General features: G+C 44.1%; 1 pseudogene; it reads left to right on the top strand.

Annotated features, from left to right (window-relative positions):
- Positions 1-53411: 53411 nt before the first annotated feature.
- LOC116644160 lies at positions 53412-53543 on the top strand (annotated as a pseudogene).
- Positions 53544-72089: the final 18546 nt, after the last annotated feature.

Here is a 72089-nt window from a genome sequence, read left to right as displayed (position 1 = left end):
AATCTGATTATCGTTCCGCTTGGGGAATTAGAATTTCCTAAACTAATTTTGCATATCACGGAAAGGTCATTCCAGAGAGTTCCACCCTATGGTATAACCATGTTCCAAGTATATGAAACAAACAATGACAAAAGAAAGCCTCACTGGGCTCTTGATTATCTTGGATAATTGATCCAAGCTGCTGCTTTTTATGGGGTAAATTCTTAAGACCTCAAGGAGGCCAGAAGATTCTCTTGTGACCTTCAGTTCCCTTGAGTACAAGGGGTCTCACTACCTCATCCCCTGAGAACGAACGGAGGGTAAAGAAGTTTTTCCAAGTCTCTGAGTTTCGACCCCTAGGAGACACTCAGACCCTAACTTGGAACTATTAATTCTATTTCAGCAGCAGTTTCAATGCCTTATTTTCCCCGTTTCTGTTCTTTCATAAGAGACTAAGAGAAACAAATTGGAGCGAAGGAGTAAGGCTGGTGCAGGGGGCGCAAGGAGGACATCCGGGAGCTTTCTATCAGAACACGGGGAAGCGAGGGAAGCCATTTACTGCAGAGAGAGTGTTCTGTGCCACAGCCACTGATGACCCCACATCATTGAGAGGTTTAGATGGTGTTTAGCTGTCCTCAGTTAAGAAACAGAGTGTGCATTTTAGAAATATCTTTTATTAAGGAATAGTAGTATGAAAATTTCAGAACATCGTATTTTCCAGAACACTTCTGTTATCTAGAAAATGAATTTATATGGACTATTTCATGCTCCAATGATGCTGGATCCATGAGGCGTGAATTAGTTGGCTAGAAGTCCAAAATCAAGGTGCCAGTCAGTTTGTTCTGAGGGCTGTGAGGAGAGGGTCTGTCCCAGGTCTCTTCCCTTGGCTGGTAGTTGGCCATCTTTCCTCTGTGCCTGTCTTGTGTCCAAATCTCTCCTTTCAATAAGGACACCTGTCCTGTTGAATCAGACCCACCTTAACGACCTCAGTTTATCTTCATTACTTCTGTAAAATCATGTTTGGAGATCCAAATAGGGTCACATTCTGAGGGGTTGGGAGTTAGGACTCCAACACATGTTTTCTGGGGGGACATATTCACCCCTGAGCAAGATGCTACTTGTATGTAAGAAAGTTCGATGCCTTATGCACAATCTCTAGTCACCTGTGTTTCAGAATGTTCTATTATGTCTTCTAGGACAGAGGGCAAGCAGAATGACTCCTTAGAGTTCACACTAAAGATGGCTCCCCAATTAAGTGGCATCCAGACCCTGGTGAGAATAGTCACCTTTGTTGTAGGATTACAGCCAGCCACAAAGTCACGAGTGCCACCAGCTGAATGTGGTCCCATCAAGTTCCTGTGTGGGCTGAGTAAGTAGCCTGGGTCTTCACATGGAGGTGGGGAGGGGTACATGTAAGCCACATCCCTGTTCACTGTGTGCTCCAGGTATGGTTAAATGCCCTGTTCTTTTATAGCTTTCATTACCCACCAAGAAACTCAACTATTGTCTTGCAAGTGAAATAGAAAAATTCAGGTATATGTTAATAATTCCCATTCAAGGGAAAAAATCAGCCAATCCATTTGGTTGGTTGTACAGAATACTTTTCAGCGGGTTGACATTGTGTAGACACACAAACAGTTGCTCTCCACAGCAGTAACATGGATCTTATTTTTTTCTGAACCAGAATTAGGGTAACAGACAGCAAATAACTCGGTAGGAGAGATACAACAATCCTTTATAACTGAAGAACAAAGCAGGCCTTTGAGGCAAGATAAACTCGGTACTCACTCATATAGAATCCATTGAATAACAGGATTTTTATGACCTTGAAGTAATGATTTTGATTGAGAGGGTGATTCAGATCCTAAACTATTGGCAAGCAGGGGTTTGACTAAGAAATAACTCTCTTCAGTATATCAACTTAGATTTACTATGGAATCTGAAGCTCACGAACGTTCTAATTTTATCCACTCTTAAGTGGTATATTTAATTGTCCTTTGTGGACACCGATGACGAAGCTGATAATATTTTAACCTGTGCATGGCCATGGACCAAATGAACCTGGATTTTATGCCCACGATACAAAACCCCAAAAGCCCTACCTGGTTAAGGTCCAAGAACTCAATCTGAGCATTTGTCTTGCCATTTGATATAAGAAATGGCTCACAGCTGTCCTGGATGCCTCTGCTACAGGAGCTGAATATGGAACCGGATGCCTAAGTATAAAAATCCGAGGATCTCTCTAACATAGTATGGCATTCTGTGTTGCAGTGAGGCCAACTCCTCCTTACAGATAAATCTGTTACGTGCGTGCTATGTAAACAGCATGAATTTAGATGTATACGAAACAGTATTTTTAAAAATGTCACATCTAAGTGTTTTTAATGACTGGGTTAGTTCAGTAGAACCATCTTATATAAGATGGCACTTAAAGAAAAGCTCAAATCTGTGCATCTGAGTATTATTTAGTCATCTGTTTGTGCAACTATATTTTTAACTTAATTTATGATGAACAAATAGTCTTTCTGAACTTCCAAGTTGTGTTTTCATACTTCAGTTTGGTTTATTTTCCTCTCAGTTTCCTTCAGAACCCATTACAGAGAACTTTCTTTGGAAACTTCACAAAGTTAGCAGCATCTGTCAGAAAGCACCAAACCAAACAACCAAAATTAAAAACTGAGAATAGAATCATAGGGCATATGCGTTCTTTCCAAAGCAATGTAACAGAAACAGATCTATGTCACATTCTCTTTCTTGTTCCTGTTTCTCTTTATCTTTATTGAAAACATCATCTGTGGCCATGTAAAACGTCTGCCAACACTTCTGAGTGCCAAAGAATCTTTAGGTTTTTGTTGATTGAAGTATCGTTATTGTCACAGTATTAATGGTAATATACAGTATTAATGGTAAAATCCACTTGCCATGGGATGTGGGATAGTAAGTCTGGATGAAAGACTTGGACCCTGTCTTCAATAAGTTTACCCTCAGGGAGTTTCCCTCCCTTCCTTCCTTCCAACTCCATTGAGGAATAATTGACAAATACGTGGCACATATATTCAAAGCATACGATGTAATGATTTGATATACATATAGGTTGTGGAATGATCACCAAGATCAAAATAGTGCATCTATCACCTTAGCATAGGTAAGTCTTTCCTATTTTGTGGTGACAACGCTCCTATTCCCTGTTTCTAAGAAATTTTCTTGTCGTTTTGTTTTGTTTTAGACTCCAGAGTATTTGTCTTTCTCTGTCTAGCTTATTTCACTGAGCATAATGCCTTCCAGATTTATCTGTATTGTTGCAAATGGCAGGCTTTCCTTCTTTTTCATGGCTGAATAATATTCCGTTGTAGCTATATACCACATTTTCTTTCTCTCTCCATCTGTCAAAGGACATTTAAGTTGTTTCTACGTCTTGGCTATTGTGAGAAATGTTGCAGTGAACACAAGAGCGCAGGTATCTCTTTGAGATCCTGATTTCAATTCTTTCGGGTATGTACCCACAAGTGGGATTGCTGGATCATAGGGTAGTTCTATTTTTAATGTTGTGAGGAACCTCCATACTTTTTTCCATAACGGCTTCACCAATTTCCATTCCCACCAACAGTGCGCCAGGCTTCCCTTTTCTCTGTGTCCTTGCCAACATTTGTCATCGCTTGTCTTTTTTATCAGAGCCAACCTTGCAGGTGTGAGGGGATATCTCCTTGTGGTTCTGGTTTGCATTTCCCTGATGAGGAGTGATGGATGTCACCAGGGATTGGTCAGAGCCAGTGATTAAACACCAGACACTATTCTGAGGTGTCATTTGTGATATCTCATTTACTTCTTGTAATGGCCTTGTCTGGTGTTATATTTGCTTCGTAAGGGAGGGAACCGAGGCTCAGAGAAGTTGAGTGATTTGCCCAAAGTTTCACAACTAGTAAATGGCAGAGCGGGACTTCCAGCCCAGGTCTGTGGGACTTCAAGGCTAGAGCTCTTGACCACTCTAAAACAAGGCCTCATTTTATTTTTTTCCTGTTTTGAAACAGCTTCATTTTTTTGAAACTAAGATCCAAATTCAATTGATGTAAGAAAATCTTAAGTGAATACTATGCGTAATATCATGTGAATTTTTTTCTTGTGTTTAGCTTTTGTAAAAACTTTATTTGTAAGGATGTTTTCCATGAATGCACAGGGCTGGTTCCCCATGAGTTACCAAAATTCTGCCTGTTTGGCATTTCCTCTCTTCCACTGTTCCCATGTCAGTTCTGCCTCTCAACTTCCTAGACAGTCAACAATCATGCCCTTTCAACACTTTCAAAATTTTGTTCCAATTTCTGTGACCAACGGGGAGAAAAATGACCATTAACTGGGGGCGCCACCACTGGGAACAGCATTGGCGAGAGTGGAATTCACTCCCCAGGACCCCTCTCCTCGCCTGGGGCCCAGGCAGCAAGTCAGCCTTTCCTGCTTAGAGCTTTTCTAGCATGAGTCAGCTAATCCTGTATCCCCTCAATTCCATCAGACATAGGCCAGGATCTCCAGAAGAGTCTCCTAATGCCTCCTCCTTGGTTTGAGGGCAGTGGGAAAGAGCCACTCCTCTGCAAAGAGCGTAGGAGCAACACTCAAGCCTCTGGTTAAGACCCTCATGACGGGCTAGGCCCCTGCGCAGGGTGTTGGGTCACCCCCCTGCAGGATCTGCATGGATGGTCTAGTCCTTCTCTTTAGAACGCATGGGTGCCTAACAAACCTTGTTCTCAGCTGTAGGGTCTCAGCCCACACTGAGTGTCAGAAAAGTCCTCTGTTAACATCCTGTTACACATAGTTTGGGGAATTTTTGGCACACGGTTGTAATCAGAATCATGGTGGAGGCAGTGAGGGAAGGGGAGGGATGCCTTAGAAATGCATGTGGTGAGGGGCACCTGGGTGGCTCAGTCGTTAAGTGTCTGCCTTCGGCTCAGGTCATGATCCCAGAGTCCTGGGATCGAGCCCCGCATCGGGCTCTCCGCTCAGCGGAAAGCCTGCTTCTCCCTCTCCCACTCCTCCTGCTTGCATTCCCTCTCTCGCTGTGTCTCTCTCTCTGTCAAATAAATAAATAAATAAATCTTTTAAAAAAATAAATAAATAAATCTTTAAAAAAAAAAAAAAAGAAAAAAGAAATGCATGTGGTGAAAGTGAGGCTGCCAAAGATGGGGCTAACATTCAAAGGCACAACGGGGACGAGTAACCCACATACCCAGAGAAAAACATCCCAGATGCTGAGGTGAGACCCTGGAGATAAGAGAAGACCTAGAAGAGAATTCTGTTGAGGAAGCAAAGAGAAGAGAGCTTCAAGAGAGGGGATGGTATAAAGGACCAGCTCCTTGATATTCAAAGAGCTTCTAGAAATCAAGAATGAGAAGACTAGCAGCTCAATGGAAAATGGGTGAAGATCAGGATTGGATAGCCCTCGATAAAAGAAAGACAGGTGGCCCCTGAATTTCTGCAGAGATGCTCAGCCTCACTCCCAATAAGGGGATCCCAGGTGAAAACTACCCTGGGATCCATTTCTCATGTTGGAGATGGGCAGACATTTTGACAAGATGCTGTGTGGTCAACATTGCGGGGACAGGAGCACTCTGACGCAGTGCTGATCAGAGTGCATAATGGTTCAAGCCCAGAGCAGGTGGGTGTGGCAGCATCCGTCTTTGACACAGAGGGCCACCTGACTGTCCCGGAAACACATTTCCCTTCCAGGTTCTAGGATAGCAACTTCTGCAGTTTTCCTCCCGTGTCCCAGTTTGTACCTCTGAACCTTCTTTGCTGGCAGTTCCTCTTCTGCCTGGCTTCTCAATGCTCGGGGCTCATTCCAGAGCTCTCTTCTCTATCTCCACCCTCTCCTTAGGTCACCTCATCCAATCCCATTGCCTAGTTGTTCTTTTTTTTTTTGGGGGGGGGGACTGGTAAAATACCCGTTTATATAAATTTCACCACTTTAAAGTGTACCATTTAGTGGCACTTAGCACATTCACATTATTGTGCAACTGCCACCTCCATCTGGTCCAAGAACATCCCCCATCACCCCAAAGGAAAACTCTGTACCTATCTAGCAGTCCCTCCCCATTCCGTCCTTTCTCAGCCCCTGGCAATCACTAATCTGCTTTCTGTTTCTGGATTTGCTTATTCTGGATGTTCTATATAAATGGAACTGTTTTCCTAGCACAATGTTTTCAAGGTTCATCTACTTTGTAGCCTGTGTTAGGGCTTCCTTCCTTTCCATGGCTGAGTAGTATTCCACTGTGTGACTATTCTGCATTTCATTTATCCATTCATCTGTTGATGGCCACTTGTGTTGTTTCTACCATTTGGCTATTTTCAATAGTGTTGCTATGAATATTTGTGTACAAGTTTTATTTTCAATTCTTTGGGGTCTATACTTAGGAGCAGAATTGCTGGGTCATATGGTAATTCTGGGTTTAATCCAACTATTTGCTTTTTTTTTTTTTTTTCTTTTAACATCCATAGACTGATGACTTCAAAATCTATAGCTCTGACCTGATTCCTCCCAACTGTCTACCTCAAATCTCATCTGGCATATACACGTCTCACAGCTGACTTGTCCAGCACTGACGCTGTTACTCTCTGCTCCCGCCAGACTCTTCTCCAGTCTTCCCAGCTCAGGAAATGGCACTGCTTTTGACGTAGGGACTCTCTCTGATGGAGGCCCTAGGGCTCACCCTCACTTTCCCCCTTTCCAGCTCTCCCCATACCCAGTCCATCGGCAAGTGCTGTGGACTCTGTTTGCCATCTTGTCACCTCTTCCCTGCTGCTCCCTTGATCCAAGCCAGCAACTTCCACTCCTACCCCTAGAGTTTATTCTCTGCTCTGTGGCCGAGAGTGGCTTTTAAAAAGATATATATGATCTTTAAAAAAAAAAAAAGATCACTTAGTTTCCTGCTTCAAGCTCCCCAGTGGTTTCCCACTGCATTTAGAATTCAACCCAGACTTGCTCCGTGCGGGCATATGGCAACCTGTTTGCCGCCTCCCCTTCCCTTCCTTCTCCCTTGCTCTCTGTGTTTTACCACACTGGCCCCTCTGTCCCTTGAACTGGGACCTGCCACAGGGACTCTGAACTTGCTGTCCCCTCTGTCAGAAACCACACAGCAGGTCCTCATCACTACTGAAGCTTCCACTCAAGCATTACCTCCTTAGGGAGGCCTTGTCTCAGCACCCCCTCCCCCAGACTCCGCCAATCTTGATCTTATTATACCGATCTGGTTTTTTTTTCATTGATCTGTCATTGACATTTCACATCATTATCTGAAATTACCTCATTTATATTTATGTGTTTATTTTCACTGTTGGTGTTTGTTCCCTCCCCCTGCTCCCCCTTCCAGCCCCTTTCCCCAAATATCAGCTGCTTGGGGACAGGAATTTTGTCAGTATTCATGGCTGACTCTTCAGACTCTTGGACACCGCCTGGCATCTGCAAGTCACAGAGAAAGCATTTGTTGGATGCTGTTGAAGGAGAAGGGTTCACATCTCACCTGGCTCTGAACAAATCTTCCTGATCCCACTATCACCTCATTTCCCTCCTCCTCCTCATCTACATACTTCCAGAAGGAGTAGATCATACCTAATGTATTTATTTAGTCATATTCTTTCCCTCTGTAACCCTAAACAACTCAGCTTTTCCCACCACTACCACCCAAAAGTGCTTCCTCAAAGATCTCCATAAAAGTCAAAACCAGTTGCTCAGTGTACTCTTCCCTCTCTGTAGCCCCGGGCACTATTAACCCTGTTCACATCCATGGATCTCCCTTTGACATTGTTCTCTCTTGGCATGACTCCTGCCCAGGGGCATGGTAAACCTGGGAGTATATCCTGGAGTGTCTCAGGAATGTGTTGGGGGTTCTAGCCATCATACCTGGTGAGCAGGCTGGCTCTTAGCCAGATAGTCCAGAACGATTGCGATGGGTTAATGGCATGGACTCCCCATGAAGAGTGCAAAGGGGAGCTGCTCAAAGCGCCAAATCCCCTGATCTCATTCAGGTGGTACTTGGGCAGTGGTGTGTCATGCTGGGTACCTGACAGCCAGGGAAGATGCCCTCCACCAAAGGGCACTGCTGAGCCACCTGCTCTGTGTAGGTGTCCTTGGGCTATCCGTTGATCTTCTATCTGCAAAGTAAGTAAGATCATTTTCCTGTGCCTGTGGAATCTTTTGATACAGTCTACTGGGCCAAAGGTATTTCTGCCACAGCTGGACACATGATGTTCTAAATCATAGTCCTTGTCTTGCCCCACTCAGTTCCCACTTGATGTGGGACATGCAGGTTGGGAGTGCCTACCTCTCCCATCTACTGGCTACATGGCTTTGGACAAGTCACTGCATACCTTAAATCCTCTAGCTCCATATCTGAAAATTGAGCAGAACCACTACGACCTCATAGGCACCTTGACTCTGACATGAGGATGCCCAGGACATTCAACCATCAATGGCTCCCCATTGCCCTCCTAATTAGCTCTGGCATTCAGGCCCCCACCCCATAATCCTTGGTGGCTCCTCAGGTTCTGCCTTCCCATGTATGCTGGGTCCTGGGATTTTGCCCTGACCTTCCACGGCTTATGGGAGACCATTTTCCCCTTGGGCTTTTCTTTGAGTTCCGTATTTTTTTAAAAAACAGAAACATGCATTAATTTTATAATCAGGAAAAAAAACATCTCACCATTAATATTGTTTTGAATTACCCACCCTTATTTCAAAAGCCATGTGTCCATAAACCGTTTCTGGATTACCCCATCATCTGTGGGTGCTCAGACCTTTGAATCCACTGCATTCATCCTTTTTAAATCCATCCTTTTTAAAGCTCTCTGGGAACTCACAGTATTGGCCCTTAAAGTATACAGAGTCACGTATGTATGGGGGTATAATACAAATATATGACCAATTGTTAGAGAACTCAAAATGTGAACTCGGGGCAGATCTCCACTTTCCACTCACTGGGTATTTTGACTGCAGCGACCGGTGACTATCCAGCTGCCCTGCCCATGATTTCAATAAATATTTGTTTAACTGAATTGTTAACCAACGCATGTAAGAACAAGCCGGACCTACATGCCTTGTCTCTTATAAATAGAATAAAAATAACCTGTGTAATTCATCAGATTAACTGATAAAAGGTTTTGTTCTTTTGCCTGGAGAGAGGGCCAGAAAGAGACCATTTAGAAGCTTGTCTTTTCCAAACCCAGCAGTTTAATGCCACTTGAATGGAAGAAAAACAGCCACAGTTATAATGATCTATGAGTTCATGTCTATCTTTTGCTTTTCCACCCATGAAAGATACGAAGTACTTTACGAGGTCCAGAGCTCACGAGGGGATGCCGTGCCGCCCTCAGCCCCTGCCTCGTGGAATAGTCATTGCAAAGGAATGTTTATCCCTGGGTGGACTCTTCACTCTGGGGCTCACCACCATGCACACTGCTGTGCGTGGTTTCACTCCACCTGCCTCCTACCTTATTTTGTGGGGAGCAGTCTAATTATGAGGGGATGAGCACTTTCTTACAAATTTTTAATTCCTCTGGGCAGTTAATAAAAGAGAGCTAAGTATGGCTGTTTTAATCCTATCGATTAGAGTGGGAGGCTGAATAAGACAAATTCTCTCTATTGTTTACTTGATCATCTGTTTAAATTTTCTTTAAACGTGAGCCAAAAATCCTCGTTGCATTTTTAGTGATTATGATCATCATTAAATAGTCTTCTTCTCTCCACACCTTCCTGTTGTGAAGTCTGTACAAATTGGGTTAGTTCCGGTCCAAAAGGAACTTGTAATTTAAAACAACATAAAGGCCAGTGTTTCTCAACGGGGGAGGGGGGGAGCAGTTTTGTGTCCCTGGAGGACATTTGGCAATGTCTGGAGATATTTTTGGTTGTTGTAACTTGGGGTGGGGGTGGGGGTATGGTTTGCTATCAGCATCTAGTAGGTAGAGGCCAGGGATGCTGCTAATCATCCTGTAATGCATTCAGAGCTCCACCGCAAAGAACGACCTGGCCCAACATTTCAATAGTACTGAGCTTGAGAAACCCTGATATAAACATATAGACTTAAGTGCACAAATAGTTTAAAAATGGTGGTAGATTGAGAAATGTCTACCTTCTATGGAGAAGGTCTAGACAAGAGATGGGAGGGATTGCAGACAACTTAATGCTACCAGAATAGCCCCGGGTGGCAGAATTAACTTATCACCTTCCTTCCAGATTGCAGCGGTCTCTGTGAAAGGGATCGGGAGGGTGCAGGAGATCTTTTCTGAGGCGAGAGATCTTCACGAGTATGTATGATGACTTGAAATCATTCTGATTTTTACCACTGGGGTCTATGTCTGAGAAGAATGCCAGTCATTTAGGAAACAATCACTACTCGCAAACCTTTTACATTGGAAGTGGTGGACTTTATTCTGTGATTTCGAAAGTACTCACAAAGGCCAGAAACGACTGAGAGTTCAGGATCATGTTAATTCAAAGACTAAAAAAGAGGAACCATTCAGCCAGCCCAAAGAAATGATTGCATCATTTCCTGGTGTGTGGTTCAGGTTAAAAATAATCTTTAAGCCCCAAGACAGAGCAAACTGTCTTGTCAGAGAGAATTAGGAAATTACCTCCGAGCCAGGTGATAGGGTGGGGTGGAGAAGGGGCGATTCATTAAGGAAGAAATTACTGCTGTGTTTTAGGATTAATCTGTCTGCATGACTGCAGAAAAGGTGGGGCTGAGGGGTACTGATGTGAAGGGAGAGAGGAGGAAGGTGCATGGGGAAGTCTTTGTAGGTTTTCTGTGGGGAGGCACATGCGTGATACCTGGGGAGGTGGGGGCTGACTCGAGGGTCTTGCAGCATTGGGCAGCTGCCTGTTCTTTTGTTCTCAGTCTTGGGCAGTCTGCCTTGGCCTTGAGTGCTCACGGAGATGGTAAACCACAAGCTCTGTGCCTATTGGGCCGATGAGGAACACGGGGAAGGCTGACCTTCGATGAGCCCTAGAGCCATCTTGGCACCTTGGCATCACCACAACACACTGGGGTCACCATTGCACAGGCTGTGAAGGAATGGGGAGGGATGGCATCTGTTGAACATAGGAGGCTTTTTGACCTTTCAGATCAACTGTAGGTTTCAGCCAGCTGGCAGTCACCTCCTATTTGCCTCTGTGTTAAAAACTCCATTAAAAAAAAAAGAACAACAAAAAACCCAGAGGTGTTGTAGATGTGCCCCGAATTCACATTAAAGGCACTCAAATATGAGCAAAGAATTGTCAAGGGCTGTGATGTCCTATCTCACTGTCCCTCCAGCCTTGTGATTGGGGACAAGACTTACTGCTCTGGAAGTGATCAACTAGACTCATTCTACCTCATCATTTCAGAGCCTGCATGAATATGCATCTTGTGGAAATCGACACTTGAAAGATTAGGGGTTGTTTTCTTTTTTTTTTGAGGTTACATTGTACTGAGGTTGAAGTAAATCTTCACATCTGATCTTGTGTGTGTGTGTGTGTGTTTAAACTCAAAACCACAATAACTCTGGCATAGTTTTTAGACATGAGCAGTACCACGATATCCTGTGTAATAAGCAAAAGAAATAAACGAGAAATATGGTCTCCTTAGAAGTGTCTAACCCAAGTGGCAGAGTAGAAAACACACAGGCTGGACTCAGGTTTAGGCCGTACCTCACCTCTTACTAGTTACAGATCCTTGAGCAGTTCAGTTCGTTTTTCTGAGATTTAATTATGTCATCAGCAGAATGGAAATAGCATTGCTTACTTCCTAGGACTCTAATCTGAAATGAATAAGCTCACGTGTGTATGAGCCCTGCCTAATGCCTGGCGTTTGGTGGGTACTTAATGAATAGTAATTATTACCATAATTTTTTTCCGTTAGAGAAGTACAGTGTCCCTTTGAGACATTGTTCTGTCAGTGATTATATATCACATTTTATAATATACCACAAAACCATGTAGTTACCAGTAGTCCGACAAATGCCAACACATTTTTCATTAGTATTATCACCAAAACCCCTCTGTGAGGCACTCGCCATGTGGAATTAAAACTTGCTCACCTGTTTGCCAATAGCACTGGGAAATCAAAGATATCTGCACATACATAGATGCAAGCCAACTGTTAGAGAAAAATGCGTCGTAATGAATATGACATCATTTGGTTTGAAGGCTATGGAGGTTTGGTCAGCAGAAGCAATAGCTCAAGGGAGAGGCTGGGACTCGAGCCAATAACTTCTGACCTACAGACAGAGAAGAGACTCTGGGAACTCAAATGTCTCTTATCACATTTTAATTCAAAAAATAGAATCTTACACTCTGAGCCGAATATATAAATGGAATAAGATATCAGGAAGAGTAGTTTTCAGGTGATAAATAGTGCACTTGGCAAAGAGCTTTCTACATGTAGCATCAGTGAAGCATGGGACCTTTCCTCTGCGTATTCCCACTGTGCGTATCATCAAAACAGATGGATGTCTGGAACTTAATGATAATGCTATGCATTTATATAACACCTGTATACCAGGGCACCTTGACATGTAGGACCTCAAAAGTGGGGGAAACTTATTGACTCGTCTCTCTCTTCATCCATCCATCCATTCATCCATCACCCATCCATCTATCCACCCACCTACCCACCATCCCCTCCATCTATCTATCCACCCATCCATCCATTCAACCAACATTAATTGAATGCATACTTTCTGCCAGGCCCTGGGCTGGAGGCCAAGGCAACAAAGTTGGAAAGACTCAATTCTACCCCTCAAGGACCCTTCAAAGCACTGAGAATTGGACACAGTCAAAAGGGAGACATACTCAAAACTCAGTGAATTACACATGGGCTGGCCACATAGCAGACTTTTAGTAAATACCAAATAAAGACGATAGAAATAAACAACAGGTGTGTGGAAAGAGATGCTGTTTCCAGCTCTCTCTGAATTATTTATTTTGAGAGCAAGGGACTTTGAGCCTGAGTTTCATCATTTTGGGCAGAATAACTCTGGTGAGTAGGTGGCTCTTGCCTCTTGTTCTAGCCCACATTCCTCATCTCCAGAGAGAATGTTTCCGTGGCTTGAAGCCTTTAATGGAGAAAGTTCTCCCTAACAGGCTGTCTTCACTTCAAGCGAGGGAGGGCCCTTTGCTGCATGCTTGGTCACTGACGATCCTGGTGGAGGGAGCCCAGGGATCATTTTCACGTTCAGCCGCTGAGCAGGCTGGATGGGGGCCATCTGTGTTACTCTCCCTTTATCTAAGATGGCTGTCCAGGGCAGCCAGGAATGGGTTTTTGAAACAAATACTCAGAAAAGTTAAAAAATAGCGTAAATGTCATCCCCCCCGTTCACTATCAAGTTGCGATTTATTGTTCATTTTAGTTTGTCTTCTGTGCCTTTCGCCAAGGATTTAGCCATGTATACTTTGGCTATTTTGAATTAGAATTTCAAACTGCATAGAAACTCTGGTGCCATTGTTTTTGTTTTTTAGACAAACGAACAAAAAATTGAATTCTGCACTTGTCTGTTTTAAACATCAGCAAAACTGAAATTGATTGTCATATAACTCTAAGTTATAATAACTTTCACCTACTTGGATTCGGTCTGCAATTTTGGCATGAACTGATGGGAGTTAAAATATTGTGAAGCTTAAAAAAAATTTTATTTTCCTGGTTTGGATTTGAGAGGTTCTGGAAGTTTGAGATTGGAAAGGGATCATTAGAAAACACATCATCATCAATCAATTTACTGAGACCACGGTGTACATGGCGTTCCACTCCAGCTTTGCAGAAATCGTCCCATCAATTCTAATCTGGCCATTGTCACTGAAGCAAAGAATCAATCAAATCAACAAGTATTTATGCAGGACTTATCACACACTTAGCCCAGTTTCAGGGTAGGATTTGGAAGAGGAGCAGGACAATGTGGCAGATGTCTAAGATACATTCCTTCATTATGTGAACAGTACAAAGGAAAATAGCAATTTTTTTTCCTCAAAATACTGTCTGTCTTGATCATTAGCTTTGAATAGATGTATGATTTTAGGTTACAAAGTTGAAAATATCTTAACTGTTCAGTACTTTCAATGTCCAGTGAGTTATTCGGGGAAGCAAAAGCCCACAAATTTATTATACTGGTCTGGTGTTTTGACGATTGCTGCTGATTTGGGCAGCATAGAAAGGATCCTTCATCCTGTCTGCAGAAGAGCACAACAGTATAGAAAGGGCTTCAAGGGAATTATTTCCTCCCTGGCATCCCTGTTGCCGAGTGATCAGCAAGTTTCTGCATACCGGTTGGTATTGTATGGTCTCTCAGGCCCACGAAGCTGACCAGCAGGCAGATGGACATTGATGTTCTGTCCATAGTCATGGAAAAGGGTTGGAAGTGGCCAGGTTATATAATAGTCTGACTTAAAGAGAAATCCAGACCCTTTTCCAAGAAATAAAGCAACACTTGGGAAGTATAAGGGGACTTTTCTCTGTACTGTCCAGCTAGGGAGGCGTTCAAAGCACCTGTGATTTTCCCAACAGCTCCATCAAGGTATAATTTGCATGGCATAAAACCCCACCCGTTGTAAGTGCACAGTTCAGCATGTTTTAGTAAATTCATACGGTTGTGCAGCCATCAATATAATCCAGTTATAGAACACCCCCAAAGTTCCCTCAGGCCCATTTTCTGTCAATCCCTGCTCCCGCCCACAGACCCAGACAACCACTGATCTGCTTTTTGTCTAGGAATTTTACATAAATGGAATCATACAATATGTTGTCTTTTGTGTCTGGCTTCTTTCACTTAGCATCATGTTTTTAAGGTTCATTCATGTTGTTTCATGAATCAGTAATTAGCTCATTTTTATTTCTGAGGAGTGTTCCTCTGTATGGATAGATCATTTTGTTAATCTCGTCATCAGCCGATGAACATTGAGATCTTTTCCAGTTTTTGCTATAATATGCACTCTGTCACTGAAAACTTTAAGCAAAACATGACACTCATGATGAAATGGCAATTTGATCCACTCTTGATTTTGAATTGTTCATGTCACTGCCCCGTTCTAAAATAGACTTATATTAGGTCCACACGATATAAAGCACATCTGGAAGGGGGACGTTACTAAGTGGATAGTTTGTCCAATTAAGACTTCGGTTATGCCACATGAACCAGGTCTTAGAGACTTGAGATGAGTCAACTCTTCCCAAAAGCAAGAGAAATTTGCCCAAAGACACTCTTACTTTTTTTCTCTTACTATATCTGTTTCCTTACTCTTCAAGTACTGGCTCTAGCTACCCCACCCTTCCTCATTCACCCATGCATAAATATTTCATGGACCTTTCCTTGTGTTAAGGTAGGTGCAGTAGTAGATAGGAAAAAGGAGTCAAACATGAAGATTATAACCAGTTTTGCATAGGTACCCAACTCAGTTTTTTGAACATTTTCGACTGAGACCCACAATAAGAAATACATCTTACCATATATAAATAACTGAGACAAAAGTTTCGTCAAATGGTACTTAACATTACCACGTGTGGTGCACTATGTTTTCTGTTTCATTAAAAAAAAATTGATTGCAATCCACTGAATGGATTTTGCCAACACTCATGGGTTGCATCTTGCAACTTAAAAAAAGTTTCACAAAATGTTAACACTTTGGGATAAAGAGGGAGAGGACAATGCTTTCCATCCAGGAGGACTGGGGCATGGGAGAACCGTATGGGGGCTGAGCTGGGGGTGGATGGTGGTAGACAGAGGGTGTGAGGACCTTCTTAGCAACACAGATACCGCTCTGACCCTTGTTCATCTAATTTCCACCAGGGCTTGGAAGACAGTCCTCCAGGCAAGTCCTGTGTAACAAGGAAGCCAGGCCCCTGTGGTTTGGCAGAGGTGGGTGGCAGAAGGGATGACAGCGAGAGGAATTTTCCTTGCTTCCCGGCAAACAGAACAAGCCCAACCTCATAAAGCAAATGTGCCCTCAGTTATTCAAAATTTACTGCCCTTGGATTTGATAATACTTCTCTTGGAGTAGCTGAAGCACGCAAGAACCTAGCAGGTTTTATGATCTCCCTGGAAGACCAAACACTTGGGCTGTGTCTCCAATTCTTTTGGAATCAATAATTATCTTTGGTTTGTTTTTCTTTTGTCTTCGTCCAGTCCTTTAAAAATTCCTTCTCTAGCCTGTTTTCTCTCTGCTGTCTTTCTTATGAAATAACTAAAGCCGGACACTATAACAAAACAGCTCCTTTCATCAGTGCCACCCAGATCCTTTATTTGGTGGTACTTCTCTCTGTCCCTAATTCTTGAGGGTGACAAGTGCTGGGACAGAGGTGGCTTTCAGATAAGCAGGAGAGGGATTTTTTTAAAAGACATTTATTGAGAAGTAATTATTGACTAAGCATTTGACATACTTTGTCTCACTTAATTCTTGAAATGAGCCTATGAGGAAGACACCCTTGCCCCCATTTTCCAAAATTGAAAGTGGGACTCAGAGAGGTTAGTTAACTGACCGGAGATCACAAAGCTATTAAGTGGTGGAGTTGAAATTCCAACCCGAGTCTGATGACTCTATAGCATGTGAGGTTGGTGATACCCATCCAGCAAACGGTCACGGAGAAACTGTTATGCCCTGAGATGCTCATGGAATTGTACAATGCGACCTGGAAATAGTGAGAATGACCTGGCAGCTGTGGGAAGTTGGTCTGAGAGACCCGTGGGGGAGCAGCTGAGGGGTTGGAGGTTTATCTGGAGGAAGTGGGGAGCCCCTGGAGGTTTGTGAGCAGGGGAGTCATGTGGCAGAAGGAAGCTGCCTCTGGCAGCAGATGGGAGGTGATGGGCATCTGGCTCAGGAAGGCAGTGGGGGTGGGGGTGGGGGTGGGGGGAGAAGGCAGAGAGGAATGCCATGAATGTGGGAGCCTGACCACACTTGATGGCTGATTCTGTCCAGGCATCAAAGCCTCCTGCTGACTCTTCCCGCCGTTGTGGCTGACTGGAGCGACCCCCTCCCTGGCTCATCCAAGACAACTCTTTTGGAAAAGTCCCTGAGCCCTTGTTAGTGCTGAATTCTGCTCCTGGGAGAAGCCCTGTTGCTTCTGGCCTCTGGCTGCTGCCGGATTTGGCTGGAGGTCTGTTTCTTGGGTATCCTGAACTCATTAGTGTGTGTGACAAGTTTAACTGCTCTCAACCACAACAAATTATTTCACATTTTCCCCAGTTGTGTTTACGTGATTTTGGAGCTTGTGAGTTTCCTCGCATTGGACCGAGTTCCACAGTGCTCCCTGCAATATGGTGCCCCCATCCGCTGCTCTTTCCTACAGCGTTTAGCCTAAAAAATCTTGAGTAAAGCCTGCCGCGTTGGTGGATTCCCATTTTCAACATTTTCCTCTAGCTTCATAATTTCTTCCACCCTAGACAGGATCTTGTGCTTCAAAAACATGGGGCTCAGGCTGGTACCGCCCATTACCGTGACCTCGGTGACTTCTGTCCCTCCCTGTGTTTGGCCACACAGCCCTTCCAGCCACGGTTGTTCACCTGACTCTTGATCTTTGGGAAAGAGGTGAAATGGTCACAGCACCTCACAACAGCCCACAGTTGGGAAAGGTTGGGATTGTAAAGTTAAAAATGAAGGAAACAGCTTTAGCAAGCTGGGCCAGTTCTGCCTCGAGAAACAGCACAATGCGGAGAACCCTTGATCTTCCAGTAATTTTCAAACTAAGACCAGGAACTGGGAAAAGTTGCACTGATGAGTAGGGATGGGGTTCACCGGCTGGAGAACCTAGGGAAGCTGACTTAATGGTCTCTGGACCTCAGGTTTCTTGTCTGTAAAATGGGTTCAGAGATCACCACTGCCTGCTAGAGTGGGCGCCATGGTTGAACGAGCTAACGTTCACAGCCGGCACAGGTGGGCAGGTCCTCAGCTTCTCGTCCCTTATTTGCATTCATGCCTTTGGCTTGTTGGTCCCTTACCCCCTCTGAGGCAGAGTAGACAGTGGTTAGAATGTGACCTCAGGGTCTGGATCCTGGCCCTGCTTACTGGTTTATATGTGACTTTGGGCAAGTTGACTTCAAAGTGCCGGTGCCTCAGTCTGCCCACAGGTGTATTGGGGCTGCTGTGAGAAGTAAGCGAGCTGATCTTTACAATCCTCGAATCTCAGGATTCTTAGGAGCCCCCAGCTGGTCAAGGGAGTAGGCCTCTGCTCATCTTCCCCTTTCTTGCAGTTACTTATTCCTTCTCTCCGATGGAAGATCTAACACAACTTGGAATTCAGGGCCAGTGAGACCCGTGATGAGTCTTGGATTCTATATGTGACTTCTGAGAAAGCTGCAGAGCAATAGTCTCAGCTTTAGAAGCTTTAGAAACTCTCCGTCTTCTGGACACATTTCCTATGGCTGTCAAGCCTTATGAACAGGCTAGTTCCTTTGGAAGAAAAAAATTTAGAAAACTTCATTTTTTTTTTAATTTTAAAAAATTGTGGTAAAATATATGTAACATTTGACCTTATAAAATTTGACATTCTAGCCATATTTGAGTATACGGCTTGGCGGCATGAAGTACATTCACATTGTTGTGCAACCATCACCGCCATCCATCTCCAGACCTTTTTCACCTTGTAAAACTAAAACTCTGTCTCTTAAACACCAACTCCCCGTTCCACTCTCCCTCTGGCCCCTGACAAGCACCATCCTGCTTTTTCTGTCTGTGAATTTGACGGCTCCAGGTACGTCATACAAGTGGAATCATACAGTATTTGTCCTTTTGTGTCTGGCTTCTTTCACCAGGCATGATGTTTTCAAGGTTCATCCATGTTGTAGCAGGGGTCAGAATTCTTCCCTTTTTAGGGCTGAGTAACGTTGATCCCACAACTGGGAGATCATGACCTGAGCCGAAACCAAGAGTCGGACACTTAACCAACTTAGCCACCCAGGCGCCCCCGTCTTAACCATTTTTAAGTGTATAGTTCAGTCGTGTTAAACACGTTCAAATTGTGAAACAGATCTCTAGAACCTCTTCATCTTCCAAACCTGAAACTCTATACCTATCAAAAAATAACTCCCCTTTGCCCTTCTCCCCCAGCCCATGGTAACCATCATTCTACTTTCTGATTCTATGAATTTGACTACCTTCCATACCTCATGGAAATGGAGTCATACAGTGTTTGTCTTTTTTGACTGGCTTATTCGGTCACATTTTGTGACTTCACGTACTGTCCTCAAGGTTTATCCATGTCATCGCAAGTGACAGGATTTCCTTCCTTTTCCAGGCTGAGTAATATTCTATCGTATGGGGAATACGACATTTGGCTTGTCCGTTCATCTGTCAGTGTGTATTTGTGTTGCTTCTACCTCTTGGCTATGGTGAACGGTGCTGCTATGAACCTAGCTGTGCAAACAGCTCTTTGGGACCCTGCTCTCAATTCTTTTGGATATATACCCAGAAGTAAGGTTGCTGCATCATAGGGTAGTTCTATTTTTAATTTTTTAAGGAACTCCCACACTGTTTTCCATAGTTGCTGCTCTAATTTTATAATCCCATCAATAGGGCACAAGGGTTCCCTTTTCTCTACAACTTCACACAAGCTTGTCATTTTCTGTTTGTTTGTTTATTTTTTTTAGTAGCCATTCTAATGGGTGTGAGGCGATAACTCATTGTGGTTTTGACTTACATTTCTCTGATGATGAGTGCTGTTGAGCATCTTTTCATATGCTTGTTGATGATTTGTATATCATCTTTGAAGAAATGTTCATTCAAGTTCTTTGCTCATTTTTAAATCAGGTTATTTGATGATATTGTTGAGATGGAGGAATTCTTTAGCTATTCTGGATATTATCCCCTTATCAGATACATGATTTGTAAACCTTTTCTCCCATTCTGCAGCCTGCTTTTTCACTCTCCTGTTTGTATCTTTTGATGCACAAAAGTTTTTGAGTTTGATATGGTCCCATTTTGGCTATTTTTGCTAAGTTACTTTTTTTTTTTTTTTTTTTTTAGATTTGATTTATTTATTTGAAAGAGAAAGAGAGAGAGCACAAGTCGGGGTGGGGGGCAGGGCAGAGGGAGAGGGAGAAGCAGATTTCCTCCTGAGCAGGGAGCCAGATGCAGGGCTTGATCCCAGGACCCTGAGATCATGACCTGAGCTGAAGGCAGATGCTTAACCGACTGAGCCACCCAAAGCACCCCTAAGTAACTTCATTTTAAGACAAAGAAAAGTGTGGTTATTTTCCCTGTGTACATGTTATATTCTGAATAAGCTTGTAGATTTTAAGGCCAGTGGAACAGATCTATAATAATAATAGCAAATCATAACATCTCCCTATCATTTCATTTGGTGCCAGAGAAAAAAATGGTCATGATGTTTATTTTAGAATAGTCCGAAATCAGGGTGAGTAGTGCAGAGGTTAAGTGCAGTCTCTATAGTCTGTGTTCTGGGCCCATGTCCATGCCCCTCCTGGCCAGTTCTCTAAGCCTTAATTCCTTATCTTTAGAATGAGATAAGAACAGCTGCTATGTTATCTTGAGAATTAGGTGTGCTAATGTCGGCAGATTGCCTGGCACAAAGTAAGGATGGGCTCAGTAAACCCAGGCCATTGCTCTTCTAATCCCACGTTGACCGATGTTCCCTGCTGTTCCAGAAGTTTTCATTAAAAAAGGCATGGTGGCAAAACTATCGAGACAATAAAAAGCTCCATGGTCACCAGTGGTTCAAGGAGGGGGTGGGGTGACTAGGTGGAGTGCAGGGGATTTTTAGGGCAGTGAAACTATTCTGTATGATAATAGTGGATACATGACATTTTGCATTTGGTAAAGCCTGTAACATAGACAACACACTAGAAAAATGAAGGTGAACTATGGACATCTGTTAAAGGTACTGTATTAATATGGGCTCTTCAGTTGTAACACGTGTACCACACTAATGCAGGGTGTTACTAATGGGGGACACCGTGTATGAGGGGAGGGTAGCACTGTACTGTCTACTCAATTTTCTTTTAAACCGAAACTGCTCTAAAAGATGAAGTCTGTTAATATTTTTTAAAAAGGCGTGGTAATCAACAATACAATGTGCGTTCCCACCTCATTCCCTCCATCCTGGGGGAAACACGTCCTCCTAGTGCACCTGCCATTAGGTGTCGTCTTGAAGTTCTCTCACCGTTTGATTGTCTGCAGCCCCCATTTTATCCTTCACCAGGTTTCTCTCCTAAGGCACCATCTAATGGGAAAGGGGTTTTGGCTGGGTCTGTCATCCCCTGACAAGGACAGACAGGACTGTTCTCTCCTTTCTGAGATTAACGTGAACAGCCAAAGATGGAGGGGCTGGGGCAAACAGTGAGAGCATTCATGACTCACCCGGGGCTTACATTTCAAACAGAGGCATTCACCTGCAATAGGTTCTGGTCCTAATTACAAGACGTCATCTCTTACTAGCTGCACTATGGGTCAGCAGTGACCTGTAAATAATAATTAAAATCTCATGTCTTCCAGGGGTATCTGGGCCCCCCCAAGGCTGACTCTAGGGGACTGCTCTTAAACGCTGTGCTGTTCCCCTTCTACCCGTGCTGATTACTCTCAAACTAATGGTTGCCATTTTTCTTTTTGAACCAAATGAAAAGATGGGGAGAGAATATAGCTTACATTGAACACCAGGGAGACCAGCCGACAGCACATTCATATAGAAATATTCTGTACCAAGCCATTTTGCCATGTTTAGATCACTTCTCAGCCTTGGGAACTGAAGTGCAGTCACAAGCTTATGAACTGTCCTTAGCATTGGACACACCTCTGTCATATCCACCTTGAGTGGTGCCTTTTGGGCATTTCAGCTGCACTGCCCTGAAAGACAAAGACGTCAAGCTGAAGGTAAATAATATCAAGTGTAGAATACTCTTGGGTGTTTGAGAAATGGCCATAATAAATAATATAATATTAGATTGTTGAAAAGCTTTGAAATTTTCCTCCAGTTGCTGTGCATAGCTATCATGGCTACCCTCCTGTGTGCCCTTCTTTGAAGTTACTCTCCACCCACAGCCCTCATCGAAGGCAGGGGCCAATTTGGCAATGTTTGCCTTATGTGATTGGCCCTTTGGCCCCAGCTGATTGGGTCACAGGGGCTCCTGACCTCAGAGGAGAAATGCTGAATGGGGACAGAGAAGCTAGAGTTTACTGGGGCCCCTGGAGCCCTAAGGTCATGTGAAGATGAGGCTTGGGCATGTGTCCTGGGAAGCCAGCTGCTTAGCTTGAGGGTGGGAAGCAGAGGTTACGTGCCTCAACAGGGAGGGCAGACGTGCAAGGAGAGGCAGAGACAGGACGACACCCGCCCCAGAGAGAGGGACATGGACAGGGTAGCAGTCTGCCGCCTTTCCAGGTCCCTGGAGGCCCGCTAAACTTCCTGTACTAGGATCCCAGGAGAGGCTCCCTTTGCCTCATAATAACCCCCTTCTTAATTGTGCTTTTGGGGAATCAATATCTGTTCCTACTACCAAATGCTGTGGGTGGAAAGCCCTCTGATGCTGAGTGTCTGTCTGTCCCATCAAAAGCAGACTCCTTTAGGAATGCATTTCAAAAATGGGCAAAGGACTTTAATAGACCTTTCTTTGAAGAAGATACACAACTAACCAATGAGCCTATGAAAAGATGCTCTATGTCATCAGTCATGAGGGGAACGCAAATCCAAACCACAATGAGATACCACTTCATATCCTTTAGGATGGCTATTATTTAAAAAAAAAAAAGAAGAAGAAGAAGAAGGGAAATAACAAGAATTGATGAAGATGTGCAGAAAGGGGAACCCTCCCATGTTGTTGGTGGGAATGTAAAATGGTACAGTGCTGTGGTAATTCCTTAAAAAATTAAACATAGACTTACCTTATGACCCAGCAATTCCACTCCTAGGTGTAGATGCGTAAGAATTGAAAGCAAAATCTCCAATGGCTACTTGCATGTGAATGTTCAAGTGTGTGAATAATTGCATTTTTCACAATAGTCGACAGGTAGAAATAACCCAATGTTCATCAATATTTTTGGTATGGATAATCAAAGGTGGTCTATCTATACAATGGGACATTATTCAGTCTTAAAAAGGAATGAAATTCTGCTACATGCTACACCATGGATGAACCCTGAAAATGTGCCTACTGAAAGAAACCAGACACGGAAGGACAAATGTTGTATGATTTCATTTATATGAGGTACCTAGAATAGTCCCATTTGCAGAGACAGAAGTAGGATGGTGGTCACCAGGGGCTGAGGGGAGAGGGGAATGGGAGTTGTTTAATGGGGACAGAGTTTCAGTTTTGCAAGATGAAAAAGTTCTGGAGATGGATGACAGTGATGGCTGCCCAACAGTGTGCACTTAATGCCACTGGATTATATACTTAAAAATGGTTAAAATGGGAAATTTTATGTTATGTATGTTTTGCTACAATAAAAACAAACAAAGGGCCGTGGGGAACAGATTCCTTTCCTTCCTTCAGCATTTTGTCACGGTCATTGAGCATCGAGCAAATGCGATTTGATGCTTCCTTATCATGAAGTTTCTATGCTGCTGTAAGTAGGTGAGACATAGTGATGTGGATAAGGGGGAGCTGATTGTTGTCTGATCTGTGTTGTAACCAGCATCGTTCCAGACCAATTGGAGTCAAGTCCTGAAATGGTGAGCAAATGAAGGATGATTGTGTGCTTATTCAGTGGAGCTGCTCCCTCTGAGAGCACACACGTCTAAACCTTTGATGGACACACTCTTTTGAAACTTCTTCTTAATAATGCAGTGGTGTGTCTTTTCTTACCATGTTAGTAATTTTGTCCACACTGAACACAAAGTTTCCCCTGTAGGTTGTTAAAAATAAGTTAGGAAGAATGTTCATCACAGAACTATTATGATAATGAAAAAGCTACAAACAATCTAAGTGTCTAAGGTAGAGATGTAGTTAGGTCCATCATGGTATATCCATACAATAGAATATTATACAGCCATTAAAAATCACATTTCTAAGGATATTGAAGGATGTGAGAAAATGCTCACAATATAATGTTGAGTGAAAAAGCGGCATACAAAACTGGATATTCATCATGGTTCTAATTTTTTATGACCATACCTGTATAGAAAATTATTTTAAGGAAAAATATTAAAATGTTAATTTTAGTGTTATTCTTTTTCATATTGTATGATTATTTCAGAGCAGAAAAATTGTAAGTAATTTGATTTTTTTCCTTATACTTTCTTGTTTTTTTTTTTCTATAAGGCATAATGTAAGTTATTTTTATATTCAGGAAAGTTAAATGTTACTAATTTTCTTAAAAAGAAAGTGAGGGGTGCCTGGGTGGCTCAGTTGGTTAAGCATCCAACTCTTGATTTTGGCTCCGGTGATGGTTTCAGGGTTGTGAGATCAAGCTGCATTGAGCTTGCACTGGGTGCATGGAGCCTACTTGCGATTCTCTCTTCCCTCTCTCTCTGCCTCTCCCGATCTACCTACCCCTCCCCCGCAATGTGCACTCTAGAAAGAAAGAAAGAAAGAAAGAAAGAAAGAAAGAAAGAAAGAAAGAAAGAAAGAAAGAGAAAGAAAGAAAGAAAAGAAAGAAAGAAAGAAAGAAGGAAGGAAAGAAGAAAGAAATGGAGAGAAAGAAAGAGATGGGTTAGTTTTGGTGCTCAAAGGAGTCGAGTGCAGTACTCTCAGGACAGTTTCAAAGGCCCAGAAGCCCTTGACCCTTGTCCTAGGTCTGCAGTTGTCTTGTAGGTTAAGAGCATTGCTGAGTGGCAGTTTCCAGCCCACTGCTCCTAGAGACATCAGCTTGGTGCATCATTTATTTTGTTTGTCAACAATTAGAGGTGGCAATGCAGCCACCTGCTTCTTTTAATAGAATTTGTGTCTGACTTTAATCACTCACTGTTGTATTGACACTTTTTCTCTAATTGAAGGTTTCACTCTCTGACCTGTCCCCTGCACCAATCCAAAGTTGCATAGACCCTTCTGCTCCCAAGCCTCCAGCAGCCCCCATTCTCCAAAGCTTTAGAGTTCCTGATTGCTTACTCAAAAAGGTGAGTGATTCATGCCTGGAATTCCAGGGCTTGTTTATAATCTACAGGGCAGTTATTCTGGGGAACTTTGAATTCATCTTGGTTTGAGTTTTGCGGAAAGAACTAGATTACTCTTCTTCCCCAATAAAGTGCATTCCCAGCTTGCTATTGTATGGGATACTTAAACCACAAACAAAATAAAAGCTAGTGACATACTTCCTGGTGTTAGCATCACGGGCATTACTACAAAAGGAAAATTAGGTCAGCAATTCAATACAAATGGTATTTTATACTGCTTGTTATCATTTTTCCTGATGAGAACAGTACCTCAGATTCTGCAGGAATTGTTACATTTGTGTTTTGTAAATATAAACCTTATCATTGGCCTAAGCGTCTTCTCTTGGAATATTTAGGATATTTAGTGTGACTTGTCTATATTGTGCACTACATGAATCAATGTGCGATTGTGTAGCAAGAATTTAACTCAGAGTTATTAAAATCTATCACCACCAAGTAAAACACTTGTTTGCAATGGCTGAGGAATATTTTTTTAAATTAAATAATAATGGTAATATGTTCTTGGGCATTCTTTAAGAAAGTCACCCTGGGTCTAGGAAAAGCACCACGTTCTTTGAAAACTTTGGAAACAAATCACTTTCCTTAGCCAAAATGGAAGCAACTAGGCGATTAAAATGATTATCTACTTTGAAAGCAGAGACTACAAGATTGAAATATAAAATACCCTTACAGAGGAACTTAAAAAAACAAAACCTTAAAATAAAGACTAATCTAGAACACTTGCTAGAAAGAGCAGCCAATGTTATCAAATTCAGTTCTACCAGCACAATGCACCCTTGAGAGTCTTGTTTGACATTGTTGAATATTGAGACTGTTTGGACACAATTATGGCTATTGTTGGTCACAGCTCTGGCATGACACTAAACTAACACACTTGTGCTGTCATTGTCTCAAGGTCAAGTTCAGACCATACCAGAAAGCTTAGCTACAGCTGAGTGGGTGACAAGTACAAGATCAAGGCTATTTGCTATGGTGACTGAACACCTCCATTGTAAGAACAAAATTTTTAATCAACGTGACATTTTATTCAAGTAGGGAATAAATCTAAATATTTAAAAAATATTTTAAAAATTTTAAATAGTAAATACTTAAAAAGAAATGGATACCCAGTGGGGAGAGGCCATGGAATTCCTCTAACAAGTCTCTCTTCTGGAAATAGCTAGGGAAACCCCCAAAAGCACAGAAAATGCCTCACCTTAAAATGGTGAACCCCTGCTAAAATTAAATATCCATCCTGGGAGCTGACCAAGGAAGGTCATTACAAATCAACACATGAATAAAAGTTTTAGGAATGTAATCCACCAGGTTATAAACATCAACTGTTTAGTCAACTTTCGTTGATTGATTTTCATGTCGTCAAAAAAATCTAAATATTTATGGTGGCATTTAACAAAGCAGTATCCATCTATTGATTTAATTTAGCATGCTAAAGCTTCCTTTAAAACCGGGAAGAAGAAATAATTTAGGGAAAGTAGTTTATGATTATTGCTTTTAACTTTGTCGAGATGTAGTTCATATATAATTCATCCATTTAAAATCTACAATTCAGTGGCTTTTAGTGTATTTACAGAGCTGTACAACCATCGCCATGGTCAATTATAGAATATTTTCATCACCCCCAAAAGAAACCCTATATCCCTTAGCCATCACTTCCTAATCTCCCCTTAAACCCCACATCACCTCCAGCCTTAGGCAACCACCAGTCTACTTTCTATCTCTATAGATTTGCCAATTCTGGATATTTCATATAAATAGAAATAATACAGTATGTGGTCCTTTGTGATCTGGCTTCTTGCGCTTGGCATATTGTTTCCCAGTTTCATCCATGTTGTAGCATGTATCGGTTTTTCATTCCTTTTTATGATTGAATAATATTCCATTATATGAATATATCACATTTTATTTATCTGTACATCATTTGATGGACGTGTGGGTTTATCCACTTTTTGGCTGTTATGAATAACACTGCTGTGTACATTTGCATACAAATCTTTGTGTGGAGATATGTTTTCAGTTCTTGTGGGTAGAAACATAGGAGTGGAATTGCTAGGTCATATGGTAACTGTTTAACCTTTTTCTTAAACATTCGACCCAGCATGTATTTATATATAACTCAAGCAGATAACCCTTAGAACTCTTACTGTGACTCTAGTTTACCCTATTAAGGCTGTTGATTGAGACACTCCTAGGACATGCAAGTCTCTCTCACTGCTCAGTACCAGAGTTTTCTATATTGATTTGTATTTATGTATGTGACACCTCTCTCCAAAATAACATAATGTGACAACTTGGAAATTATATGGCTTATAATGATAGCAACCCTGGAAGGAGGGCAGACAAAGTTAGGTAGAGACACTGGGATGCTTAAAGTCATAGTAATTTGTGGTGGCCTGAAATAAGATCTTAGACCACCTAATCACCATGTCTACACCCAGAAGATGTAGTATGTGACTATCATCTAAATTATAATGAGAAAGAGCTTTCTCTTTATGGGCACAGGTCCCTCTTACTTTTCCTTCCTAGGAATATTAACAGTGTTTCCAGGGGTATGTGTGTGTATGTGTGTGTGTGTGTGTATTTATGGTGTATGAACCAATTAACTTGAAATAGGTAAGATTCTCTCCTTGTGTAGCGCAATGTAAACACTTTTTCAAACAAGGAGTTTAGTTGCAATTTTCAAGTATACGTGTCACCCAGGTAGCTTTGGGAAAATTTTAAACAGATACTTTTCATTAGTTCTAAGACTATACTCTTATTTTTATATGTATTTTTCCCTGTAAAGCCTTTAATTCTTCTAGAAACCTTTTATCTGAAAAGGTTTACTTTATCAAGGTTTATGTTCTTATAAGTTTTGGCATTTCATTCATTCATTCATTATATTCATTCAAATCCATTCATTTATTGAAAGCCAGTGGGAATTTCAAGGTACTTGGAGAGAGATCAAGGGAGGGACATTTGATGGGATTGGAGAGGTGGGCAGAGATGGATCTTGTAGAGCTCTGGAGGTTTGGTAATGAGGATTTTGGGTCTTGTTCTGTGTTCAGCAGGAAGCCACAGATGGGTTTCAAGGGAGGATGTGATATGATACGTTTAAAGAAGATACCTCTGAAATATTGGAAATATAGGGCCATTCAACAATCCACAAGAGAGATGATGGTGGCTTGGATTAGGGAGGTGACAGTGTAGATCTGAGAAGAGGATGGGTTGGGGATATATTTTGGGAGTAGCTATAGAAGTGGAATTGAGAAAGATGAGAGAGAGAGAATGAATCAAGCATTACTCCTAGACATTGAGAGGTGGGATAGAAGAAAAGGGTCTTGCAAAAGGGATTCCAAAGAGGCAGAGATAGAATAGAAGGCAAACCAAGAACATGGGAGTCACAGGAGCCAAGAGAGAAGAATGCCTTGAGAGGGAGGGAGGGAAGAAGAAGCTGGAGGTCTTGATCAGGGCAATTTCAGTAGAATGATAGGGAGATAAGAGTAGAATTGGATTACCACGGGTTAAGGAGTGAAAGGGAGGTGGATCCAGTGGGTGTATAGACAATTCCTTTGAGAAGTTCGGATGTGAGAAAGAGCACAGAAATGGGGAAGTGGCTGAGGTGGATGAAATAGGGAGTTTCTCTTAACATTAGAGACAGGAGTGCACTTGTTCATTAATGAGGACCAAGGAAAACGCAGAGAGAGAGATTGCTAGCTAATCACTATTCTTTTTTTGTTTTGTTTTGTTTTTTAAATTTTATTATGTTATGTTAGTCACCATACAATACATCATTAGTTTTTGATGTGGTGATCCACGATCCATTGTTTTTGTATAACACCCAGTGCTCCATGCAGTATGTGCCCTCCTTAATACCCATCACCGGGCTAACCACCCCCGCTCCCCCCTCCCCTCTAAAACCCTGTTTGTTTCTCAGAGTCCATAGTCTCTCATGGTTCATCTCTCCCTCCGATTCCGCCCCCCTTCATTTTTCCCTTCCTTCTCCTAATGTCCTCCATGCTATTCCTTATGTTCCACAAATAAGTGAAACCATATGATAATTGACTTTCTCTGCTTGACTTATTTCACTTAACATAATCTCCTCCAATCCCATCCATGTTGATGTAAAAGTTGGGTATTCATCCTTTCTGATGGCTGAGTAATATTCCAGTGTATATATGGACCACATCTTCTTTATCCATTCATCTGTTGAAGGGCATCTCGGCTCTTTCCACAGTTTGGCTATTGCGGACATTGCTGCTGTGAACATTGGGGTGCATATGGCCCTTCTTTTCACTACATCTGTGTCTTTGGGGTAAATACCCAGCAGTGCAATTGCTGGGTCATAGGGTAGCTCTATTTTTAACTTTTTGAGGCACCTCCACATTGTTTTCCAAAGTGGCTGTACCAACTTGCATTCCCACCAACAGTGAAAGAGGGTTCCCCTTCCTCCACAACCTCTCCAACATTTGTTGTTTCTTTCCCTGTCCATTTTTGCCATTCTAACTGGTGTAAGGGGGTATCTCAATGTGGTTTTGATTTGAATTTCCCTGATGGCTAATGATGAACATTTTTTCATGTGTCTGTTAGCCATTTGTATGTCTTCTTCAGAAAAGTGTTTTTTCATGTCTTCTGCCCACTTTTTGACTTGATTATTTGTTTTTTGGGTGTTGAGTTTGAGAAGTTCTTTATAGATCTTGGATACCAGCCCTTTATCTGTAGTGTCATTTGCAAATATCTTCTCCCATTCTGTGGGTTGCCTCCTTGTTTTGTTGACTGTTTCCTTTGCTGTGCAGAAGCTTTTTATCTTGATGAAGTCCCAAAAGTTCCTTTTTGCTTTTGTTTCACTAGCTTTTGGAGATGTATCTTGAAAGAAGTTGCTGTGGCACTATTCTTTTCTAAAGCATGAAAGAGGCAAGATTGGCAGTTGAGAGCTGGGGTGTGGACAGAGCCGAGAGGAAAAGGTGTGGGATTCCTATCTTGTTCAGTGGGAAGATACACTTACTAGGGAGAGAAGGATTTGGAATCTCAGGCTGTGTGGAGGACCATTTAAGATGATTCATTTAAAGGGAAATCAAATTCACCAGGATTGTTTGTGAGATGAGTTTTGGTGATACAGAACACAGGGTTAAGTAACAGCGAATCCCAGAGTGGGAACAGTGTATTCTTCTCCCATTCTCTTTCAGTTGACTAGGGAGAAAGCCTCAGGATGGTGCGAGTACATCTATAGCAATTCTCTAACTTCTGTTAATGTCCCTTTTTAGTCAAGAGAGAGCGGGTCTCAGGCTTGGAGCTTTCCATCTGAAATTATGTCAAGTAGGAATTGAAAAACACTGCTTTGCTTTCATTGTACTTGATTTTCTGTGATTAATTATGCTTTTGTCAAGGGATACTGGTTTTCCATGTGTGTTGGTGAAACACAATTTTCTTTTAAAATAGAATTATTTGAGTTTAAAAAGTGAAGCAATACAAAGAAAGAATCTGCCGGAGTTAATAGTATAGAGAGTATGGGACATGACCAAAATGGTGACAGTGGCAGAAGACTAGGAGTTGCATTCCCTCATGTTGCCTGACCTGATTTTCATTAGGGCAACAGTTAACTTCTACTCCTGTAAGTTAGTGTCAAAGGGATGAGTCTCAAAGTCCCTGAGGTGAGGTGGGCTGCGCTGTGGGTTGGGAACCGCACAGATGAATTAATAGCCCAGCGTCCCAGGAACCACCATGTGAGCTAATCCAATGGCAAGTGTTGGTGAGTTAGCTGGGCGACAAGAAATCCTAGGGCAGATGAGCAGATGGTGGCACTCCCTGGTGCTGTACTCTCCCCCTACACTCTCCACCCCGGCTGTTGCCTCCTGTTAGAGTTCCTCCTGCTGCCATCTGCACCCACCTTCCCTATGTAGTATTATCTTTCTGCTTTAGAACTGTTCTCACTCCCTGCCCTACTGTGCAAGGGAGAGCATACACCAGAAGCTGAAGACACATGCCCAACCATCTGACTTCAGCCTTGGCCCTTGGCCTTTGCGAGGCATGGGCACAACCACTGGATCAATCAGAGACTCTGGGATTTTCCTGGTCCGTGGTGCCTTAAGGAGACATATCATTTCCTAAATGGAGAGTATGCCTTTCCTGGAAGAAGGAGGGAACAAGTGCCTTTTCTTTGTTCACTTCTGGATTTCCAACCATATATGTAGACTTGTTTCTAGCAGAACAGTATCTGTAGGGTGACCAACTTTTCCCAGTTTTCCTGGGACTGTCCTGGTTTTAAAACCCGAAGTCTCACATCTTAGGAATCCCCACAGTTTCAGGCAAACTGGAGTGGTTGGTCACCCTCATCTTAGGTCCCGAGACAAGTATACACTTGTGGGGTGGCATTTCTCTTAGACACTAAAGAATGTTCAGGTGGCTGTGTCCAGAGATCTGTGTTTTGACAAAGTCAAGGGTATTAAATGATTTCCTCATTCAGATTTAGACCACAGTGAAAATATTAAAACCATGCTGTTTTTGTTAATACAAGTTATGTAATGCATCAAGAGAAGGGTTTATTGCATCAGCAGTGGCTTTGATTGGGCTGAGCCAGGAAAACCTACAAAGAACTATTCTTCAAGGCATGTTTATAAAACCTGCTATGTTCACAGTGAAACGTAAGCCCCAATCAGCTTCTTACTGATGCATTGATCCTATGGCGTACCTGTCTGCAAAACAGGCTGTGCTTACCCCAAATATTTGGGATTTGCATGGTGTGTTACCTTAAAGTAACGCTAGCTGCAATGATAAACAACTCCAAGGTGAATAATTGCTCCAAACAGTAGCAGTTAACTTCTTATTCACTTCAAGTCCAAAACAGATGTTCCTGATGGGTTGGTAATCCTTCTCCAAGCAGTGATTCAGGGACCCAGGATCCTTCCATTTTGTGGTTATATCCCACACGTGGCTTTCAAGGTTGTGATGATCTGCATCAAGCCAATGGAAGGGTAAAGAACGTAGAAAAACATGCACGGAAGCTCTGGGGAAGGACAAGCTTGGGTGTGGCATACATCATCTGTTCACATCCCATTGGCTAGACCTCAGTCCCAGGCCACACCCACTGCAAGCGGGCTGGGAAATGCTGTCTAGCGAGTGCCTGGAAAGAAGAGGACGTGGGTTTGGTGAAAGCCAGCAGTGTCTATGACAAGTGATTGTCTTGTGTCTTTCTCACTATAAACCAGAGGCGGATTTAATCCCGAATGTAAGAGACCTGCAACTGCAGACACATGGGATTGAATTCCGTTTCTTTTCCTCTTTCTAAATGTACTCCATCCTCACACATAAGTTGTTGTTCCTTTTTTTTTTCCTCCCAAACTATAGCTCATTTGGGTCAAATAAAAATAGAGAGGCTATTTCTTAATGTGTCATCTCGAACTCTTTAAGAAAGAAGATGCAGTCATAATTATAAAACAAATACACTTAAAACATGTGAATGATCCTTCTGGTTGAACAGGTCCCTCCACCTAAGGGTAACTTCATAAGACTCATGGAGGTCTGCATTAGTTTTCTATTGCTGCAACAAACTACCACAAACTCAGTGGCTTCAAACAACACCAATTTATTAGGGTTCTGAAGGTCAGAAGTCCAAAATCAGCCTCAGTGGGCTTAATATCATGGTGTTCACAGAGCTGCATTCCCTCTGGAGGCTCAAGGGAGAATCCATTTCTCTGACTTTGCCAGCTTCTAGAGGCCACTGCAGTCCTTGGCTCATGGCCTCACATCATGCTGACCTCTGCTTTCATCAACACATCTCCATCTTTCTCTGACTCTCTTGCCTCCCTTTTATAAGGACCCTTGTGATTACCTTGGGCTCCCTTAGATAATTCAATATAATCTCTCCATCTCAAGGTCCTTAACTTAGTCATGCCTGCAAAGTCCCTTTTGCCATGTAAGGTAACATTTCAAAGGTTCCAAGGATTAAAACATGCACATCTCTGGGTGAGTAGGGAGCTATTACGCAGCCTACCATAAGATCCTGTGCCTCTACTTTGAATGATAATCAGCATGTCTAAGTCTACATTGAGAGAGGAATGGGTACGATTGGGTCATTGACCTGACTGAAGTGGGATGGGGTAGGTAGCAATCTGTAGGACACTGGAGGGACTGGATCATCAGGGACTGTAACAATCATGACATATTGATGTCAGTACACAATAGGAGAAGAAACATGAAAACAAGCCAACATACAAATAATAACTTGTGAACATCTTCATAGAAATTGATGAAGGTGTGGGTAGAAGGACCTCAGAGTCTTTGTGTAAGGATAAAAAGAAAACAGAAGTGGTTTTTGTAGGACCATATTATGGATAGATAAAGAGATTGCCAAAGCTGATCACAGAATTGGCAAAGGGCCATGAGCATGATGCGCAGCGTGGGGACTTCCGCTAGGGGGGTCTCACAGCTAGAATAGAGTGTCTGACATTTCTTACTTTGCTATCAGTTTAATCTCCCAGAGATTGGAGAACATGGGGAAACAACCGATACCCTCAGGATCCAGTTCTAGCTAATAAAGAGAAATTAGTTCTGTGGAAATAAAAGTAATCTTGGAGAAAAAAGACCATGGGGCATCACTCATGTATATCAATGATTTTATGTGTGGGCTGGGGGGAAAAAGGGAGAATTATATTTGTTCCAGGGGCTATGCTAAGGGCCTTACTTCTATAAACAGTGCAAAAGTCCTATGAAGTAGTTAATTATATTAGTTATCTATTGCTGTGTAACAAATTGCCCCCTAATTTAATAGCTTAAAACCAATAATAATCATCTATTATCATCCTTTATGGTTCTGAGGGTTGATTGCGTTCATCTAAGAGTTCTGGCTTGGGGTATGTACATGTTTGCTGGCAGACTGTAGCTGAGGCAGGAATAATCCTAAGGCTTCTTTGTACACATGTCTGATGCCTGGTTTGGGAACGCTCAAACACTGAGCAACTGGAAGACCTAGTAGCTTTAGGAGAGTCAAACTTCTTTCGTGGTGGCTCTGGGTTCCCCAGGGGACTCCGCATATAAAATATAGGACACTCAGTTCAAATTCAAATTTCAGAGAAACAACAAATAAGCTTTATTAGTATTAGTATGCCCTGTGCAGTATTTGGGACATACTGACACTAAAAAATTATTTGTTGTTTTTCTGAAATTCAAATTTAGCTGGGTGTCCTGTACTTCCACTTGCGAAATCTGGGAACCCTATTCCAAAAGTGCGCGTCTTGTGTTGCCTTGCATAGCATTCTGCCTGCCCAGATAGGAAGGTTTCTACATCCCATTGTAAGAAAAGCGTACGGGATGGGGCACACATGTATATTTATTGGTGTGGCCATCTTTGGAAAACACAGTCTTCAGAATAGCCCTCCTCTGTACAGATCAGGAGACTTCGGTACAAGCAGGTTCCCTGACTTGGTGAGGTGACATTGCCAATAAGTGGGAGTGCCAAGATTCAAGTCCATGGCTGCCCGGACCCCGAATCCATTTTGGAGCTCATGATACCCAAGAATGAGGAAAGTTTTGCAGCTAAGCACACAATCTAGACTTTAGGGAAGCAGATTTCCCCAAAGATCGGAGGAGAGATAGGCCAGATGTCCTGGTCAGAGATTTTCAAATGAATGATGTCTCCAGAGGGCTGGGATGTCACTCTGAGCCTGCAATTGCAAGTGATCCTCCTGCAGAAGAAAAGGGAATGGGGCTAGTAAAACCAGAGGCCGCACAGGAAATCCTCTGATGTTCTCAGACTTTAAAAGGGCAGGAACAAAAATGGGAAGGAAGAGCACTTACCCGAGGACAAATAGAAATCCGCGGTGGAGAATTGTAGGAAAGCAGCAGGAAGTGTTACACCCCAAATGGTCTCAGAGAGAATGGCTGGGAAAACAAGGAAGGGCTAGACTTGTTGCTTCAGGTCAATGGTGTAACATTTATGGGCCAGAAAAGGAAGGAACTCTTTCAAGACAATGACCTTGAAACCAAAACAGCCTCTGGAATGCAATAGATGATCAATACATGTTAGTTCAATGCATGAATTAACATGAAAATATGTTGAGAAGGGAAATAAAGTTATGCCAGGATTCACCCCAGTAAGAAAGCACTGGGGTGTTTTGTTTTTTGTTTTTAAAGATTGTATTATTTGAGAAAGAGAGAGATAGCAAGAGAGATTATGAGCAAAGCGGGGGAGCGGGATGAGGGAGAAACAGGCTCCCCACTGAGCAGGAAACCCCATGCAGGACTCGATCCCAGGACCCTGGGATCATGACCTGAGCAGAAGGCAGACACTTAACTGACTGAGCCACCCAGGCGTCCCAGCACTGAGTTCTTTGAAATGGGGCTTTTGGTGCCAAAGATCTACAGCCAGGTGGGCTGCTAAGAGTAGAGACTGTGAAGAAAACAAAAGTAATGAGCAAACATCAGTCTAATGCCCTGAAGGAGTAATTAATGACCATTAAGATGGGTTATTGGCAATAATTAGGACCACTATTCCATCGCCGAATTAGCAGAAGAAGTTTTGACTCACAAGTATCTTTGGTTTGAAATGGTTAAAATGTAAAACAAAGTCATTCATTTTAAGGATTTTTCTTAGTTTAATGTTTAAAATCTTCTAACTCTGTATTTTCTTGCCAGGGAAAACCTTTAGCAGAGGGGACGCAATGTGATGAGCACTGGGCATTATATGCAACTAATGAATCATTGAACACTACATCAAAAACTAATGATGTACTTTATGTTGGCTAACTGAATTTAAATTTAAAAAGTAAAAAAAAAAAACGAATTAAAAAAAAGAAAAAGAAAAAGAAAAAGAAAGGTAGCACCAAACTTGAACATTTGCTCTCACCCCTTAAGCTTGAATATAATTTATTAACTGAAGACATTGTCTTTGTGACTATTTTATTTTATTTTATTTTTTTTAAAGATTTTGTTTATTTATTTGACAGAGAGAGATACACAGCAAGAGAGAGAACACAAGCAGGGGGAGTGGGAGAGGGAGAAAGCAGGCTTCCCGCAGAGCAGGGAGCCCGATGCGGGGCTCGATCCCAGGACTCCGGGATCATGACCTGAGCCGAAGGCAGACGCTTAACGACTGAGCCACCCAGGCGCCACCTTTGTGACTATTTTAATATTTAGCCCTATGAACCACAGGGAACTTTTTTTGTGGAATGGATAGTACAAAAAAAAAAAAAAAAAAGGTTTGTTTTTGGTTTGGTTGTGCTTAAAATTTGTTTGTTGGCAAAATAATTTTGACTAATGTAATCAATAAAATGCTTTGCCTTTTCATTTGTAATTATAGACTTTATGTATAAATGCTGGAGATTTCCCATCAAGCCCCTGTGAGATTTGCATTCAGAATGCCTGTAGTTGAAAGCATTTAGCTTGTTTTGGTATTCAGAAATCTGTTGACAGACACCAAAAATAAGACATCAGATACATTTATTCAGTCATTATTTTTTTGAATTCCTACCATGTGCGGTCTGTGTTTTAGGCACTGAAGACAGAGCAAGAAATAGGATAGGCTCTGGTAAACAAGTAATCAAATTTAAAAAAATAAATAACTTCAGAGAGCAATATATACCATAAAAGAAAAAAAAATAGGTGGGGGGATATGGAGTAACTGCAGAAACTTCTATCATAGATATTTAGCTAAGATTTGTACAGGATGGTGGGGGGCCTGGGTGGCTCAGTGGGTTAAACATCCGACTCTTGGTTTTGGCTCAGGTCATGATCTCAGGGTGGTGAGATCGAGCCCTGCATTGGGCTCCGCGCTGAGCACAGAGTCTGATTAAGGTTCTCTCTCTCTCCCTCTCCTCCCCCACCCACCACTCATTCTCTTTCTCAAAAAAAAAAAAAAAAAAAAGATTTGTATAGGACGGTGACATATGAACACAGATTAAATGATAAGGAGCTAGCCATTATGGATATAATGTATTATCCCTGTAATAAATCCTATAAGAATGTATTTAGTTAGTTATTTAGGCATTTGGCCTCCCAGAACTGTGGGAGCTGGTTAACTTGTCTTAGACATGAGGCTGTTTCTGCACCCGTGCTCCATCGGAAGTCCGCAGAGCAGGCCAAGGAGTGAGGGAAGGAGGGACATGCTGGGAGTTGGCACCTGACTGGGCTCTCACCGCCTTCAAGCCTCCGGCCTTGGTGCCCTTTGTCATTGGGCTAAGTGTGCCCTGGGCAGGATCCTGCGGGGACTGCAGGTGCCATGGCTCAGCTGCTGTCCAACCGAACGGGCCAGCAGACAGGCCTCCACGCGGGCGAGCTGGCCCAGCACCTGGAGCCCAGCGTTGGCCTTCCTAGCAGGACAGAATGATGCTGCGCCTCCATTTCTGCCTTCCACGTCTCGTACACGATTGTGGCCCATGCTAACCTGGAGCTGTGCCTGGAGAGGAATTCTAAGTAGAGTTCCAGCTTAGCCGAGTTGACACAATACAAGCCGAGTCCAGCTTGTTCTCAGAATAGCTAGATGACCAGGGTGGCTCACCTCCCCCATTTGGGCTCCTGCCTTGCCTCCTCAGTGCAGACCTGTTTAATACTGCTCTTGCCGGCCCATACACACACTTCCAGTTCCCCCTCATTTCTATTTTCCGTGGCACTCATTACCTTTGTATGCATGACGTTACTGATTATTATCACGTTTGCTTCCCATCAGTAGAATGGAGGCTCCACAAGAGCACAGATACTTCTCCATTTTGTCTCCTGGTGTGTCCCAAACACCTTGGACAGCCCTGTCACAGAGCGGGCACTTGATGGCTACTGTTGAAGGGTAGAGAACGGTGGGAACATGTCAGAGATGAGTCTGGAGGAATCAGCAGTGGCCAGGGCAGGTAGCATGGATTTCATTTTAAATGTGGTGAGAAGCCTTTGGGAGGTTTGCACCTGAGGAGTCATGTTTTATAAAGCTCGCTCTGGCAGTGTGTGCATGTGGAGGGATGGGCATGAGGGATTTGGGAGAGGGCTGAGCTTGGAAGCAAGAAGACCAGGTAGGAAGTGATTACAATTGTCCCATTCTACAATCACAATCGTACAATCGGCCAGAGGAGAGGCAGGTGGTCAGATTCAGGATATATTTAAATGGGAGAGCTTTCAGCACTTGCCGATGGGTTGGATGTAAAAGATAAGGGTAGCTCAGGGTTTTATTCTGAGCTACTGAGTGACATGGTGGGCCCATAGGCAGAGCAAAAGATTGGGAGAGGAGGAAGTGGTCTGAGGACAGAAACCATGGTTCTCGTTTATGATTCAACAAGTATTTACTGAGTCCCTATTCCATGCTGAGCACAGTCTTAGGGATACAACAGTGAACAAACTGGACTAAAATCCCTGCCCTCTGGCAGCTTACATTCTCGTGGGAGGAATAAACAATAAACAGGAAAGCCAGTAAGATGTTACAAGGTTATAGGAGGTGTGGATAAGGGAGGGTATAGGGAGTATAAAGGGAGGTTGTAATTCAAAATAAGGTGGTCAGGAAGACCTCTTTAATAAGGGGCCTTTGGAAAAGACTTGGAGGAGGTAAGAGAGGAAATCATGAGGACGCCTGGTGAAGGAGTTTTCCAGGAAAATGGAATAGCAAATTATCCTAAGTTGGAGCCTGTCTGCCATGTTTGAGAGGCAGCAAACAGACCAGCAGTGAGAGAGGAGGACAGAGAAGCGATGAGTTGGGGATGTCAGTCAGTCCATGTTACAGATTTGGATTTGGTATGAAATGAGAAGCCACTGGAAGCAGGGGAGGGACATGAGCCAATTTTACCTTTTGAAAGTTTTGAACCACCATTAAATATCCTGGTGGACTTGTCAAGGAAGAATCTGGATATGAGTCTGGAGCTGAAGGGAGAAATTATTGCTGGATTTGGGTGCTATCTGTCTATGAGAGTATTAATGCCACAGGACCAGATACGGTCAACCAGGGAAACATTATAAAGAGAGAAGTGCAAATAAAAGGCAGCAAAAATCCAAGAAGGAAGTGTCATGCATGGATACTCAGACCATCTATAGTTATGCCTGGTTCTGTTTCTTTCATGGTGGGGGACCACTATTGGGAGCAATGCTTGATTTAATTCTTACGCAGTGCTCTGAGAGTCCATAATCAGAGAAATGTACAAATTCAAAAATACATAATACATACATGTGCATATTGTAGTCCTTTGTAAGAAAAGCTAGAACTGTAAGTGGTATCTGGTGGGCAGATGTAACGGACAATACCCAGAAGTGACCAGACATTCTCAGCTACAGTTAACATCCATCTTTTGCTCCTGGGACCAAACCCTGCTGTTGGCAGAGGCTGGTGCTTTGTGCAATTAAGGCCAGTTAAGGTCACAGTTGCCTTGAAGCTTTTGCTCGAAAAGATTACTCTTGCCCGCCCACAGATGGTCAGAGGCTAGCTGTAGTGTTCTGGTAGACCAGCTCTCCGCAATGAGGTGGCATGGGAGGAGCCTGATTTGTGGTGTTTGCCTATTTCCATGCTGTAAATAGTCTCACTACAGCCGATTTCTGGTTACCGATGATTTAACAACTGGCTCTCAAAATTCCTGTCATTGTCCTGCATATCTAACGGCTGACGTCAGCATACCAAGCTTTCTCTTTCCATGACCTATGCCTAGGTTATGCTTTTGAAGCATCCCAAAGCTACGGCTTCTCAGATTCTCTCCACTCCCTCTATCTGTGCCTACAGTTCACGTTGAAGATGGCCAAGTGCCCAGCATGATGGCATTTACCTCTGAAACTAGGAGCTCTTTCTCTGTTAAGTCACTTTTAACCATGACCCCAAGAAGACATGAGCAAGTGTTTTCTGCATTGAGCTGCTGTCTCTGTCATTTCCTGCTGCAGGATACTTGTCCTTGCCGGGACGGCCTGTATATCTGACCCATGTGATGCTTTCTGCACGATGAAATTATTCTGAGACCTCCTGTAGGGAGGGCCCTGAACTTGATGCTGGGATCCAATGAGCACAAGTCTGCCCTCTAGGCCCTTGTAGGAGAACTGAGAGAAATGGAAAGGATACCTGGGAAGGTTATAGTAATTACTATTTTTTTTTTAGAGTCAGCAAATGTACCATGCAAAATGAGGGCTACAGATGGTGGATGCTGAGTTCACAGTAGGCAAACTCAGGCAGGCTTTCTCGGGGGCTGTGGGCTGGAATGTGTACTAAGGCACAAAGTGAGCACCATGCGAAGCTTGGGCCTGGGGTACCATTTACTTTTCTCATTTTCATTTGCCTCTTTGCATCAAAGGAAATCCATCCCCCCAAGCACTTTTAGTGGTCAGCAAAATGCCGTGGGTGATTATACATTAGAACAAAGACAGACAGTATCTCTGTATCTATCTATTTACTTATATCGGAGCATTACTCTCCCCACCCCAAATTCTACCCCATCTCTCAAAGTCACATATGGGAAATTCAACGTCCTTTGGGACTCACTGCTCCTTAGGAGTGGGAAAGAGACTATTTACTGAGCCATTTCACTACATTTAGAGCCCAGTGACCTTTCTCCCATATGTACTATACTGTGTTTGGGAAAAGAAGCTCCATTAGTTGGTCAGTGGATTCCCTCTGGTCACTGCAGCCTCTTTTTTTCACGCTGATCAGCAGACCTGGCAGGAAGCATCTCAGGTGGGTCATGTGGCTGGGAGAAGAAGTCGGAGAAAGCCATGCCAGGTGCCACCCCCTCCGGATCCCCAGGACAGGAGGCATTTTGTGGTTGGCGGAAGACGCAACTGTCCCCCATCACTCTTTTTGTATACGTGATGGTGATTTGGGGGGAAATGCACAAACCAGAAGACATGCAGACGGTGAGGCTGTTCTCCCTGGTGACATTTGTGCTGCATTCCTGCCCCCGCCTCGTGTGCATTGCAACACTCAGACCGGTGGCTTCTGGGAGCCAAGTGGCTGATTGGGAACCCCAGGAGGCAGCAAATACAAATTAATCTTCAGGCCCACCAGTTCCCCTGAAACATACCACTTGCTAAACTGTGACTTTCAAGCCAAGAGCAGCAATTTTCCACAGCTCAAGTCTGGAAAAGGCTATGAAACCACATGGGTCAGAAAACCAAAGGTGGTTTTTTGCTATTTTGCATGGAGCACCAGAGGTACAACTTCAGAATTCCAGATGTGCCGCAGCTGGAGAAAGTGTGTGTCCACAAAGCTGCATAGTGACTTCAGAAAGGCAACTGCTGGGGGTTTCCAAAAACAGACCATTGACATGCTTCTCTTTTCTCTTCCTTCCTTCCTTCCTTCCTTCCTTCCTTCCTTCCTTCCTTCCTTCTTCCAAAGCTTATCTGAACTGCTGGACTTACTTGTTTAGAAAGAGAGAAAAAAACCCACAAAAACCCAAACCTGGCACCCTTTGTTTTGTTTTCCCAATTTTCTTGTCAACTGACTCATGATAAAAAAAAAATGTCAATTTCAATTCTGCAGAACAGAAAACTAGAGAATTTATAGGCAACTACTGGAAACAAAGGGACCATCTGGTTTTTTAAGTATAATTTTTCTCCGAAATAGTTCTCTCCAAGTACTAAGATCATTTACTTTTCCTCACTTCACCACTGTGAATATTCCTCTTTTTCCATAGAACCACAGTGCCCAACTCAGGTGGGTTTCTTTGAAAAGGCCCCTTCTCCTCGGGGTGGGGGGGGCTTCCCCTCCAGAAGGCCTATGGGGTAACAGGGACATCTGTCTCTGATGCGGGGAGGGCTTTGTTATGGGAAGCAGCTCCATGACTAGTGGAGGTCATCCAACCCTGGTTATTTTGGTTCATTTGTCATTTTGTAGTGACAGTTTTCACTTTCCTCCAGGAATCTCCAGGGAGGTTTTACAACATTGTGACTAAAACTCAGTCATGTGCTGGTAGCTTCCCCAGACTGAAGATTTCCTTGCCCCAAAGCCAGAGGTGGCTCCGTCAATGGGGCAAAGTCTTATGTAAGCCATGTGACGGTAACCAGTGGTCTCTAATCTTCTACCCTCCTTCCTTTCAGTCCAGTGCTTCCTGGCTCACAGCCCCCTCCCACATTCAGGAACCATCTGGCATCCATGTCAGGGTTTCTGGAGGTTCCCAATGGGGCCTTGCATTCTGCTCACCAGGCCGGGCCTCAGAGAATTGTCAGATGTGGACTTCCTGTGCTCAGCAGCTTGCTTTCCTGGACCCCTCTCTTTTCTCAGCCTCTTTCTCTCTCTTCCACCCCAGTGTCAAATGCAGCTCCCGGTCCGCAAGACACCCTATCACAAGACTGTGGCACTTGGCCCACTTTGCCGCAGGCTCAGGAGTGATGGGCTGGAGCTCTAAGTGAATGTTACACAGTCCTGACCTGAGCCTGATCTTCCTCTTCAGGCCCTCAGGGTCTTGCTCTGCCCCTGGGTCCTCTAGTTCCCCGGAACTGGTCCTGTCACCCCAGCTCCTCTCCCATGTCCCCCGCCCCCAGGCCACCCTCACCCTCCCTGGGTGGCCCTGAAGTCTTCCCATTCTGCGCACTTGATTTGCTGCAGCGCGTTCTAAGCTCACTCTTCCTGGGAAGACTATGCCCAGGTGGTCTCTCCTCCCTCCACCAAATGGCCCACCACACCCACGAGGATATTTTCATCCTCATGGATGAAAGAGAGAAGCAACTGTCTATAAGCAGAAAGGAATGATGCCTCTCTGGTATAAGGCCATGACTAATAATTTGGGGATTGGCTTTATTTCTCACTAAATTCAGCCTGCACTGTCCCCATCTGAGACTATGCAGGGTCTTTGTTGCACCAGATTTAGGTTCAAATACGTGTCAAGTGCCAGACATTCTGGTGAGCACTACAGATACAAGAGTGGACAAGCCAGGCATGTCTCCAAACACGTGCCGCTGGTGAAGAAGGGTGTGTGGGGACCTGCCCAGAACCCCGGAATGTGCTCAGGCCCCTCGCTCCAGCCACATTCGGTTTCACCTCTGGGAATTCAGGTTGGACCACCAGGCGAGCTTGTGCCTTATGAGCTTGGAGACCACAGAGCTCAGAACATCCTTGAGGATGTTGGGGTCCCAGACGCCAAAGTGAAGTCTTGGAGTTACCACCCCAAGTTTACTCCAGCTCTGGCTCTGGCTCTGGCCAGAGCTGGGGACGTCCATTCACAGGGTGACAGCTGCTAGAGCCCAGAGGGAGGTCAAGACTGGGGCCACAGAACACCTCCAGTGAATGCCAGTTTCTGCTTTGTGACCATACGCATGGTCACAGCTTGATCCCCTCGAAGTAGGGGTGGGGGGAAGCCACAAAAGCCAGGGATGGTATGATTGTGGCTCTCAGCAGTTGTGTCCTCATTTCTGTGGTCAAGCAGAGAGGCTGAGAACATGTTCTGAGAAGAATGATCCAGTAATGCTGGCTGAGTGCCAAGGGCAGAGAAGCAGGTTAAGATGGCCCCGGGAAAGAGAATCAGGCCCTTCCCCACTCCTGTGGAATGGGTTGCATGGGAAACCACTGGATGTATCCTACATTTCTGCTGTGCTTTCATTGCCATTTTAAAAAGGCATGAAAATAGAACCACTGGTTAGTGACCAAGAAGCCACCTACAACTTTAGTTGTGACCCAACTTTGTGGTCCAGACTAGAACTCCTACAACTTTGACAGGCGCGTGCATCCCCTGGGGGTCTTGTTAAAATGCAAATTCTGATTCAGTGACTCCAGGGTGAAACCTGAGATCCTGCATTTCTGCCACGCCCCTGGGTGATGCTGAAGCTGCCGGCCTGTGGCCTATACTCTCTAAGTGGCAAGGCTTAATGATCTGCTGAGCTCCACTGACACCATGTCCACAATTCGGGGTCACCGTGAAAGGGACAAGGACAACAGGAGTGCCCCAGACAAGGCTGAGAGGCCTGTGTCCGTGACCAAGAGAGAAGCAGCTTTTCTCTTCCCTGCCCTCCTCCCGTGGCTAGAGGTCACACTCCTGGAACTGGGTTTGAGCTGATGGTTTCTTCTCCCCCTTGGCAGACACCCTGCCTCCCTAGAATATTTTCATCTGTCAAGGATGGAGCCACTTCTCCAAGACCCTTTCCAGGTAGTAAGAAGAGCAGCTCTGGCTCCCAAGACAGAATCTGACTTGTTCGTGAACCAGATTTCTGTGGTCTTGGCTTGGGGAAGAATCAGTCTTCTCATATTCCAGAAGAGTAGATATGCTTTATGGTGGGCTGGCATTCTACCTTGCGTATTCTTCACAACACATCTGTGAGGAGGTTTTCCTGCCCCCATTTACAGAGCAGGAAACAGAGGCTTGGAGAGAAATCAGGCAACACATCCAAGGTCATGCAGTTGACCATTTGCTGAGCTGCCACCACAGACTTGCTCCTTCCAGCACAGTTAACTGGTTTTCAATGATGTATTCAAAAAGCTCAGGCTTTTCCTGGATTGCAGACACTTACATCCATTAGTTGTGACCCTGCTACCAAACAGGGTGACCTTAAATTACTATCGACAAGAGATGGGAAAGGGTCATTAAGTACCAAGCAACATTTATCACTTAGACCAATGGATGTGCCCTAATGATTTTTTTTTAATTTCAAGGATAAAGAAAACAAAATATGTAAGCTTCCAGGCAGATTACTACAAATGAATATGTATCAGTGTGCCTTTAGATTTCTCTTCTATGACATGAAACAAAAGAATTGTTGGACAGCATTGACATAATTTTTAGGAGAAATGTTTATGAGCCAATAATTCCAACATTCAGCCAACTTAATGCTCGCAAAGACATGATCGATTCTAGACCTCAGAAAGTCAACTACCTACAAGCCCTGCCCAAAAAAATTACCCAAAGAAGAATACCAGTCAATTAGCAGATGAAGTAAAACAAATGACTTAAGAATGGGGAAGACACGGTATAAGTATATGGTGTCATGTGACCAGTTAAATACAAGTAAATCTAAATAATTATTGCTAATGTAGCTATAAAACTTCATGTAAATATCAAAATAATTATTGAAAGAGAAGATATATATTACTAGTAATAATAATTTAAGCCAAAAATTCCCAATTAAATAAGCCAAAGCTGGAAATGGCTGAAAGAAGTAGAAAGTAAGCAATAATGTACTAAATGTCATGTCTTATATACAAGAAAAACAACAGATGCTATTTCATTCTTGTCATTGATAATCAGAGAAAAATAAATTTAAATTAATATTAAACAGTAGCATAGTAAAGAGAGGATGTGCCATATTTTCCCCAAAAGTATTAGAAAAGGAAAAATAAAATAGATCAGAAAAGTATACCTCAAAGTATACATAGCTGTTATCCCTAAATAATGGAATTATGTGTGATTTCATTGTCTTCTTTTTACTTTTTTTCATTTTCCAAATTTCTATAATAAACATGAACTATTTTATAATATACAAATGAAATCCCCAAATTTATTATGGGAAAGATTTGCTTCTTAAAAAAAAAACAACTACATGTGCATCCAGTAAACCAGTTTTACACAGTCTAATACCAAATAACCATGCTAACTGGAATTTTCTCTTTTTTGTCTATAGTCTCAGGAGGAAACTTATCTGTTTCTAAGTCTCAAATGTAGGAACGAATAATTGATATGCCTGGAACCTCCTATGAATAGATCAGTGATCTTTGCTTTGTGAATAGCATCAGAAGAAGGGAAAACTCAATGACCTTACATTGAAAGGTGTGGTCTCTTAGCCCCCCAGGTAGAACCCTCTCCTCTTAGCACTTCACATTTAGTTCATTGAAAGTCATAATTTTTATCACCACTGCTACTGTCACCACCATCACTGTCACCGTCATCACCATCATCACCCCCACCACTACCAACACTACCCCTATCATCCTCACCATGACCATGACCATGATCATCATCATCACTACCACCACTACCACCATCATCCTCACCATAACCATCATCGCCACCATCACCCCCATCACTACCACCACTACCACCATCATCCTCACCATGACCATCATCATCACCACCACTACCACCACTGCCACCATCATCCTCACCATAACCATCATCACCATCATCACCCCCACGACTACCAACACTACCACCATCATCCTCACCATAACCATCATCACCCCCACSACTACCAACACTACCACCATCATCCTCACCATAACCATCATCACCATCATCACCACTACTAACACTACCACCATCATCCTCACCATAACCATCATCGCCTTCATCACCCCCACGACTACCAACACTACCACCATCATCCTCACCATAACCGTCATCATTATCATCACCCCCACCACTACCAACACTACCACCATCATCCTCACCATAACCATCATCACCATCATCACCCCCATCACTACCACCACTGCCACCATCATCCTCACCATCATCATCATCCTCCTCACCATCACCATCCTCACCATTACCACCACCACCATAATCACCATCATCATCATCATTTCTGCTTTTTATTGAGCACCTACCATGAGCCAGTCTCCATACCTAATATATTATGTGCATAATCTCATATTAATTCTCACTAGAACCCTATGAGGTAAGAATCCTTTCCCCATCTTATAGCCAAGGAGACAGGCTCAAAGTGGTTAAATTGCTTGTCTGATCATTGATGACTCAGCATGAATTACAGTGATTTTAAAAAATTGTAACCATTTTATTTTAATAATAAAATGATACCACGGATTTGGGAGATTAGAGAAAAGAAAGAAAACCATGCATCTCCTCTACTTCCAATTCCCCTTCTCTTGCTGTATTTTTCTCCATAGTGAATATTACCTTTTAACATACTATAGATTTTACTTATTCATTATTTTTTATTATCTGACTGTCCTCAGTAGAATGTCAGCTCCACGAAGACAACTTTTTGTTGGGCTTGCCCATTGTTATATCCTCACAGCTGGTGCATAGTAAGTGCTCATTAAATATTTGTTGAGTGGCAATATTGACATGAACAAAAACTGAGATTGGGGAGAGAGGCTGGCATGGGTAGGAGGAGAAGGTAGGATTGATCTAGAACATTTAGTCTGAGGAGCTGAGGCATGCTAGGGGGAGCTGTCCTTCAGGCAACAGTGTGACTATGTGTGACTGGAACTGAGGGGCCAGGTCCAGCCTGGGAGCCTGGCTTTGGGAGCTGTTCAGAGTGGGGGGGGGTGGGGAGAGAGAGAGAAAGAGAGGCAGCTTGACAGCTTGAGAGTTTATGCTTTGAGGGCAGCAAGAACTCTGTGAGTACAGCAGTGGAGGGACAGGAGAAGAACTGGGAATGTTGGGTTTTGTAAATCAGGAGGAGGAAGTGTCAGGAAGTAGGTAGTCAAATGTGCCTTAAGGAGCAAAGATTTCAAGAAGAACTCGGAGGAGGCTTGTGCGTGAGATGAAGCCATCTGACTTGATGATTACAGATCATGGGTGTCTTTTCAGCAAGGACTCTCCATCAGACTGGCACCATCTGACATGGCGGCCACATGGACAGTTGGGCACTTGAAATGAGGCAAGCTCAAGTTGAGATGTGCTCCAAGTGCAAAAAAACACACTTAACCATGAAGTATTAGAAAAGTTAGAGGGGAAAAAAAAGAATGCAATATGGCTTATTAATAATTTTTATATTGATCACGTGTTGAAATGATATTTTCATTTCAAATATATCAGGTGAAATTATAGTATGTATTAGGTCAAATAAAATATGTTACTAAAAGTAGTTTCAACTATTTTTTGTTTTTTTTTACATTTTTTAGTATGATTACTAGATACTTTCCAACTACACATGTGGCTCACATCATATTTTCTTTTTTTTTTTTTTGAGTAGGTATTCCTACTTTTATTTTCCTTTTACTTTTTTTTTAATTTTTTTGTTATGTTAATCCCCATACATTACATCATTAGTTTTAGATATAGTGTTCCATGATTCATTGTTTGTGCATAACACCCAGTGCTCAAGGCAGAACGTGCCCTCCTCAATACCCATCACCAGGCTAACCCATCCCCCCACCCCCCTCCCCTCTAGAACCTTCAGTTTGTTTTTCAGAGTCCATCGTCTCTCATGGTTTGTCTACCCCTCCGATTTCCCCCCCTTCATTCTTCCCCTCCTGCTACATTCTTCTTCTTTTTTTTTTCTTTCTTAACATATATTGCATTATTTGTTTCAGAGGTACAGATCTGAGATTCAACAGTCTTGCACAATTCACAGCGCTTACCAGAGCACATACCCTCCCCAGTGTCCATCACCCAGTCACCCCATCCCTCCCACCCAACCCCCCACTCCAGCAACCCTCAGTTTGTTTCCTGAGTCACATCATATTTTCTATTGGACACTATCAGGCTAATCTGCAGGGGTTAAAATTCAGCAGCATGTATAAACTTGTCTTTCTTTTCTTTCCTTCCTTCCTTCCTTCCTTCCTTCCTTCCTTCCTTCCTTCCTTCCTTCCTTCCTTCCTCCTTCCTCCCTCCCTCCCTCCCTCTCCCTCCCTCCTCCTTCCCTTTTACAAACAAATGCCTTTTAGCAGCTACAGCATTTTCTGATGGACACTTGAGTGGTTGACCTCCCATTCTCAATAAAAATAGATGCTTTTTATAATATCAAATCATCAAATTGCTTTAACATGAAGTTGCCTGGAGCCATATTAAAGTCAGTGATGCAGGGATATGTAGTACATTATCTGTACTGAGCTTAGCTTCTCTGGGAGAAAAAGAAATGGCATAAATGAGGTTTCTTCTACACTAAGCAGCAAATAAGTGAAAGCCTTTGAAGAAACCACCTACATGAAGTCCTGGAATTGTAATTACCCAACCTCCAATTTGGCAAACAGAGGTTTTCTTACAATATAACCATCTCCCAAATAATGGTCCCTCGGGTGGGAGGTAGTGAGCCTGTGGGTTGCATGGGTCCAAGACAAAGATGTACTGATTTGGACACTTGAACAGCTGCTTAAGAAGGAAATTCCCAATGTTCCTCTTGGCTGGGATCAGGAATTGTTCTTGGACGCTGTGAGGTCAGCCTTCAGCCTTTATGTATCTGCTGGTAGTGCAATGAATTTGCTTACTTCTTAGAAAAATAAAAGGACACAATACAATAAGTTGCTTCTACTCCCCTCTGGTTTCTATGGAAAAATATTAAATATTCAGTATTAAAGTCTAGTGCCTGTAGCTATGTGGACATCCTTCCTGGAGGGGATAGACGACTTTAGGGCTAAGAAAGGACCCATGAGGCAATCATTTCAATAGACGAAGAGTGGACTCAGAGAGGTCTTTGGTTCCATGATGGCTGGCTTACCTCATCCGTCAGCAGCAGAGTCGCAAGGAGACCTCCCGTCCATCTTGCCACCTGCTTCCCATGGCTTGCCTCTCCTGTGTCCCCGACCTCCCCTTCCTCGGGAAACTCTGGGACCAGAGCTGGGACCAGAGATGCCAAGAAGCTCCTATACCTTAGGGTGGCTCTCTTCACCAGTGATCTTTTTTTTTTCTTTAAATAAATGAAAGAAAAATGGTTCTTTCCTCAAATACTTATTTAGGAACTTGGGGTTTAAGTGAACACCTCTGGTAGCCATTAGCATTTTTAATCAAGGAGCAGCTAAAATAAAACCAAGATTAATTGATTCTTTCCTAGGTTTGCACAGCTGTAATCTTGGTCTAAGGGCAAAGAAGGAATTACAAAAAGTTCCCCATGTAGTGACCTCCTTTCTATAAAGGGGGGGAACCGTTTTGCCTCCAGAATCCTAGCTCAGAGGTAGGACTCACCTCAAGATTGACAATGTCACATTCCAAGTGAGCCAGAGTACAGACGGAGGATTTCATAGGTGTGAACACCTGTGGCCATATCAGCATGCGCCGGGTTCCTCAGAAGCAGACCCTGAGCTGGAGATTCGTGTGCACATGGCTTATGAAAGGAGTCTTCCCCGGGACCTGGGGGAGCAGGACAAGGAGCGGGAGAAGCTGAGCATACCTGTGTTCTCCTGGGAAGTCCCAGCCTCAGCCTGATCCTGAAGAGGAGCCCCATGACGTCAGTTCTCCCTTGGAGGGAGACCACACCTGGGGCAGGAGAGCTGGTCTTCCCTCCCTCCGCACCAGTCAGTCATTGGTCAAGGGCCGACCTGACCAAGTGAGTTCCCAGCTGGCCCCAGTTCTCTGCAAGTGTAGCCACACAGAGTAGTCTTCTGGAGCGAGTCGTGGGTGTGGGCCGGAAGCAGAGCACACAGGGCCAGGGGTTGGACGCATGAGCCAGGGAGGGAAATGGAAGGGGTCTTGGTGAGGGCCCACCAGTCTGCTGTGCCCCAGCTTTGGCCTGAACAGAATCTCGATGTCATCTGCGATTCCACTTCTGTCTTCCAGCGTTTCTTCCCCAGACATCTGGGTTGGAGCGTATAATGGGCATTTGTTTTCTGGTTGCCCAATAGCCATTCCCTCTTTCCTTTGATCACTGTAATTTAATTATTATTAGGCTATTGGGCAATACTAAACGAATAGTAACTTCAGGAAATGATTCTTAGTCTGTATCTTTTGGCAGAGACGACCGGCCCAGACTTCCTGGGCGAGCGCGTGCCCCGGGCCCAGGCAATCAGCACAGGCCTTTCCCTGCGGCCCCGGGACTGCTTGAGGGATGGAACCCCGGTCAGAGGTCGAATACAGGGAATGGGAATGCCTCTGGAAATTTTGAAGCAGGAAGATATTTTATGCAGGGAAGCAGGTGCTCATGAAGTCCCTGGAAAGGCTAGAAAAGCAGACTCTGGCTGGGTCTTCAGGAAAGATGCTTCTGCTCACCAGGGACCAAGTAAGGAGGTGGGGAGGGAGGAGCCCCCAGCCCCCAAACCATCGTATTCAAGAATGTACCCAGTTGTTACAATCCAGGCCTCAGAAGCTTCCCTGCCCCCATGCAGCTAGAGACTGTCCACGGGGACAGCTGTCCTTGTCTGGGAGCCACAGCCGAGGCAGCAAGACCGGGGTAGTTCTGTCGCTGCTGCCTTCTGAATCTCACCCCAGGCCATCTGGGGGGGGGGGGGAGCAGCCCATTTGCCTGGCTAAGCCGAGGCTGGGGAGACAGATTTTCAGGTTGCAGCCCTTGCAGCCCGGGGAAGCATTCCTAGAGCGGTCGGAATGGGCTCTGAGGGCCAGTTCCTCTGACCGCCCCCCCCCCCCCCACAGGAAACAAGAGTCGGGGGGAAGAAAAGTTCTCTCTGTTTCCTGTGGGTTGTGAACATGAGAAGCATTGGTTTGGAGGGGCTGGAAGCTATCTTGACATCAGATAAGGTCCAAGAATGAAGCCAGTGCGCGGTGGAGATCCGAGGCCATCTGAGAGATCTAGAAAGCCCTGGTCTCCATGACACCTCTTCAAGGTCCGCAGAGGTGAGGCGACTTCTTCAAGGTCACACAACGATGACCGGTGGCGCTGGATCTAGAACACTGGACACCCAGGGCAGGATTTGGCCTGTCATGTGGTCCTGCACTCAGAGCCTGTCATCCCTTCCCTCTGCCCTGCAGCCTCCAGGGCTGCGCAGGCCCCGTTTATTAAAGAAGCTGATGGGCCTGACCCTTCTAAGCCAGCAGGGCCGCTTGGAGGTGGGCCCGAGCAGAAAAGCACTCAGAACACATTTTCGGGGCAGACGTGGCAGACCCTGGTGTGTATGAATAACTCATAACTGGAGCTGGGCTACTGGGAAGTGCAGAGCTGGCCTTGAAAACACCCTGGGGGGGGGGCGCCTGGGTGGCTCAGATGGTTAAGCGTCTGCCTTCGGCTCAGGTCATGATCCCAGGGTCCTGGGATCGAGTCCCGCATCGGGCTCTCTGCTCCTTGGGAGCCTGCTTCTCCCTCTGCCTCTCTCTCTCTCTGTCTCTCATGAATAAATAAATAAAATCTTTAAAAAAAAAAAAACACCCTAGGGGTTCTCTGCAAGTGGCATGCGAAAATGTGGCCACACAGGTTCAGCTATTTTAAGCTTCGGAAACCAAGGGAGGTTAGGCGGGGTGAACTGGCGGGCTCTGAGGGCAGATGAGGTTCCAGGCCAGCTTTCTCTGTGCCTCCAAGGTCACCTTGGGCCCCTCGCCTGTTACCAGTGACCTTGCTTTCCTCTTCCCTCTGGAAGGATGGGAAGGAAGGACCCTTATGACCTCAGCGGGGAGGATGCTGAAGGAGCGGGAGCGGGGCTGAGTCCCTGGTCTGGTGCACCTGTTAGGAAGAGGGGTGAAGTTATTGTCTGCCAGATCTTGATTCCCTTACATTTATTTATTTGCATTGATTGTATTTAATCCTCACAATGACCCTTTGAGGTACACACAGCCGTTATCTTCATTTGTCACAGGAAGAAACAGAGGCTCAGAGCAAGTAAGGAGCTTACCCAAGGGCCTGAGGTGACACAGCAGAACTGGAATTTGAAACCAGGTGGATCTACATAATAATTACTCTGCCCCGTGGCCTCAAATCCCAGAAATAACCATGGGTACTCCATATATGCGGCTTTCTATTCCTCCCAACGGCTCTGGGAGTTCCAGTTATAAACCCCATTTTTCAGGGGTGCCCTGGGTGACTCAGTGGGTTAAGCATCCCCCTTTATTTTGGCTCAAGTTGTGATCTCGGGGTGGGGAGATTGAGCCTGGTGTTGGGCTCCACGTTCAGCAGAGTCTGCTTGCTTGAAGACTCTCCTTCCCTCTGCCCCCTGCCCTGCTCGCACACACACTCTCTCTCAAAAAAATAAAAATAAAAAAATTTAAACCCCATTTCTCAGATGAGGCAGCCAGAGCTCAAAGAGCTTAAGAAATCTGCCCCAGGATGTACAGTCCTGTCCTTCTCCCTGCTGGCCCAGGTTCTTACCTTTCTCCCTTTAAGCGCAAAGACTTCTAGTGCCCTGAACCAATTTCACAGGCTCTCATAGGACACTACAATTCCTCCTCATTTTACACTGAGGGTCTAACAGGTTGGGTGACTTACCCAAGGTCACACAGCTAATGGATGGATGGGTAAGAGCCCAGACTCTGGACCCTTCGCTGTGTGTAAGCACCCTCTTAGTTTCCAACTCCCATTATAATTTCAGGGATGTTTTATCTACATTTCTAGCTAATCCTCATTTGGCAGTAGCTTCTGCCACTTTGGCTTCTAGTTTCTCTCTAAATTCACCTTATCCTCTGTCAAGGGGTTAGCGATCTGTGACTGCACAAAGAAATTGAATTAGGGCTTCTGTAATTATGATGGATACTTCTATAAGAAGACACCTTTTCAAAACAGGAACCCTCCCGTAATACAGTGTTGACACCTATAATCTTTTGCCACTGAGGTCCTGAGCACAGCTACACTAAAACCCAGGCAACCAAACTCCTCTAGGCTCCTCTCTGTATTTTCCTTGCAAACACCTGTGGGCTGGTGAAAGGGGCTCAGCTGAGGAGGAGGGGGAAGGGTAAGCAGTGGGAGAGATAAAAAGCTTAGAATCTGGGAACCAATAGGCATTTGATGTGATTTGGCTTTTCTTAAGTATCTTAGACAATCCAGTGGCAGTATCGTAGCCAATGAAGTTTATCCGAGGCGAGATTATTGCTAATTAAAAAAATTTGTTTCTAATGGTGGTAAAGTACATGTTGCAGTTCTAAATAACAACTCTGGCAGAAAGCCACATTTTAATTCCTTGACTGACTCCTTTTCTGAAATCAACAAATATTTATCAAACTTCTCACCTTGGCCAAGTACTATAGAAACCAGGTGCTGGGGATCCAGAAATGAATCAAACTGGGCCGTGCTCTCCGGGAGCCCACGGTCTAGCGAGAGAGATGAAAACAGCCATGAGTAGCTCCAAAGCCGTGTGTAGGGTGCTGTGACGTGGGCAGGCCCGCTGTCAGGACAGAGTGCATGGCCATCGGCATCTCATTGGGTGGGAAGCATGGGATGCTTGAGCTTCATGGAGTCCTGGGAGGCCGCCCAGGTGGGAGGGGGGAGCCTTTCAGGTAAAGACAATGGCTTATATAAAGGCCTGGAGCTGGATGAAGATACCTCGAGGACCCCAAGTGGTAGTGGCCCTGGGGAAGGTTGTTGGGGAACGAAAGATGAAGTTGAAGAGCTTGGCAGGTTTTGAAGAGGCCTGCATGTTACCGAGAGGAATTTAAATTGTCTCCTGGAGGCCATGAAGAGCTGTTGAAGAAGTTAAGCAGGAATGTGACGTGATAGGGTTTCTATTTTAGAAAGTCACTCTGGCTGCCCTTGGAGGATGGACAGAACGTTTGGTGAGACCAGCAATGGGGAAGCCATTTAGGGGAGGAGGATGATCAGAAAGAAAGATGATGACATGGTACCCAGTGTGCCCTAGGGACCAGAAGGTGGAGATAGAGAGGACACATGCTTGAGATATTTAAGCAGAAGAAGACAAAGGACTCAAGAATGAGGGCTAAATTTTTTAACTGGGTGTTTAAGTGGCAAACATGCTTAAAAAAAGGGGGGGTTTCTCTTAAGAAACTAAAAAAAAATTATGAATTATTGTGGTATATAGGAAATTAGGAAAATAGAGAAATGGAAAAAATGCCCAGTCATCCCATCATCATGGCACAACTCGTGTGCATATTTTGATTTATTTCCTTCCAATATTTCCCCCTAGTATGTAGCCCTGAGTCCATTTCCTAGATGACACGTTTCCTTGAGCATTGGCCGATGAATGGGAAATGTATACTTCTACAAGCCTGGGAGAGACTCCCTTTTAGACCCACTGCTGGAGGCCCCCTCTTCACTTCTTATTTTGAGGGAGGCCAATTTTTTTGGCATCTCTAAGGGCCAGTCACTTTGATCCGGGACTTACTGGATCACGAGCGTTTTACAGTTTCATTTGTTCCATAGCTTGGTGCATCCAATTATTTGCTCCCTTCTACCTCCCCACTGGCCATAAAAATGATCAAGATGATGGAACGCCACATGCCTTTGTGTCCTGGAAAATTCAGCCTGAGATGCCAAGAAATGACAGTGTTTGGAATAATCCTCACTATGGCTTGTGAGGCCCACTTTTTGAAGTTGGTGGGGAGAGCATAGATGTTTCATTTAGCACCCTGGTGTTTTCACTGCCAGAATATTCTCTGAGCATAGCTCCGCTTCTAGCCTTGCTCCACAGGGTGTGTCCAGCTTGGAAAATAAAAAGTAATTGATGAGAAGCTTACAGAGAAGTTGTCCTGGCTCTAGCCGGCTCTCCTGGGTCAGGACAATTTGCTATTGGCAAGCTCCGTGTTTTGCATAGGAATGGAGCGAAAGCTGCAGCCTTCTTTGGGGAAGGTATTATGCAGAATGTCAGCCGGCTTGGCTTTGCATGAAAGGCCTCAGGGGGACAAGCAGACAGCGGCCTTATTCTGCGTTATCAGGCTGAAAGGTGATCTTGGGCAAAGCAGACATTTGATGGAGAGGGGCAGGCCTGGCAGGGGAGGCAAATCGGCCTGCTAGCCCGGTGCGAAGATGTGCTTTCAATGGAGCATTGGCAGAGAGGAGGCCACTGGCTTCATTCCTTGGGTTGTCCCTGCTCTTTGTGGCCACCAGGAGCCTTCCCTCCCCTGGGCGCCTCTGGGAGAAAATGCGGTGATCTATGAACCCAGGGCGGGAGGGAGCTTGAAAGTGGGAGCTAGATCGCGGAGAACTGGGAGAAGGCCGGCCCAACAGCAGGGGCGGCACCACTTTTATCGCTCACATGCCCTTGTGCAGGGAGAACAGGATGGCATCCAACAGCATGTTCTCTGGGGCTTTGCCCAGGCTAGTTTTACATGACAATGACTGCCCTGTGCTCTTCCATGGGGCTCTGGAACGGCTCTGCAGGCCTCCAGTGGCCTGGCGGTGGAAGCGGAAACGGCTCCCTTTTGGACTTCGGGCCCAGCTCAGCAGCAGGCGAGGGACTCGGGCTGTGGGCTCCCCAGGAGGCTAGACAAGCATTTCTCCTGGCCGCTGCTGCACTTCTTCCAGGAGGGGGCCTTTCCTGGTCACAGGAGGGGTGCTCCAGGGCACAGTGGGGCACCGTCCTTGACTACTGGGCTCATTCATGCAGGCTGAAATGAAGGTTGGACTTTGCACTCCACATGGGTCACTGGGAGATTTTGCAAGACAGTGTGTCAGAGTGTCTGTGTGGTTTCCTGCGGGCCTTGCCCTTCACACTCTGTCCACGTGAAAATGCCCGGTGAGGCCAGAGACAGAAAGATGCCCGGGAGCCCAAGTAAGGCTGGACCCTGCTAGCAGGAGTGGAAGCTTAGTGGTCAGCAGAATGGCAAGCTGGTTTTGAAATTTACTGGGCTCTTTAAAAATAGATAAAGAAAACCAAATGACTGTTTTTGTTTTTTTTTTTTTAAAGGCAACCACTGATAAAGGAATTGTGACATAAACAAAGAAAAATGTAAGCACTCTGTTCTTTTGAGAGCAATAAAGGCAGTGAACGGGGAAATGCCAGAAGCTGTGACCCAAAGTGTGCACTATTCTCGGATCCATTTCCATCTGCACACAAAGGGGAGATTCTTGTGTTCAAGTCACCTTCACCGAAAGGTATAACTCTGTGAAGGAAATGGGCTATAATTATAATTATTATAATTATAATTATAATTATAATCTTTCAATCAAAATAGCTCATAAGTAGAGTATCCCAGTGCAACTTAATCTTATGTCAACACGTCCCCGGAGAGCCTGCCCCACGTTCACCTGGGGTACAGGCGTCTGGGTAAGAATCTCTCCACAAGGAAGTTGGTCTCTATTAATCCCATGGGACCTTCCACTTACACGGCTCCTAGGCTTTCTTTGTTTCGGTGTGTGGTTCCTGAAGGCAGAGACAGAACCAAATGGAACCTTCCTGACTCTTTTGGTAGCAAGTGACAGAAACCAAATTTGAACTACCTTATAAGCACACAAAAAAGGTGGGAAGAAAGGGGCTTGAAATTGATGAGGCCATGTAGCTGGGAGCAGCACAGGCAGAAATAGCAGATATCCACTACAATCTACCTTAGCACCCAGAGGGGACAGTAGCCTCAGCCTCTTCCATCCCCGCGCCCCAAAGTACTACTGCTTCTCTCTTGCCACTGGGCCATGTCCCCTTCAGGAGCTCTTCTTTGATCTTAACTCACCTTTTCCTTTTGAGCATGTAGCATACCTTCCACTGAAAATCCTGGTCTTTCTAATTCATATTCTAGGAAGATCAAGGCCCAGAAAATAGTTTTGGACTTGTAATAACCCAAGAGCCCTGAATGGATAGGATGCTGTGATATTGGAATCTTGCATTAGGGCAGAAGTTGGTATAGCAAGCAGATGCAACTCAAAGTTCTTTCCCTTCCATCTCAGTAAAAGCACCTGTTACCATGATTCCAAGGAGTGGGCTTTTGACTATAGTCAGTTGGCACTGCTTCAAATCACCCAATAGCCAATAATTATTGACTTCTTCCTGTGTCACTGGAGGTAAAGAATAGATGAGGAGACTGAGTGTCTTTACTGCATGGAACAGAGACCTACTTGGCTGAGCTGAGACCTATTCATCCTGAGATAAGGATTCCTATGGCACAATTTCATGGAGATCCAGGAATAGGGCCATGAGCACTGGGCATCACAAAAAATGCACAGGGGAGATGATTGGGCATTCCTGCCAGATATGCCAACAGCAGGGGTCTTCCTCCTCATACCACTCCCCGGAAATGTGTGTGCTTATGTGCATTTTATTTAGCTCTGCACTCCTGCGAGACTATAAGAAAGGTGTTCATCTTATTCACAGCCATGTCCCCGTAAGCAGCCCAAAGTGTGGCCCAAAGGAAGTGTTCCTTGTATTTTTGTTCAATGAGTTCATGGATCTTCACCTTATGCTCTGCCATTTCAGTGACCAGCTAACTCCATGTGCCTGCTTCTATCAGGCCTACTCCCAGTTGGTTCCTCTGGTGCCTCTGCTTTTCCAGTTTTTTCTCCCATAACTCTGGATTGCATCTGACCCATCATGATCTTTTCGACCTCTTCTCCATTTTGACCTTTTGGTTTTAGTGTCCACCATTAACCAACCAAGTCAGTTAAACTAGGATAGCCTAATTTATTAGTTAAATTCTTGAGAGGGAGGGAGGGAGGAAGATAGAAAACCAGTTAGGTCATCCATTTGTACTAGGTCATGGGTGTGAGCCAACCAGAAGATTGACTGTCCTTGGTCCGATGCCCACTTTGATCATCAGCGGAGGTGAGGGCTAGAGGTCAGTGTCCACTGGTTCAAAATATAGGTTCCCAGGCAGCAGGGTCTGTGGACAAGGCCGTTTTTCAAAGAATGGAGTGAGTGTGGAAGGTAATATTTGACCTCTCTTGTAAAATAAGCTCTCTGAAGAGCTTATTATAGTTAGTAAGACTTAAAGGCAGGTCAATAGTAATCCATATAGGATCTGTTCTTGCTGCCTAACAACCCTTCTTCCCTTCTTATAAGAGACATCGCAGGCCACAGCAGAGTTCAGGCGACTCAGGATAGGCTCATCATTGGACCTCAACTCCCTAGCCATTGTGATTGAGTCAAAGGTAAACATGTGACACAACCAAGTCAATAAGAGTCCTTCTTTGAAATTTTTAACAATGGATCTAAAAGAGGGGCACCAGGGTGGCTCAGTCAGTTAAGCATCTGACTCTTGATCTCAGCTCAGGAGTTGATCTCAGGGTTGTGAGTTCAAGCCCTGTGTTGGGCTCCACGCCGGGCATGGAGCCTCCTTAAATAAACAAACAAAAAAACCCCACAACAACAACAACAAAAACAATGGATCTAAAAGAGAGCAGATCTTTTTTTCTCTCTGATCATGGAGCTTCTGGGTTATAAGTTTATGCTGCCAGCAGCCATGTCTGCCATCCTTTGGAAGAAAGAATAAAATACAGAAGTGGGGACAAGACACTGAGAGAGAAGCTTGACGGCTCACACTCCTAACAGCCTCAGGTGAATTCTGCCCTTGTTTTTGTTCTTCCTGTTATTTGGTTCAGAGGTCCAATAAGTTCTTTCTCTCTGTCTCTGTCCCTCTGTGTGTCTTTCTTTTTTTCTCTCTCTTTCTCTTCCCTCTTCCTCTCTTTGTTTAGGCTAATTTAAGTGGACTTTCTTATGCAACCAAGGTAGTTTTGAATTAAAACAAATGCTAAATTTGTCCATTTAAACTAAATATTTGTTAAATGAGCAAAACCATGAAAATTATAGACATTCAAAGGAAAGAAAAAGAGACAAAGAAATACAGAGAGCTAGCAAGCAAGCCAGCGAGCAGCATGACCCAAGAATCTAGAAAAGACTTTTCATGGTGGCTTGAGCTTTCATGATGGGGATTGAACTTGACTTTGAAGAGGGATGGGATATGAAAAGATGAAGGGTGGAGGGTAGGAGAGAGCCTTCCAGGTGAAATGATGTGGAAGAAGGCATGAAAGGGGAATAAGCATGACATAAAGTGGGCACACTGTTACTTTAGCCTTGCTTTCCTAAGGTTGATTTCCCATGAAAATTCTTTCAGGATGTGGGCTATTTCTTTTGCATCCTTGTCATCACCAACAATCCCTATTATTACGTTAATTCCAAGATCAATAGTGCTAGTGTTCTGGAAATACAAAGTGGCATTCTCACAATTCCCTTGTCACCAAGAAACCCACTACCAATGGGGAATGATCATGATAAGAATAGTCATAATTTCGAGTTTCATAGCATCTTAATTTCCATGATTTAAAAGTTCTTCCTGTAAGAACAGCTTCAACATTTTCCAAAATGCCTTTAGCTTCTATTTGGTGCATAGTATATTTAAAATTCAGGATTTAAAGTTCTTTCGGGGTTAAGTACTGCTTTATTTTTATTTTTTTAAAAGATTTTTATTTATTTGAGAGAGAGAGAGCACACAAGTGGAGGGACGGGCAGAGAGAGAGGGAGAAACAGACTCCCTGCTGAGCCAGGAGCCAGATGCTGGGTTTGATCCCAGGACCCTAGATCATGACCTGAGCCAAAGGCAGACGCGTAACCGACTAAGCCACCCAGGAGCCCCAGTTAGGTACTGTTTTATTTATTTTTTCTTTTTTAAATTTTATTTTATTATGTTATGTTAGTCACCATACATTACATCATTAGTTTTTGATGTAGTGTTCCATGATTCATTGTTTGCGTATAACACCCAGTGCTCCATGCAGTACGTGCCCTCCTTAATACCCATCACCAAGCTAACCCATCCCCCCACCCCCCTCCCCTCTAAAACCCTCAGTCTGTTTCTCAGAGTCCATAGTCTCTCATGGTTTGTCTCCCCCTCTGATTTCCCCCCCTTCATTTTTCCCTTCCTACTGTCTTCTTCTTCTTTTTTTAAACATATAATGTATTATTTATTTCAGAGGTACAGGTCTGTGATTCATCAGTCTTACACAATTCACAGCGCTCACCATAGCACATACCCTCCCCAGTGTCCATCACCCAGCCACCCCATCCCTCCCAGGCCCCACCATTCCAGCAACCCTCAGTTTGTTTCCTGAGATTAGGAGTTTCTTTTTTGAAACTTCTGTCTCCCTCTCTGGTTTCATCTTGTTTCATTTTTCCTCCCTTCCCCTATGATCCTCTGTCTTGTTTCTCAAATTCCTCATATCAGTGAGATCATATGATACTTGTCTTTCTTTTTTTTTTTTTTTTTAAAGATTTTATTTATTTATTTGAAAGAGAGAGAGAGAGCACATGAGAGGGGGGAGGGTCAGAGGGAGAAGCAGACTCCCTGCTGAGCAGGGAGCCCGATGCGGGACTCGATCCTGGGACTCCAGGATCATGACCTGAGCCGAAGGCAGTCGCTTAACCAACTGAGCCACCCAGGCGCCCGATACTTGTCTTTCTTAGCATAATACCCTCTAGTTCCATCCATATCATTGCAAATGGGAAGATTTCATTTTTTTCATGGCTGCATAATATTCCATTGTATATATATACCATATCTTCTTTATGCATTCATCTATTGATGGACATCTTGGCTCTTTCCATAGTTTGGCTATTGTGGACATTGCTGCTATAAACATTGGGGTGCACATACCCCTTCGGATCAGTACATTTGTATTTTTGGGGTAAATACCCAGTAGTGCAATTGCTAGGTCGTGGGGTAGCTCTATTTTCAACTTTTTGAGGAACCTCCATACTATTTTCCAGAGTGGCTGCACCAACAGTGTAGGAGGGTTCCCCTTTCTCCGCATCCTCACCAACATCTGTCGTTTCCTGACTTATTTTAGCCATTCTGACTGGTGAGAGGTGGTATCTCATTGAAGTTTTGATTTCTATTTCCCTGATGCCAAGTCATGTTGAACACTTTTTCATGTGTCTGTTGGCCATTTGGTTGTCTTCTTTGCAGAAATGTCTGTTCATGTCTTCTGCCCATTTCTTGATTGGATCATTTGTTCTTTGGGTGTTGAGTTTGGTAAGTTCTTTATAGATTTTGGATACTAGCCCTTTATCTGATATGTCATTTGCAAATATCTTCTCCCATTCTGTAGGTTGTCTTTTGGTTTTGTTGACTGTTTCCTTTGCTGTGCAAAAGCTTTTTATCTTGATGAAGTCCCAATAGTTCATTTTGCCCTTGCTTCCCTTGCCTTTGGCGATGTGTCTAGGAAGAAGTTGCTGCAGCTGAGGTCAAAGAGTGTTCTCCTTTAGGATTTTGATGGATTCCTGTCTCACATTTAGGTCTTTCATCCATTTTGAGTCTATTTTTGTGTGTGGTGTAAGGAAATGGTCCAGTTTCATTCTTCTGCATGTGGCTGTCCAATTTTGCCAGCACCATTTGTTGAAGAGACTGTCTTTTTTCCATTGGACATTTTTTCCTGCTTCATCAAAGATTAGTTGACCATAGAGTTGAGGGTCCACTTCTGGGCTCTATTCTGTTCCATTGATCTATGTATCTGTTTTTGTGCCAGTACCATACTGTCTTGATGATGACAGCTTTGTAATAGAGCTGGAAGTCCGGAATTGTGATGCCGCCGGCATTGCGTTTCTTTTTCAACATTCCTCTGGCTATTTGGGGTCTTTTCTGGTTCCATACAAATTTTAGGATTATTTGTTCCATTTCTTTGAAAAAAGTTGATGGTACTTTGATAGGGATTGCATTAAATGTGTAGATTGCTCTAGGTAGCGTAGACATTTTCACAATATTTGTTCTTCCGATCCATGAGCATGGAATGTTTTTCTGTTTCTTTGTGTCTTCCTCAATTTCTTTTATGAGTATTCTATAGTTTTCTAAGTACAGATTCTTTGCCTCTTTGGTTAGATTTATTCCTAGGTATCTTTTTTTTTTTTTTAAAGATTTTATTTATTTATTTGAGAGAGGATGAGAGAGAGCACATGAGAGGGGGGAGGGTCAGAGGGAGAAGCAGACTCCCTGCCGAGCAGGGAGCCCGATGCGGGACTCGATCCAGGGACTCCAGGATCATGACCTGAGCCGAAGGCAGTCGCTTAACCAACTGAGCCACCCAGGTGCCCTATTCCTAGGTATCTTATGGTTTTTGGTGCAATTGTAAATGGGATCAACTCCTTAATTTCTCTTCTGTCTTGTTGTTGGTGTATAGAAATGCCACTGATTTCTGTGGATTGATTTTATATCCTGCCACTTTACTGAATTCCTGTGTGAGTTCTAGCAGTTTTGGGGTGGAGTCTTTTGGGTTTTCCACATAAAGTATCATATCATCTGCAAAGAGTGAGTTTGACTTCTTCTTTGTCAAGGTACTGTTTTAAAATCTAATCATAGACTCATGAAATCTATGAATTCTCTCTCAAGAAAAGAAAATATACGCATATAAAAATTTCTGCACAAAACTGCAAGGGATATTCAACCATTCCTGGGACCCATCCACAGATCTCTAGGGATCCATTGAGCCCCTGGTTAAAAATGCCAGTAGGTAGGGGGGTTATTTTGACTTTAGTATTTTAGTTACATTGCAATACACTTTTCCCTAGAACAGCTCATGTAAATCCTTTTCCGCTGGTTTTCACTGGTTGTGCCTTGTTTTACTTACATTCTTGGTTATTTTTTACCATGACCTGCTCATTTTCCTTGGGAAATTATTTGTAAGACTGTTTTGAGGCCTAGGTTGGGGATGCATTTTTTCCAAAGAGGACTTGTGTTTGTTTTTGCCAGGTACTTAAGAACTCTACCAGTTCAGAACCTCTTTAAATTATATGAATAGCTTACAATTTTTTTGACCATCCAGGTGATGTGAATTTGGGCTCATGTGGGGGGCTGAATGTGGCCCTCTAAAAGTCATGCCTACTTCTTAATGCACAGAACCTCTGAGTGTTACCTTATTTGGAAAAACACGTATTTGCAGACGTAATTAAGCTAAGGATCTTGAGATGGGATCCTCCTAGATTATCTAGGTGGGTCCTAAATCCAATGACAAGTGTCCTTAGAAGAGCCACACAGAGGAAAGATACACGGAGGAGAGGAGTCAGAGCTAAGGAATGCCAACAGCCACCAGAAGGTAGAAGAGGAGAAGAACAGAAGAATGGAATCTCCCCTAGAGCCTTTGGAGGGAATGCAGCCCTGCTAACACCTTGCTTTCAGACTGCCAGCCTCCAGAACCGAACAAATGTCTATTGTTTTAAGCCCCTGGTTGGTGGTATTTGTTAGAGCCGCTACAGGAAACAAATATGGGCTCCAAACAGGACTGGCCTGTCATGATAACCCTCTAGGACCCTTTCTCTGGCCGGCTCTGCTTCGCACCAAGACAACGTTCCTTGCTAGAATAGAGATGTGGAAATCGAGGCCTGCTACCTACAGGTCAGGCCGCCCCAGGGACGTTGGCAGAAGGTGTAAGATTGCCAGGTCAGAGACAAAGGCCAGTTTATTTCTCGAAGCGGCTGCAGTAGCCAGAGTCTTCCTGTGGGTTCAGTGCACCCCAGTTTCCACAGAGTGACGTGACGAGGACCAGAGAACATCTGCACACACAGTGAGTTTCATTATAGGAAAGCAACCTGGAGGTCAGTGTGCCGAATCTTTGATATTGGGCGGGAAACATGCCTGCCTCTGGCATGACAAGGAGCTATTCCCTTTTTTTTATGCCAGATCGTAAGTCTGCATGTCTTTGTTCTGCTGGGAGAGACTATCTCTGTTTTCCAAGGCTGTGAGCAAATCTGTTCTTTCCTCAGGAGGGAGAAACCACATTTTCTAAGGTGGCTTATTATGCAAACATGCTTGGAAAAAGAATCCAGAATGAGGGCAGTCGCTGCCTCTGCTCACAAGATGTGCAGGAATGTAAGAGAGCCATGCAGAATTGTGCCCCCCCAGAGAACTGGGGGGCGGGGAGAGGGCTGCATTTACTTCTCACTCATTCTTGCTCTGAAGGTGGGTTATCAATGGCCGCGGCATAACCCCATCTGTCCAATTACCAGAAATGGACCAGAGCTGCTCGTGTGTAACCGCCTGATGGTAACACAAACGGTGACCTAAGATTGGATGATTCCTTACCTGGAACAGCAATGAGAGACATGTGCTAGTTTCCAAGGGGGTGACAATTTGTTTCACAAACTACTAAGAGATATTATACCTACTAAGGGGTATAATTACTGTAGCCCCACATCTTGCGAGGCTATTTGAACTGCCTTGCAAGGTGCTTCCCAAAGAATGCTCAAACCACTTTGAGCACCCATAGCCTTGTCTTTAAAAAAGGAAGGGGGAGGTGGGGAGTGGCTTTCAGGGTGACTGCTTTGAAGAAGGCCTCCCTTATTTAAATGTAGGGCCCAGCAAGACTGCTAAACAGCAAAGCAGCAAGCTCCCTGGTTGAGAATTCTATTTACTGAGAGCCCACCAGCACTACATTGTGAGGGGGAGGGCAGGCATACATACAGAAGACAAGGGATGAAACCAGAGAGGCTAAGCTGTACCCAGGACCATACCCTACCTAATGGCACCTTCCCACCTACAGGGGCTCAGTGGTCAATGCATCGCTCAAGGCTTAGGTGGAAGCAGAAGGAGCTAGACTTTGGAAAAACCCACCCCAGCCCCTGTCCTCTGTTTTCTTTTGTGGTTTCCATATTTGAGGTGCTCTCTGAGCTAGGCAGCTCTTCCACTTCTGTTGAAGCTGCCAACCTCCATGCCACTTTGGGAACGGAAGTGCTCAAGCCAAGATAGACTTACACCATAGTTCATCGGAACAGCCTGCGTTCTAGCACTTAAACTGATTCCATCAGAGGCAGAAAGCCACTGAGGCAGAAGCAGATAAAATGCAGGTGTGGCAGATTGATGGTGGTAGGAGGAGGAGAGGGAGATGCTGCATGGTAAAGAAAATCCAAATTGTCTTTCTTAATTGAAGCTGAACATTTCTGAATTCAGAACCTAATCCAGAACAAAACCTAACCCCTGAGATGTGAACTTTCTTTTTCTTCTTCTTTTTTTCCTTTTTGTTTTTGAGAGCAAAGCACATGTTTCCCCCTGCGTCAGCAATGGGGGAAACACTGAGTTAAAGGCAACCAAAGGACACGAACTTGAACTGAAGCTTGAAAATATAGGCTGTCCTAGATAGGATCTCAAGATTAGGAGACATTTTGATATAGAGCTGAACGTAAGTCTTTTCTCCTCCAAAGACCAGTTACCCTTTGTTCTGGAAGCAGAAAGGGAGAGCTTACATTTCCCAGGGTGGAAAAAAAAAAAATTAAGGCTCCAATTGTGCAAAACCCATAGTTTTCCCAAGACTTATTTTGATTCCTTATCTGGGGGCCCAGAGGACATAAGACCTTGAGTTGGAATGTGCGTTTGTAAGGGTGAAGGTGTCTCCAGGGATGGTACTTGTAGGCTTTACTTAGAGCTTTGTCGAAGTGCCCAACGACCCTTGATGGCTGTGGGTTAGCGTTGTGGTCTAGCAACATCGTGAGTGCTTGTGTGCGAAAGACGGAAGCAGGCAGTGTAGAAAAGAGCCTGACTGCTGTCTCTGCACGGATCCTGTAATAAGACGAGAGGGTCTTAACACGCTTACTCTGCTCTAGATGGGGGTCTGGAATCTTCAGAATGAGTCTTGAGAGAGCTGACTGGCCCCAAGGGCAGTGCCCGGCCCCAGCGGTAATGTCAGTCTGGGCCAGCCTTTGGACCAGCTGAACGAGGGGCAAAATGGAACTTTAGAGGGCACCCGTATTTCAGAGTAGGCTTATTTTAGAGAAGGGCTTTACCTAAGGCTTTGTGGTCACTGTGTTGATCTGGTCCTCTAAGAAGTAGGCTCCAAGGCAGGATTCGATAGGCAAGGATTTTGTTAGAGAGAACACCCACGTGGGGGAGAATGTGGAGGGAGCCAGACAAGACCACGGGGCAGGTCTGATCCGAGCGGAGGCATTCTAGACTGATGTGCGGTCCAAGGCAGGTTCTCAAGGCTGTTGGGGTTGGGGCAGCCAAAATCAGCTGAGAGAGGAGTCTCATGTCTCCCAGAAAGGGGGCCAACTTAGAATACCTACCATGTCATTCACTGGCCTCTGTGAAAGGCTGGCAGTGGATTTCAGGGGTGACAGCTGGGAACCTTAGGTTGATTTCGCTCCCTGTAGTTGGAGGTCTACTGACACATTCTCATAGCCACCTCAATGCACTTGATCTTGGACTCACAACCAGTACTCATCCTCTCCCTCCTCCTCTCTCCATTCTAAATGCCTCTCATTTTCTGCTGTCACCTTGGCAGGTCTTGGTGGCTCACTTAGTGGTGTGACCAAAACGGTCATTCCTGGGAATATCTGAACCCTTGATAATAAACTCTTTTCAGACTTGGGTTGGTGCTCATGTCTCCTTATAGTTATGGAGAGGCAAGGGAATACCAGTGGTACCCAAGTGGATTGCTTGGATTCACACACATTCCTCTCTGCCCTCATTATATAAAAGCATCCCTCTGTTTTCTGGATTATCAAGGTCAATACCCCTGCCAGTATAAAGATTTCTCTCTTCTCCTGCTGATCTTTGGGCATGAATTCAAAGCACACTGGTGGCAGCCACAAATTATAGTTCAGTGGGATGCTTGCTGTGTCCCCTACCGAGAATGGGTCCCTTTGGGAGACCAGGACCTTCAACCAGGCAGAGTCCAGAGTTGCAGGGACAGGAAGCTCAAGATTCCCAGTGGGTCATTGGGAGTGATGGCAAGTAGAGCCACTCACTGCAGCTTCTACCCCTTGGTTTCTAAACTCTTGTATCTTTCCTACTGGAGACAGTACCACGCAGGAGTCTCTGACTTAATAAACATACTGCATCCTAAAGGATACACCCCATTTTTTTCTGAGGGTTTCCTCTGAGTTGACACTTCAGCCGCACCTTTAGAAGGCTGTTCCAGGATTCTGGGAGGTAGGCTGTTCCAGTGCAGATCCCCAAGGCATTTGCCTAAGAAGATATCCAATTGAAGAATGACATGCCGGCGTCTGCTCTTTGCAGGTTCCCCCTATTTTCAAGAGTGACTTGGCTAACTTCAGGGAGGGTGCTATATTATCTGTAATTTACTTTCTAACACTGTACCACATACAGTATGTTATATGCATGGGTACCGGGGTTAAACTCTGGGAAGTAGTCAACATTTGGAGTACACCAACCAGGAAGCCACGCTCTCACAATGGCGAGTGCGCATTTGAGAAGTCTACAGCCTTCGACCGCTCCGCTAGATGACCTCCGGGTACATTCTCCATCATCCACTCTGCCCAGTGGGGGCCCCAAGAGCTGACCGTGGTGAAAGGCACTAGCCCAGCCTCCCTGCCTCTGGCTTCCTGTAAGATTCAGCTGGTGGAAGGCGAGCAGGAGGTTGCAGGCTGGGAGGACGGAGAGGCTGGGGTGTTCATCTCCCTTCCCCACCCACAGCCCAAGCAAGCCCTTTGGGGTTACGAATCGGCAGTGGCCCCTTTCCTCCACCTAAGGCTCCAGCAGCTGCTGAGCCACCGTCTGTTCAACTACAACTCCCTCCAGGTTCTGAGAAACTCCTCTCCTTCTGTCCCTTCAAGTTTTGGACAAGGATGGCAAAGCCTCTCACCGCCGCCCGCCCTGCAGTGCTTCCGCTTCTGTTTGTTGTTTCTTTTTACCCTGACCCCACCTTTACGAGAGACTGTGCCTTCTTAAACATTCTTCCATCACCTCTTTTGAGTGTGCTGTCTGTCTTCTGCCAGGACTTTGACAGATAGAAACACTTTTACCTCCGATCAACACTCGAAGGTTTATTAATTAGCATAGGGATTTTCAGAAATGATTCTTATATTGGTGAAATGCGTGCTGTTCAAGATATGTGAATCAATTGGCTAGAAATGGTGGATGGGTACCTCTGCCCTTGCACAAATAGAGTATAGGAACCGAGAAAGTGCAACAGCCTATTCCTTCCGGATTGCCATTTTGAGCCTAAGATCCACCTGACTGTTTAACCCCATTAACAAAATCTTGATGATAACTAGACCGTTGGCTGAAACTCGCCAGCCAGTAGAATACTCTAGCATTTGCCTCAAGAGAACCCAAGGACAGAGTGCAGGGATGTTATCAAGCTTACAGGCAGGTTGGATGACTGTTGTGTTTTGTTTGTTAATGCCGGCTTGTTTATAAAAGTTAGTATGTGTGTCAGAATTTGATTAGGACTTCTAGATTGTGGAGTGAGAGACTGTTCACCCTCTCCTATCTCAAACTATTGAAACAACAACTCAGTAATTGTGAATCATCAATCTGGCTTAGGTCAGACCACACCTTCTCCCTGATAAGGACAGAAGAAAACTGCTTTTCCCAGATGCTGGGCTTCCCCAGAGACTAAAGACCAAAGACCACAGCGGCACTGAACTTCTAGCGCAGAGCTAGAAATGACCAAGAAATCCATTTTCAGACTTGTCTTTGTAAAGCAACAGCCGTGCAGCTGTGTAGAAATGGATTAATTGTTCTTAAGGGTTCTGTTTGCTAATCTCCTTACCAGCTTCACAAATACCCCGAGGTCAGGTTTAGTCCTAGATCAGTCCACTGTAATGCAACTCCAGGGTGATAATATGATGAGGCCAGAGTGCACTCCTGTCCCTGAGTTCTTCATGAGCTAATTAAAAAGGTGATCACCAGGCTACCTGCAGGAATAGAACCAGAAGGAAAACACTTGTCCATCCTGACAAACATTTCAATATCAGGAAAATTAAATCAAATGTTCCAGAAGCCCGAAAAGGTACCTTTGGCTCAAAAATCAATATTTTAATCTGAAAGATGTTTTCCCCTGAGAATGAAGCCTTAATCTGGTATAAACACTGCAAGGAGCCCCATGATTCAGAATCAGTTGGAACATTCAGGATATGAAACAAATGAACTTTGGTTCAGTTAGGGCCATAATCTGACTATGAATACATAGAAAGAATTTACAGTTCTCGTAGCACCTGCAATGGTGACAAGCCTGGAGCCTTTAGACTGACTTGGGTGCTGGCACTGACCTCACACAAGGAAATAAGAATGAAATTTACTGCGAAGAGAAATTCCATCCCTGGACTGGCCCCAAGAGCTTCCTGACTTACCGTCTACTGCTAAGAAAAATCTTTTACTTAGGACAGTCCAGCTTTGTCTAGTCATTAGCATTGCAATTTTTCATGAGAATCCTGTTTTCTCACTTGCGTAGGTCATGATTAACTTAAAAACAGTCAACGTAATAACCACTTCACCTCCATCAGGACGCCTACTATCAAAAAACCAGCAAATAGCAAGTGTCTGTGAGGGTGTAGAGTATTGTAACCCTTGGTGGGATTGTAAACTGGTGTGTTTTCTGTGGGAAATAGCGTGGAGGTTCCTCAAAACACGAAAAATAGAACCACTATGATCCAGCAATTCCATTTCTGGGAAGATGCACAAAAGAATTGAAAGCAGGGTCTCAAATCGATATTTGCACACCCATCCATGTTCATAGCAGCACTATCCACCGTAGCCACGAAGCGGAAGCAACCCATTCCTCAATGGATGAATGGAGAAACAAAATGTGGTCTATACATGGAATATTACTGAGCCTTAAAAGGGGAGGAAATCCGGTCACATGCTACAACAGGGATGAACCTTGAGGACATTGTATTAAGTGAAATAAACCAGTCACACAGAGATAAATACTGTATGATTTACTTATATGTTGTATCTAGAGTATCAAAATCACAGAGACAGAAAGTAGAGTGATGGTTACCAGGGCTGGGGGAGAGGGGTAAGGGGGCTTGTTCAATAGATATAGTTTCTGTTTTGCAATGTGAAGAAGTTCTGGAGATCTATTTCATAACAGTGGGAATATACTTTGCACTACTGAACTGTCCACTTAAAAATTAAGACAAAAAAATTTGTGCTTTGTGTTTTTTACCACAATAAAAAAAAAAATCAATGTCATGCACGCCTCGAAAAGCTACAGTGAACTGACGGATGGAGGAATGGATAAATGGACAGATAGCTGATAAAACAAGCATAACAAAATGTTAACTGTACAATCTAGGTGGTGGGTAGATGGAGGGTGACTGTAACATTGCTTCTACTTCTTTTCATGTTAGAAAATTTTCATAATGAAATGTTGGCAAAGCATGAAAAAAATCCGTGTCGTAATTAAGATCTATATACATGCACTCTACATATCAGACCTATACTCGACCTAGCTTGCTAATATTTAAAATTGTGGCACATTTTTCTTAAAAAGAATTAAATCCCTCTGAAAGAGTAGAATATTGTAAAAAATAACAGGGAGACTCTTCATTATATGAATTTGCTTAACATCCTTTCCCCTCAGATAACACATACACATTGGCTTTTAGCAAACTGCTTGGGGTAGAAGGGCTTTAGGCTGAATAGCAAGTGGGCCTCTGCTCAACCTCTTGCAACCCCAGCCCTCCCCCCGACAGCTAATTGCATTTGCTCACTTCTGTTTGTTTGTTTCTGGTGGTTATTTCCCTATCTTTAACTAACACGCGGTCATTGCTGTTTCTCATTTTATCGACTTCAGACATTGTTGACTTCCTGCCTTGAGAGATGTGGCTTTGCTCCGGTCCGCTAGCCCCGCCCACTACCCACACCATCCCTGTTTCCACTGACATCCCCCTTCCCTTCCTCCCTGTCAAATACACCACCCTCCCATCCCCCACCAGTTATCTCTGCCACTTGGAATGTATACCTAGATAGCCATTTCTTGTACTATCAACCATCCCTATCATCTCTTGATTCTCTGTAAGGTATTTGATATTCCCATCATCCCCCATACTTCTGCTCCCACTCACCTTCCACCCGCAGGCTGTTCACCACTGTCTTTACTTTTATATCATTACATCAGTTTGAATGTGCCCAAAACAAAAACAAAAAAACAGAACCCCACAACATCTCCACGTTGAAAATCCCATTCCAACATGGTGAACAAGCACACGGCTAAGACCGTAGTAGGCACTGTGTAAACACCTGGACAACTGAGTGTCAGTCATGTTTGCCAACACTGAGTTCAAACAACAGGGGTCTCACCATAGCCTCCTCATTCCTGGGAGGCAGATAGTAAGTTCATCACGATTCCAAGTGGGAACAAAGACAGAAGGCATTTCACAAACTTCTTTCTATGTTATTTAAGGAAAAAGCCCCGCATCTATTCTGTATCCTTGCAGGATTCTGAAAGGTCTCTACAACTGCATTAGATTTTTGAAAATGAGATTCAAGAAAGCAAGATAGAACCATCACAGACTAGTAGAGGAAAATGAGGCTGACTTAGGGGATATCCTTGGCCTTCTCAGTTTGTCTGAGCTGCCCCCAAAACTGTTTCGAACTAGAAGGACCGTGGCATGAGCCTTCTAGCATGTTCTTCCCAGAGTTGCAGGCTCTATTTCGTCCTGCCATGCATCCAGGTCATGCATGTGTGTGATATTTTCACGGAAATGCATAGAGCTTCATCCAGGGATTCAAGGGTTTCAATCATCTTGGTTTTCTCCGTACCCCCCATTGTTAGTCCCTTATTTTATTGTGCTAGAGCCTGAGTCTCCCGAAATGCAGACCAGTTCACTCTACAACTTTGCTGGAAGATGTCAAGCCCAGCGTATTGATCTGGTAGCTGTATTATCCGAAGCCGGTTGTTTATAACATGCTCTGACCTGCATGGAGCTCTCTCGGTGTCCTATTTCCCACCAGACACTGCAAACAGCCTCATTCCAGGATTTAATATAATGCTTTAGGAGTGTGACAGTCCCAGATTGCCCTCTGACACAGTCAATCAAGTAGAGAACCCCTTCCATTTTTCTTATTTGACCAGAAGAGAAAGCAAAAGTCCAGAGCAATTCTGTGCCTTACT

Source organism: Phoca vitulina, unplaced genomic scaffold (assembly GCF_004348235.1).
Source record: "Phoca vitulina isolate PV1807 unplaced genomic scaffold, GSC_HSeal_1.0 scaffold28, whole genome shotgun sequence".
Classification (NCBI taxonomy): domain Eukaryota; kingdom Metazoa; phylum Chordata; class Mammalia; order Carnivora; family Phocidae; genus Phoca; species Phoca vitulina.
Note: the sequence above shows the minus strand (reverse complement) of the source record. Positions and strands in the feature narration are given on the sequence as shown.